This window comes from Haliotis asinina, chromosome 3, assembly GCF_037392515.1.
Source record: "Haliotis asinina isolate JCU_RB_2024 chromosome 3, JCU_Hal_asi_v2, whole genome shotgun sequence".
In the NCBI taxonomy this organism is placed as follows: Eukaryota; Metazoa; Mollusca; class Gastropoda; order Lepetellida; family Haliotidae; genus Haliotis; species Haliotis asinina.
The window spans coordinates 84,992,478-85,060,821 of record NC_090282.1 but is presented as its reverse complement, the minus strand read 5'-3'; the positions used below and the strand labels follow the sequence as shown (position 1 = coordinate 85,060,821).

Below are 68,344 nucleotides of genomic sequence, written 5' to 3'. Positions count from 1 at the left end.
AGATTGATTACTGGATTGTCTGGTCCATACTCGATTATTTACAGACTGATGCCACATTGCTGTAATGTTGCTGAGTGTGACGTTAAACCAAATCTTGACAGCTCTCTTCGTAAGAACATTTATTTGGGAACATACAAATAGCATCACATGGTAAACCATGGGGTCACAGTCTTCGTACAGTGATGTGAAGAGTAAGTTAAGATGACTTATCCCGAGTGAGGAAATGTTGTTAAAGGGGAAGCTATGATTTAAATCAGTAATCCAGTTGCAAGTAGGTCGTCCTCTATGATACTTGTAAACATATTGGTCTGATTGCAGCTGTATCTACTGTTATTTGTTGCAGTGCGTAATCTCCTCCCAAGCTTTATACACTCTGCCCCCGCTCCCCACAAAAACAAAACACAAACAATGAAAACCCGCACAGCTGAAAAAAACACGTTTGAAACCATGACGGGGAAATTCCATATAATTGCAACAACAAATTTTGTCTTATGAAGTTCCGGATTTCATAACACACGGATGTGCAGATGGTGACGTCACGTCCAACATCTCACGCATATTACGTGCTTTCACAACCGCATCTTGCTTGAGGAATCCTTCTCCATTTCCCTTGCAACGTTCGAGCTAGGTCACGAAGTGTAGCAGACTGTAGTTGATGCTGTCATAAACGTCAGTCGAGTTCATCCTAAAGATGTTTAAGTTCACATCTGGCGATCGTAAGTTGTGTGACGTTTATTGTAGTCAACATCATGACACGTCTCTTCATACGAATTCGGCAATCGCGTTTTAGAGTAAGTGAGTATTCTTTTACGCCGCGTTTAGCAATATTTTAGGAACATAACGGGCTTAGACCAGAGATGGGCTTTGCACATCGTCTCCATGTAGAGATTCAACATTAAACCATCGTCGTAGACTCCACATCGATGGTAATGGCGTAATGATTTTCAAGAAATTTTTTATTAAAGAAACAATGGAAATAATCGCCTATGTGTTTTAATTGGTTGTTCTTGGGGGTATATATGATCTAAAAGAAGCTTCAGTGTAAATAGTAAAGTTCATAAAAAAATTTGGGACGTTCAGCTTTCTGGCGTAAAATAAAGGTTGGCTGAAACATCTTCCATGAAAAGACGAGTAACGTACAGCACAGATGACCGCTGGTCAAACATGACCTGTAACCCAGACCTGCACAGTGGGTAACATGACACAACGGCATTTGTTATCACCATTGACATCAAAGGGAAATAACTCCTGGAGCTTTGTCAAGAGTATGTGCAGGGGTTAATGTGAGATATCGGCGACGCACCTCATCTGTCGTACACTCCCAAACCGAGTTCACAATGCGAAATCTCTAAATAAAGCATGTCTAGATTTTTCTCAGGATTTCATCTCAATCGGGATCTTTAAACAATACAAAAGAAACTGATTTGTTTCCATCCGCATTATATATTTTCAGTCAAACAGTAGTTTGTAAACGCGGTTGTGTGGTGTGCTCTTACTAACGTGCAGTGAGTAGAAATGGATGTGTAATACCGGTTCGCGCAAGTATGTGTAGGAGTGGTTGTTTGGCTGACAGTTTGGGCGAAAGGGAATGTAGGTTGGTGATGCACTGACACTGACAACAGGATTCCGTACTGCGTATGTGTCATATAACAAGGAACGTCCATTATCATGAAACTTCAATATAAAACTAATGACAAGGAGTGGAATTAGAGAGAAACATGTCTCTAATATTCACATAGTATACTTTTCACATCAGTGCCACATTTACAACATCTTCACATGACAGCTGTCTGACTGTATCACGGCGTCCCCAACTGTCAGACTGTATCACGGCGTCCCCCTGCTGTCTGACTGTATCACGGCGTCCCACTGCTGTCTGACTGTATCACGGCGTCCCCAACTGCCCCACTGCACCACGACGTCCCCCTGCTGTCTGACTGTATCACGGCGTCCCCAACTGTCAGACTGCACCACGACGTCCCCCTGCTGTCTGACTGTATCACGGCGTCCTCAACTGTCTGCCTGTATCACGGCGTCCTCCTGCTGTCTGACTGTATCACGGCGTCCCCAACTGTCCCACTGCACCACGACGTCCCCCTGCTGTCTGACTGTAGCACGGCGTCCCCAACTGTCCCACTGCACCACGACGTCCCCCTGCTGTCTGACTGTAGCATGACATTCCCCTGCTGTCTGATTGTAGCATGACGTCCCCCTGCTGTCTGACTGTATCACGGCGTCCCCAACTGTCCCACTGCACCACGACGTCCCCCTGCTGTCTGACTGTATCACGGTGTCCCCCTGCTGTCTGACTGTATCACGGCGTCCTCAACTGTCAGACTGTACCACGACGTCCCCCTGCTGTCTGACTGCATCACGGCGTCCCCCACTATCCCACTGCACCACGACGTCCCCCTGCTGTCTGACTGTATCACGGCGTCCCCCACTGTCCCACTGCACCACGACGTTCCCCTGCTGTCTGACTGTATCACGGCGTCCCCAACTGTCCCACTGCACCACGACGTCCCCCTGCTGTCTGACTGTATCACGGTGTCCCCCTGCTGTCTGACTGTATCACGGCGTCCTCAACTGTCAGACTGTACCACGACGTCCCCCTGCTGTCTGACTGTATCACGGCGTCCCCCACTGCCCCACTGCACCACGACGTCCCCAACTGTCTGACTGTATCACGGCGTCCCCAACTGTCCCACTGCACCACGACGTACCCCTGCTGTCTGACTGTATCACGGCGTCCCCACTGTCCCACTGCACCACGACGTACCCCTGCTGTCTGACTGTATCACGGCGTCCCCAACTGTCCCACTGCACCACGACGTCCCCCTGCTGTCTGACTGTAGCATGACATTCCCCTGCTGTCTGACTGTATCACGGCGTCCCCAACTGTCCCACTGCACTATGACGTCCCCCTGCTGTCTGACTGTATCACGGCGTCCCCAACTGTACCACTGCACCACGACGTCCCCCTGCTGTCTGACTGTATCACGGTGTCCCCCTGCTGTCTGACTGTATCACGGCGTCCTCAACTGTCAGACTGTACCACGACGTCCCCCTGCTGTCTGACTGTATCACGGCGTCCCCCACTGTCCCACTGCACCACGACGTCCCCCTGCTGTCTGACTGTATCACGGCGTCCCCCACTGTCCCACTGCACCACGACGTTCCCCTGCTGTCTGACTGTATCACGGCGTCCCCAACTGTCCCACTGCACCACGACGTCCCCCTGCTGTCTGACTGTATCACGGTGTCCCCCTGCTGTCTGACTGTATCACGGCGTCCTCAACTGTCAGACTGTACCACGACGTCCCCCTGCTGTCTGACTGTATCACGGCGTCCCCCACTGCCCCACTGCACCACGACGTCCCCAACTGTCTGACTGTATCACGGCGTCCCCAACTGTCCCACTGCACCACGACGTCCCCCTGCTGTCTGACTGTATCATGGCGTCCCCACTGTCCCACTGCACAACGACGTACCCCTGCTGTCTGACTGTATCACGGCGTCCCCAACTGTCCCACTGCACCACGACGTCCCCCTGCTGTCTGACTGTAGCATGACATTCCCCTGCTGTCTGACTGTATCACGGCGTCCCCAACTGTCCCACTGCACTATGACGTCCCCTGCTGTCTGACTGTATCACGGCGTCCCCAACTGCCCCACTGCACCACGACGTTCCCCTGCTGTCTGACTGAATCATGGCGTCCCCAACTGTCAGACTGCACCACGACGTCCCCCTGCTGTCTGACTGTATCACGGCGTCCTCAACTGTCTGCCTGTATCACGGCGTCCCCCTGCTGTCTGACTGTATCACGGAGTCCCCACCTGCCTCACTGCACCACGACGTCCCCCGGCTGTCTGAATGTATCACGGCGTCCCCAACTGTCCCACTGTACCACGACGTCCCCCTGCTGTCTGACTGTAGCACAGCGTCCCCAACTGTCCCACTGCACCACGACGTCCCCCTGCTGTCTAACTGTAGCATGACATTCCCCTGCTGTCTAATTGTAGCATGACGTCCCCCTGCTGACTGACTGTATCACGGCGTCCCCAACTGTCCCACTGCACCACGACGTCCCCCTGCTGTCTGACTGTATCACGGCGTCCTCAACTGTCCCACTGCACCACGACGTCCCCAACTGTCTGACTGTATCACGGCGTCCCCAACTGTCCCACTGCACCACGACGTCCCCCTGCTGTCTGACTGTAGCATGACATTCCCCTGCTGTCTGATTGTAGCATGACGTCCCCCTGCTGTCTGACTGTATCACGGCGTCCCCAACTGTCCCACTGCACCACGACGTCCCCCTGCTGCCTGACTGTATCACGGCGTCCCCAACTGTCCCACTGCACCACGACGTCCCCATGCTGTCTGACTGTATCACGGCGTCCTCAACTGTCTCACTGCACCACGACGTCCCCCTGCTGTCTGACTGTATCACGGCGTCCCCAACTGCCCCACTGCACCACGACGTCCCCCTGCTGTCTGACTGTATCACGGCGTCCCCAACTGTCAGACTGTACCACGACGTCCCCCTGCTGACTGACTGTATCACGGCGTCCCCAACTGTCCCACTGCACCACGACGTCCCCCTGCTGTCTGACTGTAGCATGACATTCCCCTGCTGTCTGATTGTAGCATGACGTCCCCCTGCTGTCTGACTGTATCACGGCGTCCCCAACTGTCCCACTGCACCACGACGTCCCCCTGCTGCCTGACTGTATCACGGCGTCCCCAACTGTCCCACTGCACCACGACGTCCCCCTGCTGTCTGACTGTATCACGGCGTCCTCAACTGTCCCACTGCACCACGACGTCCCCCTGCTGTCTGACTGTATCACGGCGTCCCCAACTGCCCCACTGCACCACGACGTCCCCCTGCTGTCTGACTGTATCACGGCGTCCCCAACTGTCAGACTGTACCACGACGTCCCCCTGCTGTCTGACTGTATCACGGCGTCCCCAACTGCCCCACTGCACCACGACGTCCCCCTGCTGTCTGACTGTATCACGGCGTCCCCAACTGTCAGACTGTACCACGACGTCCCCCTGCTGACTGACTGTATCACGGCGTCCCCAACTGTCCCTCTGCACCACGACGTCCCCCTGCTGTCTGACTGTATCACGGCGTCCCCAACTGTCAGACTGTACCACGACGTCCCCCTGCTGTCTGACTGTAGCATGACATCCCCCTGCTGTCTGACTGTAGCATGACATCCCACAATCACCTCAATGTAGTTGTAGTACGGCATACCCCAGTTGTCTAACTGTAACACAAGATCCCCCCCCCCCCCCCCCACACACACACACACACCCTCCTGTCTCCGTGTAGCATGACGTCCCACAGTAATCTCACTGTAGCACGGCTTAAGCCAGCTGTCTCACTGTAGCACGGCATCCCCCAGGTGTCTCACTGAAGCACGGCATCCCCCAGGTGTCTCACTGTAGCACTGCATCCCCCGGGTGTCCCACTGTAGCACGGCATCCCCCAGGCGTCTCACTGCCGCACAGCATCCCCCAGCTGTCTCAATACAGCATTCTATCACTAAGCTGTCTCAATGTGGCATAACGTCCCACAGCTATCTCCTTGCAGCACGGCATCCTCTGGCTGTCTCACGGTAGCACGGCGTCCCCCAACTGTATGTATGTATGTATGTATGTATGTATGTATGTATGTATGTATGTATGTATGTATGTATGTATGTATGTATGTATGTATGTATGTATGTATGTATGTATGTATGTATGTATGTATGTATTAACTAAGCATTTGCCTAATGAAGGAGAAAGAATAAACTCTGAAACGGGTCAGGAATAAAAGGTTGTTATCCATCAAACGTGTTATAGATTCATTAACACAACTTGCTTAGAAACAACTCTACAGGAGGTCACAACCTCGCGCAGACACCTTACACGTGTAAGACTTGGATCACATATAAGACGGGCGCCGAACGATAAATTAGTCTACGATTATCCGTACCACTTTCTAGACATCGTGGGTGACGGCATGCTACAACGTTTATGTTCACACTTACAACATTTATGCTCACATTGTGTACAGGCTTCGTGCGATTTCTCCGGGAGCATGGAACCTGCATAGAGGCTGCACACTGGTGGTACGTAGATCTTACGGAGATCGTGCGGTTCTCTGGGGACATGGAACCTGCATAGAGGCTGCACACTGGTGGTACGTAGATCTTACGGAGATCGTGCGGTTCTCCGGGGACATGGAACCTGCATAGAGGCTGCACACTGATGGTACGTAGATCTTACGGAGATCGTGCGGTTCTCTGGGGACATGGAACCTGCATAGAGGCTGCACACTGGTGGTACGTAGATCTTACGGAGATCGTGCCGTTCTCTGGGGACATGGAACCTGCATAGAGGCTGCACACTGGTGGTACGTAGATCTTACGGAGATCGTGCGGTTCTCCGGGGACATGGAACCTGCATAGAGGCTGCACACTGGTGGTACGTAGATCTTACGGAGATCGTGCGGTTCTCCGGGAGCATGGAACCTGCATAGAGGCTGCACACTGGTGGTACGTAGATCTTACGGAGATCGTGCGGTTCTCCGGGAGCATGGAACCTGCATAGAGGCTGCACACTGGTGGTACGTAGATCTTACGGAGATCGTGCGGTTCTCTGGGGACATGGAACCTGCATAGAGGCTGCACACTGGTGGTACGTAGATCTTACGGAGATCGTGCGGTTCTCCGGGGACATGGAACCTGCATAGAGGCTGCACACTGGTGGTACGTAGATCTTACGGAGATCGTGCCGTTCTCTGGGGACATGGAACCTGCATAGAGGCTGCACACTGGTGGTACGTAGATCATACGGAGATCGTGCGGTTCTCCGGGGACATGGAACCTGCATAAAGGCTGCACACTGGTGGTACGTAGATCTTACGGAGATCGTGCGGTTCTCCGGGAGCATGGAACCTGCATAGAGGCTGCACACTGGTGGTACGTAGATCATACGGAGATCGTGCGGTTCTCCGGGGACATGGAACCTGCATAGAGGCTGCACACTGGTGGTACGTAGATCTTACGGAGATCGTGCGGTTCTCCGGGGACATGGAACCTGCATAGAGGCTGCACACTGGTGGTACGTAGATCTTACGGAGATCGTGCGGTTCTCCGGGGACATGGAACCTGCATAGAGGCTGCACACTGGTGGTACGTAGATCTTACGGAGATCGTGCGGTTCTCTGGGGACATGGAACCTGCATAGAGGCTGCACACTGGTGGTACGTAGATCTTACGGAGATCGTGCGGTTCTCCGGGAGCATGGAACCTGCATAGAGGCTGCACACTGGTGGTACGTAGATCTTACGGAGATCGTGCGGTTCTCCGGGAGCATGGAACCTGCATAGAGGCTGCACACTGGTGGTACGTAGATCTTACGGAGATCGTGCGGTTCTCTGGGGACATGGAACCTGCATAGAGGCTGCACACTGGTGGTACGTAGATCTTACGGAGATCGTGCGGTTCTCCGGGAGCATGCAACCTGCATAGAGGCTGCACACTGGTGGTACGTAGATCTTACGGAGATCGTGCGGTTCTCCGGGAGCATGGAACCTGCATAGAGGCTGCACACTGGTGGTACGTAGATCTTACGGAGATCGTGCGGTTCTCCGGGGACATGGAACCTGCATAGAGGCTGCACACTGGTGGTACGTAGATCTTACGGAGATCGTGCGGTTCTCCGGGGACATGGAACCTGCATAGAGGCTGCACACTGGTGGTACGTAGATCTTACGGAGATCGTGCGGTTCTCCGGGAGCATGGAACCTGCATAGAGGCTGCACACTGGTGGTACGTAGATCTTACGGAGATCGTGCGGTTCTCTGGGGACATGGAACCTGCATAGAGGCTGCACACTGGTGGTACGTAGATCTTACGGAGATTGTGCAATTTCCGTGCGGTCTCGGTAGCTACTGCATGGTCATCGTATGGAGAAGTGCAGAGGCTGAGAGGAGATCTCATGGTGATCGTGCAGCTGCGTGCGTTTCTTAAAGTGATGTTTAAACGGGAGCTTCTTCTTTGACGTCTTGGACCACAATGAGACATATGAAAGAACTGCTGTGGAGTGACAGTGTATATATCCATGGTAGAATGATTTGTCCATAGCAAGGTTGCCGCACGACCAGCATGCAGTTGTTGGAGGACCGCACAGTGACCGTGCGATGTCACGGCCACCGCACGGAGACCACACGGTAATCATTTAACTTTTAACTTTAATTTTTTTTAAAATGTGTTAACTGCACGCGTGGGGCCTCCGTGCGGTGCAACGTACGGACTACGGGCTAATATGTTTATTTTCCCAAATTTGACAAACGTCTCTGTCTGACAAAATTGTTGAAGCTACAGCGTTCTTGGAATCGTACGATGATATTACAGCCCTAACCTGCAGCACGGAAATGGAGCTGCGGGCCGTTGACAGGGGCACGGCATAGACGACCCAATCTCCGATCACTTGTGAACCAGGCATAACGTAGTTTCAAACCACACTAAACAAGTATAACTTTGTGACAACTCAGAGTCTAAAGTGACTTTGCCATATCCCTCCCATGCCGTACGTGTAACACATTTTCGGTCCACCTTCAGAATACAGCACCAGGAACTTTGAAAACACGTCATAATACTCTTCTATGTAACTGTGGGTGATTGGGGATAGGTTAGGGTTGGGGATAGGAATAGGTTAGGGTTATGTTTGGTTAGGTTAACCTAACCCTAACATCATCACGAGAGTTATGGTGCTGTATTCTAAAGGTACGCCATAGTTTCACACCACACGGAACATGTTTTACTTTGACAAACCTCAACATGTAACGTTTAGTGTCTTTACACAACCGCAAGACCCTCCCCTATTCTAACATGAATAACTTAGTGGCGGCCCTAACCAAATGTACATCACCGGGCGGTGTGCCTATTCTAACCTGAATAATTTAGCGGTATCTCTTGTCCAGGAGAGACACCGTAGAAATGACTTAGTATGTTCCTATCACAACTTCGAAAACGCCGGTATCGTAAGCCTCAAATGACCTATTTTTGAGTCTCTACCCGACGTATGTAACTTGGTGGCGTCTCTTCCTGTCAGAAAGTTCCTAGCTAGTGGCACCCCTACCTGACAGAAAGTAACCTCTTGGCGTCTCTACCCAATGCGTATAACTTGGTGAGGTCTCTACCAGACAGAACATCCCCTAGTGGCGTCCCTACCTAATAGAAACTCTCCTAGTGGCGCCCCTACCTAATAGAAAATCTCCTAGTGGCGTTCCTACCTCGTGGCGTCCCTACCCAGTGCATGTAACATGGTGGGGTCTCTACCTGACAGGAAGACCCCTAGTGGCCTCTCTACCTGACGGAAAGTCCCCTATTGGCTTCCCTATCTGATAGAAAGTCCCATATTGGCGCCCCTACCTGACAGAAAGTCACCTCGTAGAGTCTCTACTCAGCGCGTGTAACTTGGTGAGGTCTCTACCAACAGAAAGTTTCCTAGTGGCGTCTCTACTTCACAGAAAGTCACCTCGTGGCGTCCCTACCTGACAGAAGGTCATCTCGTGGCGTCTCTACTCATTGTATGTAGTTTGGTGAGGTCTCTACCGACAGAAAGTCCCCTAGTGGCGTCTCTACCTAACATAAAGTTACCTCGTGGCGTCTCTACCCAGTGCATGTAACATGGAGGGACCTCTACCCGACAGAGTATCCTAGGGGCTTCTCTACCTGACGGAAAGCCACCTCGTGGCGTCCCTACCTCACAGAAAGTCACCTCGTGGCGTCTCTAACCAGTGCATGTAGCTTGGTGAGGTCTCTACCAACAGAAAGTTCCCTATAGGCGTCCCTATTTTATCAGAAAGTCACCTCGAGGCGTCTCTACTCAGTGTATGTAGTTTGGTGAGGTCTCTACCGACAGAAAGTCCCCTAGTGGCGTCTCTACCTAACATAAAGTTACCTTGTGGCGTCTCTACCCAGTGCATGTAACTTGGTGAGGTCTATACCAACCGAAAGTTCCCTAGTGGCGTCCCTGCCTGACAGAAAGTCACTACGTGTCGTCTCTACACTGTGCTTGTAACTTGGTGAGGTCTTTATTTGACAGAAAGTCACCTCGTAGAGAGTCTACCAGACAGAAAGTCCCCTAGTGGCGTCCCTACCTGACAGAAAGTCACCTCGTGGCGTTTCTACCCAATGCATGTAACTTGGTGAGGACTATACCCGACAGAAAGTCTCCTAGTGACGTCCCAACCTGACAGAAAGCCACCTCGTGGCGCCTCTACTGAGTGCATGTAGCTTGGTGAGGTCTCTATTTGACAGAGAGTTCCCTAGCGGCGTCTCTACCTGACTAAAGTCACGTCGTTGCGTCTCTACATGGTGGGGTCTCTACCCGACAGAAAGTTTCCTAGGGGCTTCTCTATCTGACGGAAAGTCACCTCGTGGCGTCCCTACCTCACAGAAAGTCACCTCGTGGCGTCTCTACCCAGTACATGTTATATGGTGGGATCACTACCTGACAGAAAGTCGCCTAGTGGCGTCCCTACCTGACAGAAAGTCACCTCGTGGCGTCTCTACCCAGTGCATGTAACATGGAGGGACCTCTACCCGACAGAGAGTATCCTAGGGGCTTCTCTACCTGACGGAAAGCCACCTCGTGGCGTCTCTACCTCACAGAAAGTCACCTCGTGGCGTCTCTAACCAGTGCATGTAGCTTGGTGAGGTCTCTACCAACAGAAAGTTCCCTATAGGCGTCCCTATTTTATCAGAAAGTCACCTCGAGGCGTCTCTACTCAGTGTATGTAGTTTGGTGAGGTCTCTACCGACAGAAAGTCCCCTAGTGGCGTCTCTACCTAACATAAAGTTACCTTGTGGCGTCTCTACCCAGTGCATGTAACTTGGTGAGGTCTATACCAACCGAAAGTTCCCTAGTGGCGTCCCTACCTGACAGAAAGTCACTACGTGTCGTCTCTACACTGTGCTTGTAACTTGGTGAGGTCTTTATTTGACAGAAAGTCACCTCGTAGAGAGTCTACCAGACAGAAAGTCCCCTAGTGGCGTCCCTTCCTGACAGAAAGTCACCTCGTGGCGTTTCTACCCAATGCATGTAACTTGGTGAGGACTATACCCGACAGAAAGTCTCCTAGTGACGTCCCAACCTGACAGAAAGCCACCTCGTGGCGCCTCTACTGAGTGCATGTAGCTTGGTGAGGTCTCTATTTGACAGAGAGTTCCCTAGCGGCGTCTCTACCTGACTAAAGTCACGTCGTTGCGTCTCTACATGGTGGGGTCTCTACCCGACAGAAAGTTTCCTAGGGGCTTCTCTACCTGACGGAAAGTCACCTCATGGCGTCCCTACCTCACAGAAAGTCACCTCGTGGCGTCTCTACCCAGTACATGTTATATGGTGGGATCACTACCTGACAGAAAGTCGCCTAGTGGCGTCACTACCTGACAGAAAGTTCCCTAGTGGCGTCCCTACCTGACAGAAAGTAACCTCGTGGCGTCTCTACCCAGTGCATGTAACATGGTGCGGTCTCTGACAGAAAGTGCCTAGGTAGTGGCGACCCTACCTGACAGAAAATCTTTAACCAACGCCTACCTAACTTAAATTTGTGTTCAGAGATTTCTTCTTTACATATGATGCCAACAGCATCATGCACATGTAACACAAGGTGTTTTTTTTTACGATGGACTCACTCTAAACACTTGTAACACAACCCTGCTTTATTAAAGTCGTGACCAGGTTCCATCTATTTTGCACACCAAGCGTCGCGCTTCAATTATCCAACTGCAACCATGTTCAAGAAAGGTGGTTAACAACGAAGAGTCAAGCATGCATATAACTGGCTTATAAACCAACACCGAATATATTCCCGCGCAGCATGCACAGTCCTTACATGTATTGTTGACGGTCGAGTCACCCACTGTTGACGCTTCATAGCCGCGTCTGCAGTCAACACACACTGCTTCAAATGTCGCCTTTAAACAAACACCTTTGTCGGCAGATGCAGCCGCATTAAAATATTTCTTTTACGATAAATGTTTCCATAGTGTTTCCTTGTAGTAATCAAATGTATATGGACTAAGGTAACATAAGGTAAACGCTGACGTGTGTTTCTCCAGCTGCAGTGCGTATAATTCATAATGATAACATACTTAGCCTACCATAAAACATCTCCGGACCGGTCGGTATAGGAATTGCTGACACTGCATATTTTGTGAAACGCTCCAGACTTCATATCCTGTTATTTAGTTATTTTCACATCAAAATGGTTTCTTGGGTTTCAATATTGTTAGCAGTGCAAATATCTGTAGAATGTCGCACCCAACGCAATACTTGCAGATATTCATTTATATATGTATAGTTAATTAATAACCGTGCATCTCAGCGTACATTACACTTGTCAAATAGGTTGACACTGTATAGACACTTGTTTACAAGAAGTCAACAATCCCGGGGAGTGACGTCATTTGCGTGTTATACATGTAGAACATCTGAATAAATTATCCCAGATTTTAGTGCACTGTGACCTGCTTAGCTTTGCGGAGGGCCAAATGCAGTTGCGTCGCGCCGATCACTCATGATAGTGCGTTACCCATAGTCCCTTGCGCGTACAACGTGAAGTAAAGAACAATGGCGGCCATGATGGTTTTAGCTTCTCAAATCTGCACCTGACGGTTTTTAACGTATCGACATTGGCACATGCGTTTAATCAGGTAAATAACGCGTTTTATTTTCATTTGTCGACTTCAGGATTCTATTAGATGTCAATAGGCACCCCTGGCACTTTTCCTGTTATGGTTTTGCTTTCAGTGAAATCGTTTGAACATATTTCCGTAATTTTTGCCTTTGAGAGGACCCACTCAACGAAAATGTGTATGGAATATGCATTTGTGAACGGATTTTAATCAAATTTGCGCCAAATTAATCGCTGATTTTTAATTCACCTCCTAGACCAACCTCGGGCGTGGATTGGAACAGACGAGGCACGTGATTGGAAAGGAATTTCTGCTCATTTCGCTTCATTGTTCAGTCAGCAGACGACGCCATGATGGAGCTCGTGTGTGATCCAAGATGAGCAAGGTACGACTCCATGAATGTTGTCAGGTTGTGCCGCTCACATTCATTTATGTTTTAGCAACCTTTGGCTGTAGTAATTCATTTGTTTTCTTACCATTTAGCCTCTCGATCAGGTGTTACGTGACGAACTGCTTACTTGGCGGTAGTCGGCCATGATGAATTTTGACTTCGTCTACAACGCTATTCCAAGATGCGATTGTTTACAACTATATTTTGGTGTTTTAGTGGATCTTATGCTTATATCTGATTACCCCAGTGTCTGTTTTCAACGTTACAGCCACTTTGGTTTCCTTTTCATGGACCTAAATTGAGAAATCTGGATTTTAACAAGCCTACCCCACGCAGGAATATTTGTGATATTTGTGGAAGGAATCATTGTTTACAACATGTTTTTGATCAAAATGTATCATAATTGATCGTGTTTCATGTTTATTTTACCTTCAAAGGCTTCCCAGACACTGTGACATTCAAATGACCTTGGTAGTTTTCATTTCTAAATGGGACCCATTTTTGCAAATTTTGACTTTGTTTCGAGTTAGGCAGTATTGCTCAGCAATTCCCATTCTCCCTTCTTCAACAGACCTGTGAACTTTGTGAATTTACGTGAAACAGTTCTTTAGTATGTTTGTTCACAGCTTTACAACAATATTGTATGGTTTTAGCATGGAATGCATACAATATTCTCACATTTTATGTATTGTTTTGTAAATTTGATCATATTCTGTTGTTTTCAAAGGTTGTGTTCATGTACTTCTCTCACTTCTGTTCATTTAATGTTAATTAGTATGTGTATACATCGTCTGAGAGCATTCACTAGTGTAAGTAATACATATATTAGTTCTCCAGTGATTACTTGCGACTTTGAAATTGTTATAATGGTGGCGATCTGTTACTCATTCATACATACCTTTAGGTGTCTTCATTACACTTCTTATGATGTTAAGCTTTTGGAAACACTTTAGCAGCACCCTGTAGAGTGTGAACATGAAGTAATATAGTAAATCCAAGCTGAAGACCATGATTTGATCACCAACATAAAATCTGTCTTAGATAGATTGTTATGATATTATTAATCAACGCACCTTGTTCTTCACAATAAGGTCATGCATTGTATGTGTATTTTGGGGTGGAATGGACCATTCAAAAGGACTAATATCAACAGTACTGCTCTGTAAATAGTCAGCAGACATACCATTTACTAAACACATAATTTGTCTGATTTTTAACACATCAATGAAAAATAGAGTTTTGACCTTTTTTGAATCAGATTTTAAAGATCTGGATGGCAGCTGTTTTGATTGTGGTGGAACAATTTAATTGTAAATCCTTAATTATGCCTGTTTATTGTTTATTTGATGTTCAGTGAAATGTCTTTAAAATATTGGTTACTGACACATTTGCTGATGCTGCCTAAAGGTAGTATGTTATTCCAGTCTCTACATGTAGAGTCCTTTTACCCTAGATGCAAATCTTATTTCTTATCATTTAGATGCAAAGTTTTGAGATCAGAGTGATCATCATTCATAAGTGAAACATTTCAAAATGACATTATAAAATAACAGATGTGTAAATACAGTAGTGATTTCATTAGATATGCACATGCAGTGATTATTTTGACATTTCATATCATTTAACACAATGCTGGATATACATCATATATCCTCAATTTTACCTTAATCTTGTGAAATGATCACATTGGTATGGTCACAGTAATAAGTGGACATGTGATTAGTGGTACTGTTTAGGTACATATTGTGCATGAAGTGTAATACAAATGATTTTCTAATGAAAGGATTGATGAGACAAAGGATATGGCTCATGTTATGTTTTGCAATAACTACAGTTTATGGTAACATGAGAACTCAGTTTATAGTATTGAGGTGGTTGTAACCATAGGCAACTTGAGTGGCAAATTATGAGTAACATGTGCATGATCTTGTTTATGAGCTATTACTCACTAGAGACCTTGTCATACAATTAAATGTGTGTAATTGTTTTCTCAGTCATTTATTCAAACACTCTCCACTCCAACTGGATCTTAAATGTTGGCAAATGTATTGGCTCATATGATAAGCAGAGTGATCTTTACTTCTTCCTTTGGTCTAGCCCTTCGCATATTTTGTCACCGCTGCTTCTTACATATTTAAAAGGTTATGTTGTTGACATGACAAGCATATCCATAGTAGTTAACCCTATTGTACTTTACTGACAACTAATTCTATTTTTCTGTGTTCCTTGCATAACTTGTTTGACAATGATTCAAGAAGTGTAGAAAACTTCATATGAGTATGTCATAATATTCATGTTGGTCATAGTGCTGCTTTTGCAAATTGTGGGTTCAGAATCTTTGTTAGTGTTACATTGTCAGAAGCAAGTCAGTTATTTCCCTTTGGACTTTCATGGAGATTTAATTTTGGAAGTATCTGAATAGTCCTGATAAGCATTAATTTAATTTTATGCACTGTGCAGGCTTTGTTGCAACAAATAACCATGATCCATACCTTACTCAGTTATTGTGCATACCAAGGGCGTGAGTGGATTTTACATAGTTTCTTTGTACTTGACTTGTGTCAGGTTTAATCAGCTAACATATTGTTTATTCAGTTCCATTTTCCTTTTCCCTGCTTATGCAATGATTCTTGGGAAATTGGCTAGGTATTTACTAGTCTCTTCCTGAAGAATTTGGTTGATATTTTTGCTACCATATTGGTATGCTGCAGCAACACATACACTGACAATTTTAACTGACTTCATTTCATGAATATGTTACAAACTACATGACCTGAACCTTGTTGTACTTGTGCATCAGTTTTCATTATTAAGGCAGCTGTTTTCCTCCTGTTTGTGGAAATCTAAGGGAGATAACTCGTTATGAACTCGATTTGGACTTAGAATTATTTTGAGGAAATGACTGCTCACTGTAGTTACTGTGGCACTTGTTTTGCATGTTGTTGGTGTTTTAGCATACAAACAGCTTCATTTACTCTACATTTACACACACTTGCTTATTTACATGCTTTCTTGTAACAAATATTGATGTAGGTTATGATGAGAATGTGATCATTTTCATGTTTTGATGGATTTTTTCTCTTTATTATTTTACTCCGGGTCATATGAAGTGACCAGGAAGACCATGTTACCACATGTATGTCAGCGTTTAATTATTAATGCTTATTTCCTTTTTTGTATTTATATATGCTCTTGGTTTTCATTTATCCAAACAAAATTTGCAATAGACTTAGTTTTGCAGAGCAGGTACAAGTTAATCTTATTATGGCAGGTGATTAAGAGAATATTGCCTGTCATAATTAAATGTGGACCATGTAAGTTTTGGTTAAAAACATTCATTCCAAGCATATAGATAATAATTCAAGGGCTTTGATTGTGATCTTTTTCGGACGCCTTTGAGAAAACTTGGATTGTTTCACTACACTGTATTTTCTGTATACTGTATATGAATTTGTTCTGCACCCATTTCATACTTTACCATTCAGATTTATTAATTTTCATCCATTTTTTGTTATTATTTGCAATATCATTGCACTAAGTATTCAAGTTCAAATAAGTGAAAAAAATAACTGCTAGAGAACATAGAAAATATTATCTATACTTTCATTATTTGATATGAAGTGTCATGTCAGTTGGCTACAGTTTCTTTTCTTGGTGTTTGTATAATTGTGTCATTTGTAATGCTCAAATGAAGATCAATAGCATCTCATTTTGAAATGTTCTTCTGCTTCTCATCAGAAATTTTGCCATATTTCTGTTTCTGTTGGATTATGCAGTTTTCAAAATATTTTTGACGGAAGTAGGATGGCAGTGACAGATATTTGTATGAACACTTGATGTTTTGATTATTTGTATGTTAAAACAATGATTATTTGTTTGTAGTTGCTGATGTAGATATATTTGATTATCTGAATGTCTACTGAATTCACTGCAGCACATGTTTCAGGATGTTCACATTGTAATTCAACAGTATGCATTGATTGATTGTGTTGCTGTGTAGTGAGAGGACTTACATATAAGTGTTTCAATATCTGTGGGTTTTTTATGGTTTTGATTTAGAGTGTTGTTAGTTTTCTTTCGCATTATCAATGCAACCAATACTTTGAACACTTCTTGATTGTTTTCCCCAAAACTAGTCGCATTGGAATAATAATTTGCTTGTTTCTATATCAGTGTTCGTTTTGGTGGTAAGAAGTAATCCAAGAAGTCATTAGCATGTGTCGGAAAGGTGATCACAAGGGCCATTTAAGCTATGGGCTTAATTTCAAAAACAGTGCTTTCATTCACTGTGACCTGCTGTGAGGCCAGGAAAGTACATTTCTTAACTTACAAATGGATGTCTTTGTGCAAAGTGAAATTTTTTGATGTATTTTGAATTCTAAGTTTTATTTTGTTGGATCTTAGTTATTCTGGTAGTGTTATTAGGAATCATTTTGAGCTATAATTCCCAAAATATATCCTTCTATATTTGCTAACATGGCACTGATGTAGATTCCACTGCAAGAGCAAAGTTACTAAAGCACTGTCAGTAATAGGAAAAAATTCTGTTTTTGTTGTGTTTATATCTGTTATTAGGAATCATTTTGAGCTATAATTCCCAAAATATATCCTTCTATATTTGCTAACATGGCACTGATGTAGATTCCACTGCAAGAGCAAAGTTACTAAAGCACTGTCAGTAATAGGAAAAAATTCTGTTTTTGTTGTGTTTATATCTACAATTTATGTGGTTGATATGTTTGAAATATTTGTTAAACAATGTTCGGCCCAACTACAGCCTGAGTGGTTGTGAGATAGGTTTTGTGAAAAGAGGACTTTGTTTCGTAGATATTAGTGCAGAAATGAGCAATGTGTTTTCGTTTTAAGTCTAAAGAGATTTGACCCATGAAAGTCCCAGGGTAGAATAATAGGCCTTCAGCAACCCATGCTTGCCATAAAAGGCGACTATGCTTGTGGTAAGTGGCGACTAACAGGATCGGGTTCAGTTCAGTTCAATTAGTATTACCTCAAATCATAGTTTAGCTCGTAACAAATTGCTGAAAGCTGAAGTTTTTCCGATTGTCTAACCAGATGTCAAATTCCTTGAAGGCAGAGAATGCTTTCAAATTTTAGATTGTCATAACCTGTGTCTTAAGGTCCATGGATGACCCCTGCTTTATTATACACTTCCGTAAAAGCAATTATTACAAAACATGGAACAAAGGCCAAGCATTATCATATTTTCCATGGACATAATAAAAGTGCTACTTTTTCGTGTATTGCCCCGAGAAAACTGTATCGTATCATAGGAGGCGAAGAAACAAACTTTGTACATGAAAATAGAAGTATGTATAGGAAAATTGCAGTCAAGCACCACTAGACATGAATATTCAATTGTTGTTCCTCTTATGCTACCTGTTACTCAACTAAGCCTGAAATAGCGATCAGCTGTGCATCGATGTTTTGGTCCTTTATATGTAACGGATTCATCTAAAAATTATCTGATGGTATAGCATGAAAGAATTTCTATTCCATTATCAAGGTAATTTATATGCAGTTATTTTAACATAGATATTATATGTTGCTATCGTCAAATGCAAGCTGTCTACAAAGGTATAATGCAAGCTGTCTACAAACATATTTAATGTAATAACATACTAGACCAGAGATCATATATTTATTATTTTGTCTCTGACTGGACTAGGCACTTTGGGTTATCAGGCTGGATACATGTTGTGTAGGAAACAGTTTGATAAGACACCACTGACTTCCTGCAGTACACTTTGATTGTGAAAACAAATGTGGGCAATTAATTGTCAAATATGACTTCAATGAGTCGGTAATGCAGGTCTTACGGTCCATGGATTACGAGGCTGTAATCTGTTCGTGATTGCGGAGAATGAAGTGAAATTAGTGCTATCGCGGTATGTGAAAAAAAAATACCCTCATGAATGTGGTAAGCAGAAGTATGGAATGGGGTAATGCTGTTTCATTCTCCTTTCTTACGGCAGAGACGAATGTACATCTTTGGTTACTGTAAATGGTTTTAATAAATGAAAATGGGTTTGAGTATTGTGACTTCTTACATTCTCGGATGTAGTGTTTACCCACCCTACTACACAATTTAATTGGCAAGAGCGTTATTGCGAGGTATGGCTGTAATAGGATATGACTGGCAAATTTCATTCATATCGCTGGACACAGTGTTTCATAAATAAGTTAGTGGAAACACTGGTATATGTCGGTAAGAGGATGTCAAGTTGTCAACAGTACCATCTCATGAATATGACACTTCTTGAAAGACAGGAGACACATCGTACTTACTATATTTGACTTATAAGCATCAAATGTTTTTTGTTTTGTTTTTTATCATTGCTCTGTGCCTGCTGTTTTTAGGCCAAAGAGGCCTTCAAACCTTGTACTCTGTCTGTGTATAAGTGATAATAATAATTAGAATATGATACAACTAACAAAAGCATGCATATTACTTTGGATTTTGTCTTATCTGATGTTTGTGTTTAGATGACTTCCTTGTTCTTCATCATAATACTTTTGCGATTTTCTCATAGTCATTGTCCTAAGACTTAAGGCACTTGGACATGACTGCTGGGAACAGTAAAATGTTTAGTATAATGTAAGTTAGGTTGATGTCAAATCAACCTGTGAAGGTCCAAGGTAGAATAGGCCTTAAGCAACCAATAAAAGGCAACTATGCTTGTTGTAAGAGGCGACTAAAGGGATCGGGTGGTCAGGCTTGCTGACTTGGTTGACAAATGTCATCGGTTCCCAATTGTGCAGAATGATGCTCATGCTATTGATCGTTAGATTGTCTGGTCCAGACTCGTATTTACAGCTGGACTATTGCTGAGTGCAGTGGAAAGCAAAACTCACTCACTGATATCAAATCTCAAGTATACGGGTAAACAATAAGGATTAGCCACACATACAATTTAATGTTGTAAGATGGTGGTAGATCAAGGATGCTGAGGGATATGACAAGGTTAGCAGAGGGTAAATTGACTGTAAATATTTTACATGTTTGTGAGGAGTCTTGAACATTGCTTTTGTGCTCATTCCAGTAATGGAGTCATGATTCATGCAAACATTCATTATATAATTGTTGGTGATGTATTACCATGAACCTGAGAAAGAAATGATATTGATAATGAAACTGTTAAATATTTCTGTCATTTATGCTGTAATATACTTCTTATATTAAGTACAGTTTTAGGTCAGGTGCCTTCACTCATCTTTCTGTCAACTATCAGGTATTAACATTACCTGAAGATGATCTTGTGCTGATAAATTATGATTGACATGAAAAGGTGCAAGAAAAGACTCAATCATAGAGCCATAACAAATGTCTTTTGTTTGTCTGGGTGTTCTCATTGCATGTTTTTCACCTGGTTTCAGATTACTGTTACACCTATAGCTACATTGTTTGAAGCTAGTGCTTGCCAGATTTCAATGTATTTACTCTTTTTGTTTATCATAACAAGAATACATGCAAAGAGGCAATGGGATCTTTTCAGGGGAAGTAACTCCTGTCTTTCTTAACTTGTTGGTTAGATACATGTCTTTGTCTGGTGATGTTCTCCAGTCAAATAGCTTTTGGATGAGATTACTTTTACTCCTTTTCTGAGTCTTTCTATATCTCAAAATGTTTTTAAACGATCCTTATTTATTCATGTTAATTTTTTAATGGTTTGGACTTAGAAAACTTTGAACTTTGGTTGGTATTTTTTTCAAGTTTAGATTTTACTTTGTTTCTCTTGTGTTATGTACTGCCTCCTTTCGATTAAAATTACTTATTCACTCATTTAGACATTTACATGTTCAGATATCTAAGTGACGTTTTCTTTCTTTCTGCAGTTTGTTGTGTTATCTTTAAATATTAAGTTAATTATTTTAACTTCAGATCAGAAATTATTATTGTAACAAAGTATCATTATAAAAGTTGGACTGCTGTTTTCTTACTTGATATTGTTTGGTTGGCATGTCCTTTGTAAATTGTACACAGAGATTGTTCGTTTTGGTCAGGACGCCATTGAGATATCTTCGTCGTGCTTGCTTGTCTGTGCCTGTACTGACATACTTGTTAAGTAGTCCTCCCTTATTTGACCTCCACTGTATTATTAGGCTTTGTTATACAGTACATTTTAACATACAGTAATGAAATATTTTGTTTCATTAAGAATTACAGGCAGACACTTTTCACTTATGAGTCATATTGGGGAGCAACTTTAGTTGGTAATGTGGAATGAAGTCTCCTTAACACTTAATAATTGAATGTGGACCAATCTGGCTCATATCTAAATGTGTTGTAAGCGATTTCACAGATCCTGTGATTGTGTACTTTGTTATACAGTACATTTTAACATACAGTAATGAAATATTTTGTTTCATTAAGAATTACAGGCAGACACTTTTCACTTATGAGTCATATTGGGGAGCAACTTTAGTTGGTAATGTGGAATGAAGTCTCCTTAACACTTAATAATTGAATGTGGACCAATCTGGCTCATATCTAAATGTGTTGTAAGCGATTTCACAGATCCTATGATGTGTATTATTTGTCATTTTGATGATGACGCCTTTAAGAAAAATCGAACTTTCTTTATTGTCTATAAGAGTATGTAGCACAGTAGCAGTCATGTCAGTTTCGAGTATATTTCTTGGTTTCATGACTTCGCTTTAACGAGGAAATTAAGCTACTGATACGCAGTATATATTGAAGTAATGGATGTCACATCGTATTCAGCAAAAGAACAAAAAAAATATATTTGGGATAACAGCAACATAATATTACCAACAACTTTGTAATCATAGTGGTTGCAGCAACATAATATTACCAACAACTTTGTAGTGATAGTGGTTGCACAGTGTCTAGAATATTGGCTAGTCTTTGAGTAACTACAATAGGAACTCCGTTTTAAATGAAGACATCCATTTTACAAAAACTAGCTGAAGATCATGTGTTTAGAATAATAGGTTTAACATTACTATTTTGGCCTCTTGTAAGAGAGAAAGATTAATGTTTGGGTCTGATCCTATTTTGTCTTCATCTGCTGTTTAACAAGACTTCTTATGTAAAAATTTTACAGTTATCTTAAAAATTAAAGAAACTTTTCCTCTGGATCCAGATTAAACAGTTTTATGAGTTTCCATTCAGTTATCTAAGTAACACTAACATTCATACTGTGTATTCCTTTATTTCTTTGTCAGTGGATTTGTAGTTATAACAAATGTTATATTTTCAGATTGGAATATCCGGTCTTACAAAATTTGATAACCCTGTGTTTGGGTCAGGCACCACCACCTCCTCTGCTACCTGTACTAACACCAACATCACAAACAACAACCCCAGTGGACTGACAACAACGTCTTTACCACAGACAGACTACCTAAGTGATGCCAGCTACAAGCACACATTGCCTCAGTTGAGTAACGACAAACTGGATAACGACGAAGACAGTGGGTCAGGGTCAGATTCGGGGTCAAGGTAAGTTAATTTATGGGCATAATAGTTATTGTAATATATCATTTTCTTTAAGGAGTATTCTGAGTGTAATCAATGAAGTTAGGAAAACAACTTGCCTCAAAAAATATTTTGTCATTTAGTCAACTATTTGTGCTGTTATTGAAACAAGTACATAAACAGGTCCTTTTTCTTGGTTAAGTATAGTGCAGGGAGTTGTTCTTTCAAAGACCTATGGCAGAAAATTGGGAAAGTAATTGTTTCTACATGCTTTTAAGTGCAGTTCTGTAGCACAAAAGATTTGTGAACCCTTTCTTGTTTATGAGCACAAGGTGCAGAAATTGCAGAAAATTATCAGAAAATTAGTCTGTTCAAGTTCAATCCATATGTTTCAGTGGGTCAAGTTCTGGTTCAGATTCGGATTCAGGTGGATCTAAGTCCGATAAGTCAAACAAGAGTTCATCCGAGTCCAGTAATCAGTCCGACAATGATCAAGATTCTCATAGTGAGATAAACAAAAGTGACAGTGATTCTAAATCAAGTAGCCAATCAGAGAGCGAAGATGAATCTCCAGTGAAACACGAGCAAGGAGACCATAATGACCATGAAGATGACCATGGCGAACATGACGAGGACTCAAAGGAGTCACTTGTGGACACTGATTCCCAAGATACCAGTTCAGGGAGGAGCCGATCTAAGAAGGAACGCTTAAAGCAGGTAGGCACAGACAAGAAGACAATTGATAGATTATGCTTAAATATTGATTTCGTTTAAATAGATTAGTGTTCATGTGTTATTGTTGTGAATATAGTCTCCTGTATAAAAGCCCCGAACTATCAAATCTTGGATACGTGTTTTCCTTTTCTCAGTATCATCTCCATGGTTTTAGTGTATCTGCCTGTATAAGCATTTAGAGATAAATTCTTATAATTTACTGACTTAGAACAGGTACTGACACATGCCAGCATCCCTAAAATGTAGTAGTGCTCATGTTTTTAGGCACTGGGGTAAACTTGTGAAATTATTGTTTTTGACAACTCTTTCCAAAATTGATATTTGAATTTAAGTGAATCGTGATATATATATATGAACCATGCAGATGTGTTAAGGTGGTAAGATGCTGTCTTTCCAGGAGTTGTGGAATGAGGAACCAGATCTATATGGAATACGTAGGTCTGCAAGGTCCAGGAAGGAACCTGTACGCTACAATGCTGCCAATGCTGTAAGTTACCTGCAATTTAGCTGGATGGTAGATGGGTGAATTGCCAAAGTGTTTCCAGTTTGAACATCCATAAAAAAATGTTGAAGACAAGTCTTTGAAATCAGAGGTCTACATCATACATAATGTGTGAAATTTGTTGTCTTTGTCACATGATAAATGTTAAAAGTTGACGCTTTTTAGATTTATGTTCTAAAACCAATGTTAAAGCGTATCGTATGTAAGCAGTCCTGCAGGCCAACCCAGGAATTGCAAAGATACTTTTGTCAGTCTGCTATTACTACAGCATGACCAACTACTGGTTGTCTTTTGTTTTAGAGTGACAGTGATGACGACCACCCTCGGTCCAAGAAGAGAGGAAAGAGGAAAGGGTAGGTTCTCTTCTCCTAGCAACGAGAAAGAAGTTGGGGTTTAAACCAATATGCACATTACTCATTATGGGTGGAGGTGACTTACACTACAGGAGAAAATTCTTATTGCAAGTCTCACCAAGTCATGTGTTTCTTATGTTTATGTTGATATCTCTATTGACTAAACACCCAGGACTTATCGCTAAAGACAAAGGATCTATCCTAGCCACTAGATTTTTTGTCTTTCAAACCTGTTCATAAATTTCACATGAATGACTTCCTGCTCTTGCATTGGACCAGATTATATTTGTATTGCTTGACGTCTTTTATATGATTAATTTGACACTGAACGTTGCAGGTCAACTGACTGGGCTGGAAGTGATGACAGCAATGAGGCCAGCTCAGGGGACTACAAACCAATCAAGATTAATGCCAGGTAAGAAAAATGTTGTCCCTTTTGTCATGTGTCCCTGTTTATGTCAAGTGACGTTTTGTTTTGTAGGTAATGATAATACCGAATGATTTGTCTTAGCCGTATTGTTTTAAATGCATTTAATGTGACAAAAGCAGGTCAAAGTGTCTTCACACAGATATTTTACGTTTCTAATGTAAATGGGTGTGAGTGAGCTGGTTTAGCAGCTTTTCCATTAAAGTTTCTAGGACTTGTACCCTGCCCAGCCTGACTCAGTAGAAGAATATTTGACTGGAATATGCCTGTTTACCCAGCATTGAAGAGATAGACAGAAATGTGTATGTCTCTCAACCCTAGTATTGTCTTGTAAAGCTTCATGAGTTGTATACTCCCTCTGCATTCGTTAAGTCCTTTGTCTAGACAAATAATGCATTCCTTTGAACATTCTTTATGATTTGGCACATATCAAATGCACACTTTTGCTGGTATCTAGACAAACAAAGTCTTACTTTCTGAATCTGTCTGTAGTCGGAGAGCCCGTATCAAACCTGCACGGAGACCACCTCGAGGCTCCAAGTCTCCGCGGAAACCAGCCAGCTCAAGAAAGAAAAGGTTATCATCAGGGTCTACTAGTGGGTGTGAGGAAGACTCGGATGAAGACAGGAGACATGTGGCTCGGAGGGCAGTGGCTTCAAAAGTCAGGTGAGAAGATATTACATCCTTCAGCGATGCATTAGAGGGCAAGTGAGGGGAGAGCTTTATGGATTAAATCACTAATAAGTTTTCATGAGTTCAGGTCAAGATACTTCTGGCAATTTGGCATGTTGTCCACTAATGCATGTCAGTTTACTTCTTTAATTTATTTTGCTGCTAGTTTCGCTGAACTGTGAGTTTTTCCCAGGTGCTTTGTGGGCTTACACTCATGTACATATGTGTTTTATCAAGTGATGTTCAGGTTGAGCCTTCTTGTCGATATCACTGTTTTCCCCACAGTTCCTTAATGTATTGGAGACATAAACAGTGGAGCTGAAATCACCTTTTGTGAAACTAAAGCATACTTAAGTTTTATTTCTTGCAAAGTTTCAGAGGGTTACTTGTGCTAAAGCTACATACTGGTTCATATTTGCTACAGACTTGGGCAATTATAGGAATAGTTACGTACTTATAGTTTAAACACTGTAATGTATAATTTCATTTTATATATCCAAGATTTATTCCCAACTGTTTTCTATTTTTGTGTTTAATGCTTTTCTCTGCAATATTCCATATGTTTCATATTGAACTGTAAATCATAAGCATCCATCCAAGCTTGCAATGATTGAAATGCAAAATCACCATGTGTGGGCCCCACTCCTGAACAACTCTAAACCGTTTGATCACTCCCAGTGACAAGCATTGGTGGCTGGGTGCCTACATTCTTACAGAGTCCTCATGTATGGACATAGTATGGTGCTACTGTACCAGTGAATTGAAAGGTCACTTTGAAAATAGAACAAATGTGTTCTATATAATGCTATATCATAGGCTTACTGGTCCAGTCAGAATATTATGTATTATTTTGATTAGCTGCACATGCATTTGTTAAACAGGCTCCTTATGTGTTTCCGAAAGTGTATTTTAGTCGTGTATATTTTTTGGTTTACTAAATTATATAAATTGCACATGCCAAAACCAGGATGTGTTAAATATGATGAGACTTGGTTCAGAATAGTAAGTAAATGCATTGATCATATTTATGATATATGACTGCGTTAAAGAGGATAATTCTCTATAGCAGGAGCAAAACCTCTCGTGTTTCCAAGCGCAAGTCAACTAAACACGTTAGGTAAGATAGTAGTAACTTCATTTGTGAATTTATCTTAAGAATCTCTTTACTTGATGTTGTATTTTGAACCAACTATGTCCTTTGTGTACAATCTTCATATACAATCTGCTGAATTCTAGTCCAAGGGCATCTGGCATGACTTTCAGTAATCAACATGGTTACTAATATCATAATCTGCTTCATATGTAGCAACTTTATAAACTCTTCACTTTTGTGCTGAAGTGTCTGGGAGACTTATCACATGAGGGAAAATTCATCTACCATTCCTTTTTGATGTTTTAATTATTTTCTCTTCCATGTCTTATAATTTTCATCAAACAAGATGACAAATTACAGGAAAAGTGGAATCTCTAGCTTATGCTTTTGAAAGCCTTAGCTTGAGATCTACATAGAAACATAGTAACGTAATGTTTCATAGACATGAATGAACAAACTAAAGAGGACAAGGATCACTTTATTTACTCTTTATATTATTTTTGTCTGTCATTATGAAAGATACACATGACCCTCAAAATGTTAAATTGAATGATTAACGAAGTGCATACATAGGCTCTTGTTCACAGGCCCTCGTGTCTTTGTGAGGATTAAAGAATTTCAAAAAAAAAAATATAGGAATTTTGAGACGACCAGGGACTTGAAACGGTTTGCAGTAATATATCTAGGCAAGGCCAGACATTTCGGTATACCCCACCAATCTGCTTTGCCAATCACTATGCTACCATCACATGCAAACAATAAAAACTTCATCTAAACATAATCACGGGTGATCGGCGGATTGATCGCCACTCATGACCTGTGCCATTTCTATATTGTTGTTTCTACAAGTTGACTGAAAGCCGATTTTGACTCAACAAAATGGTCTTGACACAAATTGAGGATAATAGCAAGCGTTGACCATTGAGAGGGCTTGTTTTGACCACACCCCCTCTTATTTGGCCTTATCGTGCTTGTTGTCATCATCCTCCATCATTGTCTAGATATATTATACTGTGAAGTGTTTAAAGTTAAGGTCATCTCAGATTTTTTCTATTTTAAAAAAAAATCTTTAATTTTTGCAATGACACGAGGGCCTGTGCTCTGGTTATCTTGAGTGAGACTCCCCATCTGATCATGTTTGAGATGGATGGGAGAACATACAATTGTGTTGCCTGGCATTTTGAAACACCTAGTTAGTTCTTTGTCAGCTGTTGTGGTGATCTGCGCACAAGTTGGCTTTGTATATCTATGCTTTGTGGCGAAGGTGTCTACAGCCTTAGAAGTTGTTTGTATTGTGAAGACTACTCCATGGTTTTCATGTACTTGTTTATCAAGTTGATTCCTTGAACAGCACAAAATTGTCAACTGTAATTATATTCATATTCAGTAAGGATTTAAAGCAAGTTAAAACATTCACATGTGTTTTAGAAATACTACCTTCAAATGTGGTTTCACTTGTTTTCAGCACAGTTTAGTAGTCTGTGCCATGAATTTCAAAGGCTGTGTCTGGCATAGTAGTGCACTGCTCTTACTCCTAGCACAGACAGCTTTACCTGCATGGTGGCAGTGCTCAGCAGAAACCCTTTACCATGTGTTAAAACCAAATCTTTCATTAAAACACAGTAATTCTCACAAAGTTTCACAAAATTTACAGTCTTTTCGATAGTTTATGTTGGTTGTCTCTGTATGGTAATTGATTTTGTGATAAACGCAGTATGTGAAACAAAGACAAGTGTCTGTAGTTGGTGCCTTTTTGTTTAGTTACAAGGAAGACACGGATGCCTCGACAGATTCCGATGACATTATGGAGGTGACGACTAATGCTGCAGAAGATCCTGAGGAGGACAGTCGTGAAACTGTTGAAAAGGTGCTAGGCACAAGATTAGGTGTTAAAGGAGGTATGGATTTCTCAAATTACATTAAATGATCTCTTAGTGGTATTAAATGTTCAAAATATTAACTGCTTATATTTGCTGTTGAGTCGTTACACTGATATAAGATTCTAATTCAAATCATAACAATTGATTGAAATGTTCGAAAATAATGTTTTAACTTCAGTTTTATGTTGTGTATGTTGTTCAGTGTTCTAATTTAGCAATTCAGTAAGAATTTCTTATTTTTGTGTCAACAATTGCCTATGAGGTAATATTTATTTGAGTTACATAGTGAAGGTACACTGGCGGTAGGAAGGGATGGTGACGGGTGGTGTGAGCTTGGCAGGAGGTGTGAATGACTGGGAGCGAGAGATCACATGGACTGGCTCATGTCATGCTCACTCATGCTGTTGTGTATTTGTTTGTAGTGGCACTGGGCTGGGGGAGATGATGTCATGTGCTAATGCTTGTTTCATGTTGAATGTTAGCCAGTTATCACAAGTCATTTTAAAGTTAAACAATCAGTTGGGTAATATGTTTGGAATGTAAGATGAGTTTTTTTATTTTGTGTTCTAATTGTTTGTATCAACATAAATTATGTACAATTGTAACATAAGTAAATGCAGTCATTCTAGGAAGCAATTCAGGGGCTATCCAAACAGCCAAAATGTGTGAATCCCAGCAGATATTAGCACAAACATGTACGATGGCTGTGAATTGGGTTGTGTGTATGTTTTCATAAAGCTAGCTGCCTGCATGCCAACCATTGTCATGGCGACCTTCCATCACTTGTCATTGTCCTGACCCACCTGCTTGTATTTTCATGTTTTCATTGTGCATTTCACATTTTCAGTGGTACATGTGCAGCTACAGACACTTTGCCTGCTTCATGTGAGCAGAAACCAGCCAGCAGCTGGTGTAATATGTATGCTGTTGACAGTATTGTGACTAATGCATGTATATTTCGTTGCTAAGTGCACAAGCTGTACATGTACCACCAATATGTGGGAATTTCATACTTCGGTGATTCATATGCTTTTCTTGTACATACAGCTGAGCCATGTTGTTCAGGAACTGTCTTTGGGATTTAGCAAGTGGACTCTTCAATGAACAGCAAAGCACATGAATCACCTTCATTGCTTTTCATGATTTCATGAATCCGTTAGCCGTGTTGTACAGTAAAGTCAATCTTCATGTTCCAAATTGATTAAAGACAAACACCAATAAGATTTTAAGATAATGAACCCTTTAAATGAGCTTATGCATCAATACACCAAGAAGGCAAATTTCTTTGTGTGCTTTCCTTATACTTTCCTTGTTAATGTGTATGGCAAGGATTAAGAGGACCAGTGTCCATTTCGCTCGCTGCAAAACTGATACAGCATTAAGACTGTTTGAAATGTGTCAGAATGTCCTTAAAAAACCCTGCCTAAATGTTTGTGATATGTAAATCATGTTATTGCTATGACAGAAGGTTCTAGGGCAAGGCCTTGTGAAAATATTTTTGTTTCCTTTTTATAGTAAAGCAGTTTTCAAAATATAAACATAGACATTTAAAAGTGATCTGTTTCTAATTGAAATTTAGTGCCTTTGTCAAAAACAAACTGCTTTATTATGTAGTCATAGTTTAATGGAAACCAATTATTACTATTTATTTTTCCATGTATTGTTTTATATCAGTATCAGTGTAGGAGTCCAACATGACTACTGTAACAATTGTACAACACGGCAATGACAGCAGTAGTGTATGAGTGTAGTAGAGTATGGATGTATGTCGTGCTTGATGTTACGTGGCTACCGTTCACTCTTTAGCTACAGGCAGCAAGACCACAGTGTACAATATAGCCACTTGTGGTGATCCTAATGCAGGAAGCAACCCTCCCTCAGCAACGGCATTGAGTCAAACTGAGGAAGGACAAGTCATTGATGGCACTGACAAAGAGGTTGTCAAGGAGACACAGTATCTCATCAAGTGGAAGAACTGGGCACACATCCACAACACGTGGGAGTCCGAGGCCAACCTCCGGGAACAGAAGGTCAATGGCATCAAGAAGCTGGAGAATTTTAAAAAGAAGAATGAGGAGATAGCAGAATGGTATAAAGTTTGCTGTATAACTATAGTGGAATAATGTTAGACATGTAGAAGATACATGTAACTGGGACTGATAGCAAATCAAGTTAATGATATTAGACCTGTGTCAGTGATCATGGTAGTTGTTTCTGGATTAAGAAAAATGTCCTCAGTTTAATGACACACAAACACTGAATATGGAACATTTTCCACTGACATAACAGTACTGGCATGCACACATTTCAGGCGTTTGACGGCGTCTCCAGAAGACATAGAGTACTTTGAGTGTCAGCAGGAGATGATGGAAGAATTACAGGGGCAGTACAGGCTCTGTGAGAGAATAATTGGTAGGTGCCCGTGTCATGAGTAACTGTGATACTTTTCAAAAACTGAAATGACTTAATTCTAACCTGTCATACAATGCACATGTACTTGAGATAATGAGTATGATGTAGTTTGCAGTTATATTTGGTAACTGTTCTGTGTTAACTATGGTGATGAGGTTGTATCTCTGAGGGTTTTATTCACTTGTGCTGAATACATGGTTTTGAATCTCTTAATTGTTATTCATCAAACCATTGTTGGTATCACCGTTCGTTATTTTGATCTAAATGGCAACATTTATCCCTCTGTTGCTATTGCAATTTGAAGAACAGCATTATGGGTTGTTATGTGTATACATTCCTACTGTCCGTTTCACACGTTTCATTTAGACCTGATGATTTCCTTCTACTCTTCAGCTCACTCTAATCAGAAGCAAGCTAACGAGCACAATGGTTTCCCTGACTATTTGTGTAAGTGGCAAGGTTTACCATACTCAGAATGTACGTGGGAAGATGGGGAATTGGTCTCCAAGCACTTCCAGAAGTTTGTAGATGAGTACCATGCAAGGAACAAGTCACAACGTACACCCTCCAAACTCAGCAAGGTAATCAGTGCACATTAGAACAACATTTTATGGATAACAACTTCTTTAATTGCGTGAATGTAACGTTTCGATACAGACTTTCGTACCATTGTCAAGCAAGAGTACCTGTACATGATACAACACCACCCAAGTGGTAAAATGGAAGTTAACGATCAGCGCATCTGACCACTGTCATTTTTTACATATTTTGAGCAGAATTATGTTCAATATTTCTTGTAACTTGCAACACATATGTCTAGTGGTTTAATGGTGCCTGTTGATAACTTGGGTTTCTTATATTTTAAACATTTCATTATTTTTGTTGTGTCAACAAGTTGAAATTTGTGGAAAATGTTATTAGTGCTTATTTCTAAAACAAAAGCATTTCATGATGAACCCGGTGACTGTTGACAATTTCAGATACCATATTAAATGGTTGATATCCTGTAGCATTGAACCAACAGTGGTGATAAGTACCCATTCTCCATCTGTAAATACATCTTGTGATAGCTCTTGTTCGTGATTGAATTTTATTCATAATTGTAGGACTTTGTTTTTGTTCAAAAAAGAAGTTTGATGTAATTGTGTTTGAAATGATTGAACCATGGATTGGGGCAATGTCTTTAATTTTCTAATCTAGGTACTGAAAGTCCGTCCAAAATTTTCACCATTAAAAATTCAACCCAAGTACCTTGGTGGCAGTGACCACCGGGAACTGCGAGACTACCAACTGGAAGGACTGAACTGGCTCATCAATGCCTGGACCAAGTACGTGAAACAACAAACCACCCACATTCTTTATATTTGTTGTCAGAATGACCCTTCTAAATCGTATCTTTGTTTGAAGATGCATTCTGCAGTATTTAAACTTTAAATTTCATGAATATAATTTCCTGACTGAACATTTGAATTTAACCTGTTCTCAGGCTGATTTTGTAGGTGAATTAATCTACCATGGTAGAGGCATCTGGATTGACAAGATCATCACGGGTACCCCATCTTGTTTCAGAGAAAACAGTGTGATACTGGCTGATGAGATGGGTCTGGGGAAAACTATCCAGATTATTGGCTTCCTGTCCCTACTCTTCAACAACTACCAACTTTATGGACCCTTTATCCTAGTTGTTCCCTTGTCCACAGTAGTTGCTTGGCAACGGGAACTTCAGAACTGGGCACCAGAGATGAATGTTATCACGTACCTTGGTGATATCAACAGTAGAAACATGGTAAGTTATTATTCCTGGCTGATGCAAACTGCATCTCACAACTTTGTTTGTCTATGAAGTACATAAATCTTTTCTCATTCCAAAATTCCATGTCCTAACAGATGCATTGAATATTCTACTCGCTGTCTTATTGAAGTTATGACTGATGTTTCTTACTATGGACAATAAGCATGTGTGTATCATTTCTTCTTAAAGATCCGGGACTATGAATGGTACCATCCCAACAGCAAGAGGTTAAAGTTCAATGTTCTCGTCACCACTTATGAAATATTGTTGAAAGACAAGGTAAGAAAAGAATGAAGATGTAACAAGTTGTTTGTTTAAGGGAACTTGCCATGTGTGCACAAACTGGGGTTATGAGTACACACTATCTAAGGGAGATAACTCTCCTGGGACTGTTCAGTCTAATTGTGCATATGAGTGAGATGTATATGCTGCATTGATGTGGTGTAGCTGTGTCTTGCTGGGGTAATGTGTGAAAGTGAAGAGAATGTAGCATTATTTACTAGAGAAGCAATTGCTGTCACTTAGAGAAGTAGATGCTAAGAGAATGCTCATTATATGTTAGGATCACACAGCTTTGTGCCAAATGTACATTTGTGTAGAAGAATTGATATGTCATGTACAATATTTTTTTATACTACTTGGGACTTGCAACCAATATACTGTTTTATGTAAAAGCTTCATGATTGTGTTGTAAATGCCATCTACATCAGGATGTTCTTTGTTAAACCAGTCTTTCTTAGGTAGCCATCAATGGGCTTTCCTCGGGGTGGATGAAGCACATCGACTGAAAAACGATGACTCCATGCTGTACAAATGTTTAAAAGATTTCGACACAAATCATCGCATCCTCATCACAGGAACTCCACTCCAGAACTCTCTGAAGGAACTCTGGTCTCTCCTCCATTTCATCATGCCTGAAAAGTAAGAGCCGGATTATGAGACGGAACATTTACAGAACTTATGTTCTTAACCTTTTCCCGTTGATGAAGTTAAATAATTGTTGTTGTCTGCTTCCAGACTACCTGTTAAAATTGGCTGACCAACACTGATTCTTATCTGTGAAAATTGCAAAATAACAATGCATATGTGCTTATTCAGTAATTCGACATGGAACCAATCTTTCAAATTTCTGCTCCACTCTCACATTGAAAAAGAAACTTTTTTATCATTTTCTGAATATTTCACAAATTATTTTTAGGTTTGACCGTTGGTCTGACTTTGAGTTGAAGCATTCCAAAGCTGACAAGACAGGTTTTGCTGCGCTCCATCGAGAACTTGAACCCTATCTCATTCGTCGTGTGAAGAAGGATGTAGAGAAATCACTGCCAGCCAAAGTAAGAGGTTTTGCATAAGTGTACCAATAAATATGTACTTAATAAATGTTGTTAATGCTGAGGTTCTTGAGAGGCATTTAGAAGTCCACCTGACGAAGGGGCAAGGAATAGCCCAGAAATGTCTTGAAAACAATGAAGAAGAAGTTGACATCCATAACATTTTGTCATAAATGTTGTTAATGCTGTACATGTGTATTTTTGTCCACGATGCCAAATCAAATACACACAAATTAACTGAGGCAGAAGACCAACACAGCGACCTCAATTACCAATTTTCATTCAGGGTTATCCTCTTCCAGTGACCTGTCTCCTTGTAAGGTTAATTTGTATCCTCATATCCTTTGCATATTAGTCAAAGTAGTAACTGATGAGTAGTACTGATCAGAGGTAATAATGGCTGACCTGGGCCAGGACTGCTGACCAGAAGATAAGATCATGTTCTATTCAGTTTGTTTTCCATGGTTAAAGAGACTGTATATTTTTACTCAGCTCGCCCACTTTTGTTTCAGGTTGAACAAATTCTGCGAGTGGAGATGTCATCAATACAGAAGCAGTACTACAAGTGAGCAAAACCTGCACCAGGTGTTGTAAAATTCACCTTCAGCATATTTGGACTTAAAAGGAAATCTGACATTGCTGAAAAGATTTGTTAAATATGCAAGAAAGTTCTGCACATGTATATTCAAGCTCATAAAGTTGTGCATATTTTCATTTCATGACAGCCTTTGTAATTTTTCATTCTGTTTTCAGATGGATTTTGACGAAAAACTATCGAGCACTAAGCAGAGGCCTGAAAGGCAATGTTAGCAGTTTTGTAAACATCATCATGGAGTTAAAAAAGTGCTGCAATCATGCCGAATTGACACGCCCACCAGAGGGTGAGGACTCCCAAGACAGGTTGATAGTGAGTAGTTCTAACATTAACAATATTGCAAGAAACCTGTTTACCTATAAATATACACTGAACTGCATAAAAAACATCACTCCCTTTATGAAGTTGGTGATCAGTTTACTTCAAACAAATGTAAATAACATAATAATTGTAGGAAAGATTTCAAAATTGGCATGTTTGATCATCAATACATGAAGATGAATTACAAGACTAAATGACGACAGGTGGCTTGACAGTGCGATCTAAAAGTCAGTAACATGCATGACCTCATTGTGTGTTGACAAGAGCATTGCATCGTCTGTACATGTAGTGGATGAGACAGTTGATGAAAGCCATGGGAACTAGTGCCCAGACCTGGTGATACGTCTGAGAGTCTTCAGCTGCAGTCATCAACCTTGGTCGCACATCGTTGGGCCTCCTCTGAATCTTGTCCCATGAGTGTTCTATGGGGTTTAAGTCTATTGAAGAGTTTGTATGCCGTGCTTACGGAGAAAGTCTCTAGTTGCTCTGGCAGTATGGGCATGCACATTCTCCTGATTGATGCCGTGGTTTCCATGATGACCACAGTGTGGCACGATGAAGGATCTTGGTGCTTGATCATTGAAGCAGGAAGATGGTTTCCTCAACCAGGACCAATATTCTGGAACACCATAGGGCCTAGTTTGCAATTGAGAGCAATAGCACCCCACACCATTATGCTCCCCACGACCCTCTTTCCAGGAGATACTCATCTGAAAAACACTCCCAGGGTCATCGCCACTCTCATTCTAATAAGCTGTCAATACCGGCTTTTGTCAGAGAAGACTTAAGTTCACACCAATTCCAGTAATGTGTGGCCCACTGGAGACGAGCACAATGTCGAACAGAGAGGATTGCACAGTGGTAAGGCCTGCAACATCTGACGTTTCCCTGCCTCAAATGCCTTCTCACTGAGTTGGCTGTGATAAGTCTCTAGTGTTTGCCAATAGTTATTCTTGTAGTTTCCGTAGCTCTAGTGAAATGAATTCGCAGGTGATACAAGACTATCTGCCAATTTTGACATGTTGTCATTGTTTTCCACTGCAAGGATAATCAGCTGTGCTTCTTGTAGCTTGGACTTGTTTCAGAAAAATGGTTTGCAACATGTCTTGCATTCAGTCTCCTAAAGTTTGGTCCCTCTGTTCACTTGATAATTTTAGCGTGCCACTACTGTCAAACAGTGAATAATCCTGTGCATGTTCGATGACTCTTCTTTCTTATAGGAATGACACCTGGGGGATACATGTGCATTGTCATTTTCATAAAATATGCACAAAAACCTGGTCCCATCATTTCTTTAGTAACTGAGTTTTGACAACATGTTGTATGAAATACAGAATCTCTGAAAACAAATTTTTCTTGAACATTGGCTATGAACCAGGTCTGGCTGACATAAAACGTGAAAAAATAGTTAATGAAACACATCTGGCAAATTTTGGGTAGGGTGATGTTTTTTGTGGGGAGGGTTCAGTTTATAAGTCCATCTCTCTCCGTCTTGACATATCTTAAGAACTATTGACTAGATTCTTTTCATATCTGGTACCTAACGTACAAGTCAAGTTTGGTGACCTTGACTTCTATTTCAAGGTCGCAAGGGGACTTGAATGTTTTACCCTTGTCAGCAAAGTATCTCAAGTATCATTGCCTGGATTTTCTTCATATTCGACACTAAACTTTGTCTAGGAAAGGCACAGGGCCCAGCCATTTTGGTGACCCTCATGTAATTTTCAAGGTTACTGCAAGACTTTGAAGCTTTCACCATGTTCAATTACATGTTAAGCTTGTCAGCAAATATCTCAAGAACAGATTTTCTTCTCAGATTCTGAAGACTTCTCTTTATTACTAATTTGGCGTATTTCAAACACCATGACATTCATGTCAAAGTCAAAGTATGTCTTGAAATTACTGGTTTGGTTGAACAACTACACAACAAGATATCAAGAGATTGACAGGTCATGTTTTTGTTCACATTTAACTTCATCGTAATGTACGACTTTCACTTGCCATTACCTTTAAGTTTGATTTGGTAAGCTGTGGTGGGGGATTATATCACTTTAGTGACAATGATTGTTGATTTGTGTAAAAGATTTGAAATTAATACCATAAGTTGTGTTTATGAACAGTTATTGTTTGCCTGCAGAGATTGTTGCGAGGGAGTGGTAAGATGCTGCTGCTCGACAAGCTGCTGACGCGGCTAAAGGAAACAGGGCATCGGGTGCTGATATTTTCCCAGATGGTCCGGATGTTGGACATCATTGCAGAGTACTTGCAGTATAAGCGCTTTCATTATCAGGTACGTTGTCTATCCAGAGAGACCATTTTGACATGGCTCCTCTGTTAAGGTGATGATAAATAATTGTGTTCTTTAGAGATGTATATTTTGAGATAGGCAACTTTGATATATTTTTCAGCGACTAGATGGGTCTATACGTGGTGAACTCAGGAAACAAGCCATGGACCACTTTAATGCAGAAGGCTCTCAGGTAAGGAAAGAGTACCTCAAACATGCAGGAACTATACCCCCTCTTCTGAACTCTTATAGTGAAAAACAATAATTTTGCAAATTGTTTAGAAAGATCAGAACTTCTCTTTAATATTTGATATAAGTTCATCAGATAACAACCGGGCGTTGTTCCAGGATTTCTGTTTCCTGTTGTCAACACGAGCAGGAGGGCTTGGTGTGAACTTAGCAACAGCGGATACTGTGATCATCTTTGACAGTGACTGGAACCCACAGAATGACTTGCAGGCTCAGGCTCGCGCCCACAGAATAGGCCAGAAGAACCAGGTGAGACTGTGCCATATGTCTACCATTGATTGTCTGTGTAATGATGACAGAAATAGTTCCTTGATTCAGAGGCACTATTTAGAAGTTGGAAGTCACATAGAACAAGTATCTATGGATGACGACTTCTTTAATTCAAGAGCACCATTTTGCCTTTCTGTGAAATGAAAAATGGTGGAAGTAGGTTTATGGTCTGGCTGTCTTGGTGATTCCATGTGTGAGGTAGCTGTGCAGCTCTCTTCTTGGATGTTAGATGATCGTGATATTTGTGTGTTAACATATTAGTCTTCTAGTTTTACCTATGTTTCAGACACACCTGCATAACGTGCTGTCCTACACATAATAATTCATCCAAAATGTTAATGGAGTGTTACATAAAACCAAAGTCACAAAATGGCTTGTGTTTTGTTACTTTCAGGTGAGTGTGTATCGCCTAGTCAACAAGAACAGTGTGGAAGAAACCATTGTTGAGCGTGCCAAGAAGAAGATGGTCCTTGATCATCTTGTCATCCAGAGGATGGACACCACTGGCCGAACTGTGCTCAACAAAGGGGCCGCACCATCTAGGTAGGGCCACAGGGTGATTTGGTGCAACATATGCACAACCTAGATTGATTTTATTTCTTTCATGGCGAGAATCTTTTGAGAGACTCCATTTGTTTCCATTTACTCAGACTACTTTGTGTATGATTATCAGTTTACATAACTACCAGTAAGCATTCTGTAGTGAAAAGAAAGCCTGAACTGTTGGGGAAGGGTCAGACTTGCTGTTCTGGATGATGCAAGTCATTGTTGTGTAGATTGATAATCATGGTGCCGATCACATTATTATCTGGTCCTGACTGATTACTGTGTTAAAAGACTATTGCAGAATGCTTCATGAAACTACAAGTCTCTTATCACAGTGGTTCTGTTTAGTTGCAGTAATTCTACACCATTCAACAAGGAGGAACTGGCAGCCATATTGAAGTTTGGTGCTGAGGAGTTGTTCAAGGAGATGGATGAAGATGAGGAGGAACCTCAGGTACATACACATGGATGTCAGTCCAAACAAAGCAACGTTAGCTCAAATCCTGAAAGATTAATGTAATGGAATGTACTGGGTTAACTTGAATAATCAAAACATTGTAGAGATTTGGATGCTGACAGTTTATGCTTATGAATATGAATCATTTTAATGTGCTGTGATTTTGCTGACCACACTGAGATACATCTATATGCCAACTACATTAACTGTTGAAGAGTCTTGTGTGACAATTTAATTCAGAAACATGAATCCCCGAACAGCATGGACAGTTGTTTAGTCTTACTCATGCTTAAGGAAAGAAGAGGTTCAACGTTTTTGCTGCTTGTCACACTGATCTTGTTGGTTAAAGGTGGACATTGATGACATCCTCAACCGAGCCGAGACCCACGAGACTGACACATCATCTGCAGGCGATGAACTCCTCTCACAGTTCAAAGTGGTCTCGTTTGAAACAATGGAAGAAGAACAGCAACCAGATGACCCAGGTCAGACACCAGTGTCAATAGTAATTCTTCCTGTCTGTTATTCTGTAGGCAATCTCGTTACACAATACATAAACTAGAACCTGATAGAAGGTGATCATCTGATCACGTCTTTGAACCACAGATTTATCCAGATTCATAATCTTAGCTTACCATATATGGGTTTACCAACTGGTAAATATTAGACAGTTGTCACTGTGGACTTCCACATGGAGCCCTCTGACTGACATACTGTGTAAAGTAAAGTTATATCCCAGTTCTGTTAAAAAGATGGTCTTCAGTTTGCCAATACCAAAGTTGTGATCTTTTCTTTATGGTAAAGAAACATCTGTAACCATCATTAAATGGACTTTCCTCACTCTTCCTAACTCTTTCTCTGTGATAAGACCTGCAATACTACAGGAGGTACTCACATGATTCCAGGAGACTGGACAAAGCAGCCTGAACTCGCTTACTCATCCTTATATGAGTCAGTATCAGAACATGCAGGAATTGGATGTTGACAAATTCACCAGCAACTACACTAACTGTAATACCAGAAAATATGTTAATGCAACCTTAAACATCTTAGGATTTTACAGCAAAATCTAATAAATGTATCACCAGTAGTTAAACATGTCCTTCCTATAACTGTCAATTATTCTTCATAAAAATATTACTTACATCAAATTTCACCTACCTGCCCCGCTCTGGGGGTTGTTTACATTTGCCTCCTGCTGATCAATAAACTAGACACATAACTGAGGTGGAAAATACATATAAAGGCCAACGTTACTGTCCACATCATCATATTTTGTCTCTGCAATTGCAACAAGGTCAGTGATTTACTGTTGCTAACATACTGCAACAATGTACAAACAGTATGTACTTACAGATGGATACTAAAGTTAGTTAGGAAACACAGTTTGGCACATAATGACTTTGGAAGGTAAGTGAAATCATATTTACTCAGCCTTGTCCTGGTAAAGATATGCAAATACACAGAGGTATTTTAGGCACCACAAAGTAGACGTTATGGCAACAACCTCCAGACATAGTCTGCACATTACAGTTACAAAACTCTGTGAATGCAAGAAAGCATTCTTTGATTTATTTGGCAGAAAATATGATTGACATCAAACCATTTTGTTGAATGCCTTGGTAGATGCAAATATGTGCCAGTGATGATGAAACATCACATACATCTTAAAGGAAGGACATTCTGGTATAGATGTAATTCAGTCACATGTTAATTCTGATTTAATGTCAGTGCTATTCTACAGTATTATGAAGTAATCAAAAACACATAAATGATGACAAACATGTTAAAATGAAATAAAAAGGTTACTGTACACATTATCCCTGCTTATCTACCAGATCCCATTCTTTGTGTAAACAAACCATTTACCTACTTTCACTTTCGTTTGGCCATTGTAGAATTACATGATATTAGAGAAGAAAATGATGTCGTATTTTCAATGCAACACAGATATTGTACCTTTGCTTTAATACAACTGTAGTCTTAGTCCTCCCAGTAACAGATATGGTCATTCTTGTAATGGTAAGGATTACCCCTTGAGAAACAGAAAGAATAACAATCCATTAACTTCATGATGCTTTTGTTGATTACTTTGTTATCATAATAAAAAATATCCAATCATCAGCACCCTAGATATTAATATACAGGAACAGAACTGAAATACAGATAAAAGTGTCACTCCTGTAACAAAAACTGTCCTTCAAGCAACAAGTCATTGTGTTACACTAGCGACTGTTACGAGAATGACCCCATTCATGGTAAAACGTAAATATTTGAAGGGGTCAACCTTCAACAGGCCCAAATTGCCTTTTAATGTGGTAAAATGGCCCATAAAAATTAAAATTGAGTAAATATTGTTTGAAAACTATATTACATGTGTCTCCCTAAAAATATAATGAGACTGCATTTGACTGAATTTAATAAACAATGGAAAAGTCAATGTAATCTGGACAAACATTCCTGCATATCCTGATATTGACTCCTATACATGCTAACAGGTTGCACTTTCTCTCCAAGACCAGCAGTTTATAGTTGGTATGTTCCTGTTGGCAGGTCGGGTGTGGGACAACATCATCCCGGAGAAGGACCGGAAGAAGGTGGAGGAGGAGGAAAGGCAGCAGCAACTGTTGGAGCTGCATCTACCACCACGAAGTCGCAAAACTATACAGCAGGTCACTAGGCTACACACACTAGATGAACACCATTGTCACTCTGTAGAATGTTTTCTTACATAAAATGTATTAACATTTGAAAATGTAAAAAAAATTACCAGCTGTAAACTACCTTGCTTTGGACAAACTGACACAATCTACAAGGGTCATCAAGAATTCAAGAACATTGTATAGGATATGTATTATGAATGGTACATCAAATCATTTACCATGTCTGTTACAGCTGCAGATGGAGTATGATTCTGATGGAGAGAAGAAAAAACGAAAAAAGCGTGAGGCGGAGGAATCTGAGGGCAGCGATGAGGAAGAGGATGAAGACAAACCCAGACGAAGAGGGAGACCTCGCACTGTCAACAAGGATGCTGTGAAGGGATTTACTGATGCAGAAATTAGAAGATTTGTTAAAAGCTTCAAGAAGTTTGGAGATCCCCTGACAAGGTAACCAGAGAAATTGTTAGAAAATTGCATTTTGCTCTTTGATGCTACCTTGCTTTTAAAGAATATGCAACAGTGCCTCAGTCATGTGGAAATTGGAGATATGGGTAATTGTTGGTAACTGGTTTTGATTTTTGATAAGTGTACTCATTAGTGAACATCTGAATTCTTTTTCAGAAGAACTCCTCCTTGGGGTACATATAAGCATTTTTTATGTCCATTAAAAATCCCTACGACGAAAACCAAAAAGTCGTGGACAACATGCGTGCAGATGCACTCTCACGCCATGTTCTAGCTCCCCATGTGTGGTTGCTCGATCGGGAGATATTTGGGATTATCTCCCAGCTCTTTGGGTCGTTCTGTTTGCCTCTGGGGTGACAAATAAGATTCCTGTGTTTCGTTCTCAGATTCCGGTCATAAGACAAGTCTTCCATGGGATTTGTCTAGAGTATTGGAATGGTTTATGACTTGGCCAACCTGTCGTTACAACTGTTAAGTTGGGAAAAGGCTAAGTGGCGGTTACGTTTGGTAGATGTGTTAGCGACTTATACGTCATATCTTCACACCCGAAATTTACTATGCTCCATAAGGATCGGGTTAGCATACGCTCACTGGATTCATACCGACCAAAGATCTATCATTCGCTTCATGTGACAGCACCTATCGATCTACCTGTGTTTATGCTGCCTGCGTCGTCTGATAATCCATACTGTAAGGCTCACATATTAGACGTTAGGAAAACTCTTAAAGTTTATATAAGAGAACAGCCTTACTCCGCAAGGAGAAACAGCTATTTTGCTGTTATGGTGGCGGCAAAGCTGGCTATCCGGCTAACACATACGGTATCCCAATGGTGGTATTTGGTGAAGTTTTTTTTAGTCTCTTTCCCCCCTTTGGCTGGATGCCTTACTGTCCTTTCCATTTCCCTGCTTAGTTTGCTAATGCGGTATGGACAGGGTTCAGTTTCAGGCCCCCCTAATGTAAACAAACTACCGATATCGGTGCAATTGTTTCGCGAGTGGGCTGCGTTTGTTTACATTTGAGATGCAATTCCTTCAGATTTGCCGTAATTCCTTCCATTACTTAGGGGGGCCTGAGTTTGGCAAGTTTCCCGTACGTCCAGGTATTCAAACTTTGATTTGGGAGGGTGGGATTTGTCATGTGGGAGTTCCCAAATTCTAGCCATTGGACATATAAGCTTTGGCAAGCGAGTCCTCATCTTTGTCACGCCCCCACCTTAATTGACATCAGTGGTCAGGTGACCAGGTCGGTGCCTTTTCTATTTCCGTGGGGTTTTAGATTTGCACTTCGATCGAATGGACTGTGCTGTCAGACAGAATACCACTCCCAATTGTTAACCTTCGGGAGTCTGTTTAATACTTAAATGTACCCCAAGGAGGACTTCTGAAACAGAATCATGCAAACCTTTATAAGTTATGAATTCTTTGTAGAATGTCCTTGGGGTACAGCCACATGCCTCTCCTCATTCTGTCTGATACGTTCAGCATGAAGGTTTTATTTCACAAAAGAAGGGGTTTCATGGGTTGATTCCATACATGACTGGGGCTGCCTAGATCATATGAACCCAGAATATATTTTGAACGACCAAAATCATGGAATACAGGCCAGAAATTGGAGGGATTTCACATTAAGCAGCTTTAGCATCTTGACATATGTAAGACTGGTTGATGAAGTTGGTCAGAAGGTATTAAGTGAGGAGATGCATAATGCCTAGCTGTCTGGAACACTGGTCAGAGTACCCTGCCGCCTGTTCGTCGATCAAGGCAAATGACCCCTTAAACAGATGAAATCACTTTTAGACCACAGCATGATAGGAACTTATGCTTGAATCTATTGATTCGTCAAGCTAAGACTTTAAAAAACTTCCAGGAAATCAAAACTATTTACTGTGTATTTTTTTGAGGTTGTTAGACTTGACAGTTTCATGTATAAGCCAGTTTAGAGGGTACAAAGTGAAAATATCCTCATAATTTTGAAGATTTATTGGTTAACCTGCCCCAAACTGAATATTTCTATTCACAGTTAACAGTATTTGACAGTATCAGCTAAAAGCAGTGTTTCTCTGCAATAATTTATGGGTTACTGGGTGACAGGAAGACATATTGTATATGGGTAAACAAGGGAGAAAATTTGAAGATATCACACAGTCTCATGTCAATAACAATTGTGGTCAGACCCACTCTACAAGGGTCAGTTATTATTTACATCTAATCAACTTCTTGGGTTCATGTACAGCCCTTAATTCATGTCTGGCAAAAAGAAATACTGCACAGTGAGGCATTAAGAGAGCATGGTCAGAAACTTCTAATGGATGACTATGACCGAGTGGTGGAAGTTACCAGTCAGACATTGTGGTGTTTTAACTGGACTGGGGTACTTAAATGTACAGTATGTACCTACATATCCAAGTACTGCAACTGCTACAAGGTGTAAGACATATTGAAGAAAAGGGCGTGTGCTTGATTACACGCAGTCAACAATAGACTTCAGACCGGCTTGTCGAAATACCACATTGGATGTGAAGGCTTCTGTTTCTGCTGTATGTGTGCATACACACCTCCCCATTCATCAACAGGCATGCTGCAAGCTGAAAATAATGTTGCTATTATATTAAATGTCAAATCATAAAATCCAAAACAGCAATGAGACAGTTGTAGATAAAACAAAATAATTTTGAAAGTCATATGTGTTAAAAAGGGGGATTTTTTTTTTAAAAAAAAAGGAAAGAAAATTAAGTTGATTCACATGCAGAAGGGGTCAGACAGAAAGAATTGACCATATGCTTCAATGTTTACATTTAAAACAAGGGTTGGTGACATGTTCTGCTGTGCAGTGAACATATTTCATGATTTTCTTATCATTTAACTTTAATTTGACCCTCAGGGGATTACCTCAGACACTCACATTGTTATAATAGTGTTGATTTTGGCTTACTTTGTTGTCAAATTCATCAGTTCCAACAAATTTAGAAGCAGGTAACCATTAATCAAGGGTAGAACTCACCATAGGGGTCTATTACCACTGTTGGGCCTCAAAACGAAGCAACGTTCATATACACAACACTAGAACAATCTATTCCACTCAAAACAGCCCCATCTTTACTCCCATTACCTTTAAATGTGCCTCCACATTAATACTGACTTGTTTCCATGGTGAAATAAACACAGGAAAGCATGTAAAGGATGAATTACTGAAATGTGCTCGAACCCTTATAGGTTACACAACACCAAATGTTTTCCCATAGACTTCTATAGTAACCTTATATTTTTTTTAAAAATATCCAGGCTATCAACAGCCATTTCCATGTACACATGGGCGCAGTCTGGCCTCTAAGCTACAATAAAACACAAGTTGTGGCTAACTTGTCCGGCACATTTACCAAGCATAGGAAGCGGAACACATCAACCCCTAGCTCCACACTGAATGTCACCTACTTCAAAATATATGTACACACATAAGAATTACCCATGGTGATAAAAATGACAGCACTAAATACTTAAACTTGTGGTCAGTTTTAATAACAGGGTGGATGTGCTTTTAAAACACATACACATCTTACACTATTTCATCCAATCACAGCTGTCACAGGCCTCTGTCCGTTTGAGTTGTTTCCATGCGGTCCTCGCTCGGGCAGCATGTGATATTGATATAGTATAGTGGAACCTGTAAAGAGAGCAACAAGGTAGATGGCCAGAGTTACCTGCTCTTGGCTGTAGGGGGCCTGAGGGGCCCTGTAAAGGTGGTCCCACAAGACAAAAACGAGTTTTTTGTTTCGTAAATATTTTATTATCAAAATAGTTACAACTCTCATAGGGATTTTTAATGGACATAAAAAATGCTTATATGTACCTCTACAGGTTCACAACCTCTACAGGTTTGTACAAATCTGTGTGTTTCAATTTCTTGTCACATTGTCTCACTATCTCTTGTCTTCAGGCTGGATGCCATTGCCTGTGATGGAGAATTGCAAGAAAAATCTGAGTCTGACTTAAAGCGTTTGGCAGAAATGTTGATAAGGCACTGCAGTGAGACCATTGAGGAGAGCAAGATCAAGCAGGCCGAGGAGACGCAACCTGATGGTAAGGCATGGAGACAAACATCTCACACAATTATTGCTTTGATTTCATCTTAAGGCTACATCATGAAGCAGTAGACAACTGACATTCGTTTTATGTAGGGTTATTTTCCATATGTATTTAGTTCATAGTCAGTGAACAAAAGTCCAGTGAAGACTGTTGTTGCAGGTGGGAAGAAGGCTCATAGTCGTGGACCAACGTTCAAGTTGTCCGGAGTGATGGTCAACTGCAACTCACTGATTAAGGCTCAGCAGGAGTTAGAGCCACTGGCAAAAGAAATACCAGCTGACAAGGTGGAGAGGAACAGGTAGTTCGAACTTGGTCTCACTTAATGAACGAACAATGTACATAAAATACACTACGTTTAAGTATACAGTAACAGGTTTGTACAAATTTGCTTGCCTGTAGTCAATTAGCTTAGTTGATTAGTAACATGGAATAAAATAAGTTAACCTGTATGGACAGGATACTTGCATCTGATGTTGGCAGGTATCAGTCAGAAATGCTGAGAAACTCTGGAGACATGTTCATTTGTTGCAGGTATCAAATGGATATGTATGTGAAGAAGGTGCACTGGGACTGCCTGTGGGACATTGAGGATGACTCCAACCTGTTGAAGGGTGTCTACGAATACGGCATGGGCAGCTGGGAGGCCATTAAGATGGACCCCGAACTATCCCTCCACCAAAAGGTATGTAGCAGATCCACAAAGCTAGATGTGGGAAAAAGGATGGAGATGGCACAGCAAAGGTCAATGCGTAAACAACTTTGTCGGCACTTGTACACATACTTCCTGAAAACCTGGCTTTCCCTTTCTGTGCACTTTTCCGTTGAAACAGTGAACTGTGTCAGTGTAAAGGTCATAGTTTGTTAATCAACTTTTCTATTTTTAAGACCAAAAATCTGCAAAAAAACTCAAAGAGTTGGTATGATGTTTTTTATTATGATCAGCATTTCATTGATTATTTTATGTTTATTAGTTTTTGCGTTAATTGCAATTCATTGAACCAAACGGATTATAATCCATGGACCAGTGTAATATTGTACTGCTTGGAGCATGAACCAAGTATATGCTCACTAGTGGATTACTATCACATACATGATGTTATTGCAGCCTTCCTGGAATTTGTGTGAGCTGTTGATTTTCTGGGTAAAAGAGGTCTTAATTTATTGACGTTTGTTGCAGATTCTTCCTGGTGAAGACATGAAACCACAGGGCAAGCACCTGCAGACCAGAGTGGAGTACCTGCTGAAGATACTGAAGAAAAAGACAGAGAAGAACAATGTTGTGGTAAGAATGGCAACAGTTATATATCATAGAAGATGTTATTTGGTCCAAGGTTACTTACTTTTAGGTTTCAAGAGTTCGATTGAAATTCCTAATGTACTATTTCCTCTCTGTCATTTTGTATCCATGTCAGTTCATGTATCAAAACTAAAAATACTCTTAGTTTCCTCTCTTCCAACAATTTGAATGGGTGAAAGCAGGTTTGTTAGGTTATTGTAGATTTTTTATTCATTCAACTCCTTGCAGGCTGAAGACCTTTAACTTCACTGTACAGTAGAAAATTTATAAGGAAACAAATTTCTGATTCCAGCCAACAAAAGTAAAAACAAAAACATCCAAACGTCAACGAAAACCAAAATCAAAACCTGAAATTATAGAAAATGACTTCAGTAGCTCTGATGAGAACTCCACGAAGGTGTCTGTGAAAGTTGTCAAGGAAGAGACAAATGACAGCTTCCCAGCAAGTCCCAGGAAAACTCACAAGGGTTCTGAGGAGAAGGAGGTGAAGCAGGAGGCTGATGGGGATGTCAAGAATGAAGAGGAAGATGATGATGAAGTTGAGGAAGGGGAGATAAAGAAGAAGAAAAAAGTCAAGAAAGAGAAGAAAGAAAAGAAGGAGAAAAAGGAAAAAAAGAAAAAGGATAAAGATAAGGAGAATGTTGATCGACATGAACGAGAGAAGTCTGAGGACAAAAAGGAAGAGAAGAAGAGCAAAAATAAGAAGGTACTGATAATGGCAATTTGTGGGAGGCATGAATGCCATTAAGGCTTTTTGTCTTGTTGTTTGATTTGTATTTTATGTATTTGTAATTTGTTATAAATTATACTTCAGTTGTGAAAATGAGAGACCTTAAGTGCTTAATTTTATACAAGCATCTTGTTCTTTTTGTGTCTCATTTCTCTAGATAAATTTCAGAAGTGTCATTTCAGATTTTTTGCTCCCTGGTCAGAAAGTTAAGTGTTAGTTGATAGTACTTAGCCCATGAAGGGTCAGGTAAGAACTGATCTTCAGTAACCCATGGTTGTCATAAAAGTTGATTCACTGACTTGGTTGTCACACATCATAGGTTCCCAACTAAATGTATCGATGTTCATGTTGATCACTCGATTGTCTGGTCCAAACTCGATTAGTTACAGTCCGCCAGCATAAAGCTGAGTGTTGCGTAAAACTGAACTCACTCACACACTGTTTGTAGCCATTTCTTCAGGATCTGTATTTGTTTACATTTTGCAATTCTATCTTTATTTGAAAAGAACCCTGTACACAAAGGAAAACTGTGTAACTGAAGAATATGTATTTTGCTGTGTTTAGCAGAAGAATAAGGATGGGGCTGGTCCCATGCACTTCACTGCCAACTCTGAACCTATCTCGGTCTCGCAAGATGAGTCTGGCCTGGAGCTCACAAAGGAAATCTTTGCTCAGGTTCGTATTTCATGGTGAGAATGTCATGGCCCTAGGAGACATATTTCCATTGTAACAACACCCATCCTATATGCTGCATAGTTTGAAATGGACAGCAGTACAGCTGGGTATGGAAAAAAAACTGTCCCACATGAGTGTTGTTTATATTTGAGTAATGAGGACAGTTTTATTGATATATAACTTCTTTATTCCTTACAGGTGACATTTCGACATAGATTCTAATGTCAACTGCTTTACAATGACATTAGAATCTTTGTCAGAACTTTCCCTGTACAGAGTAAAGAAAAATTGTCCATAAAATCGTCCCCATTCTTCATCTCCTCAACTTCTAGTATGCCAATCAAAGATGTTACATTCGAGTATCAAAGAGAAGAAGTTGATAAAGACTGAGCATGAATAATATCTTGAGTGTGATGAAGAAATGGTACAATATGGTCAATAAATTGTGCCAAACTATCACCTGCTGTTTTGTCCTCTCTGTTTTTAGTGTAAGGAGAAGATGCGCCCGGTGAAGCGAGCTCTGAAGGAGTTGGACAACCCTGAGGAAGGCTTGTCAGAGAAGGAGCAGATCATGCACATGCGACAATGCTTGCTGAAGATTGGAGACCAGATTAGCAAGTGTCTTGTCAACATGAGCAACCCAGAGGTCATCAAGCAGTGGAGAAAGTAAGTCTTGCCAAGGTAGTTTGCATCAGTACTGAAAAAGAGCTGAGATGTTTAGGACTTCTTTGCTTTTTCAGCAAGTTGGCACATAAAATGTAACTTTATTCACAAACAACACTTATTTTTCAGCAACCTCTGGATTTTTGTGTCAAAGTTCACTGAGCTGGACCCCATCAAACTGCACAAACTTTACAAACATGCTGTCAAGAAGAGAGATGACAACAAGGATTCTGTGCCTGCAGCAGAAGAAGTGAGTCCTGTATATTCTTTATGGTGTAACGTTTTGTTTCATTGTGACATGATTGTTATCATTTCGTCTTGTATCATTGACACCCCAGCAAAGGCGAGCATTTCATTTGGGATTTAGTGGTACACATTGAAATGTCATGCATTTCATATATGCTTGTTTGGGTTTCTTGATTAGAAAAGAGCGTGTATGATGTTGTGAGTGTTAGTATGCTTTGTTCAGTTTCGCTTGAGATGAGGCAAAGTTCTCATTATGTATGAAATTAGGTGACATTGTGATGTTGTTTATCGTGGTTGTATAGTGATGACAAGGCCTACATGTGATGTATTCCAGTTCCACCCAGAGAGTTCCAACTCAAATCTGTCTCAGTCCTCCCTCGGAAGCAGCCACAAGATCAGCTCCAAGCGTCCCTTTGAGAAGCTTGGGGATTCAGGAAAGAGAGATCAACCTCCTTCTAAAAAATCCCATAGTTCAGAACAAAAAGACAAGAATAAAGACAGGTAATCAGAATTATGCAGAGCTGTACATAGACAAATAAAGATCTTTCAGATTGCTGATGGTGGCAGTTTTGAAATGCACCAGGTATTAATGCAAGCTCCTAGGTTTGGGAGCCCAAATGTGAGATACTTATATTAGCAAATTAATGGTCTGCTGTCAAGTTAAAACGCCTCAGAGTTCCACATTCTCTGTGACTGTCTTTATATTGACAGCTTTGTACATAATGGCCCGAAGCATGGCAGCAGCAGCAGCAGTAGTTCCAGTCACACGTCATCATTCCGCAATACTTTCAGCAGTGTGAAGGAGACCTCACGTGTGGAGAGTGGCAACTCAAGTCCTGCTGACAGGTGGCAGCATGCTAGTCCATTAGCTCGAGCAGAGGATCTCCCCAGAAACAGGTCAGTCTGGTCATGTTGTCTGTCTACCTGTGTGACTCTAGCAAGTTTACATAAGGACAAGCTGTCCTGGGATGAAGTAGGCAGGCTTGTTAACAGGATTGGTGCTCGTCATTAATCAGTTGAGCAATCATGCTCATTATATCAACTACTAGATGGTGCTGTCCACACAGCTGGTAAGGACCGTAAGCCAATAATGTCCACCGATGACTCTCCAGTTAATTTTTTTGTGTTCTTTCGTTGTTTATCTTGGCTTGAACCTTTGTTTGGCCGCTGATGAAAGTGCTTAGTGGCTTACATGACCTCAATGATGAGTCTCTGTGACCCCCTGCAAACTGGAAAGCATATGTCTTAAACTTTTTAATAACCAGAAGTTAGTTAAAGTTAGTTCAAATCTTCACTATTTGCGCTTAAAATCTTTGTCGTAAACATTGTTGTAAAATCTTTCACTTTCTCCCAGTAGGTTGTGCACCAATTCTTCTATAATACAGAAAATATTTCCCTCCCAGAAAAATTATTGGGTATATCTGTGAGTTTTCAAAGAATTAAAGTGTACATGTGGAGTGTTTTTACAAAGGATAGCACCAGTGATGTTAGTGATAGTGTGATTAAGTACATCAGTAGTTAGATAATAGCTTTTATTTCTTATTGCCACTTTATACCTTGGCTCATATTTTCCTGATTTATGACAGGTACAGTGAAGGCAGCTCGAGTTCATACAATCGTTACAATGAACCTCATCGTCCGCATCACAGCAATGACAGTAAACAAGATGCATATCACAGGTAACATCGTCAGTGGTGAAGTGTGCTAGCTGATCAGAATAAGTTGAAGATCACCCAGTGGGAAGTCATAATTGACTGATTATGTACAGTCACATAAAACTTAATGTTCTTTTACTGAACAATAACAAATGGGAGATCCTTGGAGATAATGTGTTAGTGAACACACATTTTCTTAACAGCTTTTTCTTTCTCTTTCCCCCATCACCTCCATTCCTCCACCCAATATATCCATAACTATTAATTGTGACATGTCATCCTGCTTTCTCATTTTAGAAATTTTGAATAACAATTTACCATCATGTTCTGTAATTATCCTGCTAGTGTACTCTAGTATTAGTGAGTTTGTCCACAGAGTTTCTGTCGACAGCTTCAAATGAAATGTTGCTGCTACTGCAGTGTTAAAATACTCAGTTATGTCATCCACATTTTATGGGCAGAGGGTTCCCCTGGGGTTTAAGCATTCATTCATCACGTCAAAGGCCCAGGTTCGATTTCCCACATGGGTACAAAGTCTCAAGTCCTTTCCTGGCGTCACCAGATGTGATATTGTTTGTAAATTTCTAAGAGCAGTGTAAAAGCCAACTCACTGACTCTTCTACATCTTCAAACTTTGATAAAATGAATCACGGCTCAAGACGGCAGTAAATCTATGTGACCTTCGACATACTCAGCTATTGTTGGAGGAGAGACATTGTTTCCTTGTCACTATAATTGTTTGTTTGTGACCTCAGGTACAATAATGACCGGCACTCCAGCAGTGGACGGAGCAGTCATCAAGGGGGATCAGGGTACCATCGTCATGAATGGGGAGCTAGCACTGGGGGCAGCGGCGATGGTCGCCAGTCCAACTATCGTGCAGACCACCACCGTAATGACCACTATCGTCCAGAGTACGGCCACCACTACAGAGAACATGATAGTCACTATCAGAGACAAGGAGATGACTGGGGGACAAGGTCAGTATCACTGTCACAGCCTGCAAAATACATTTATTAAGAAGTCCAGAGGACATGTGGGAGCCTTACTTCATTAGTCAGCATTGTTTGTAGCTTGTGCTGAGCCAAATTATTTTGCCTTCTATTATTATTATTCAGTGCTTCTTAGCAGGAAAATTGAAGCATTTGGAAATGGTTCATATATCACATATACGACGTCAGTGAGGACCACCATCAGTACTCTTCTTCTTCATCACATTGAACTCTCTCAAGCTAGTGGACTTCAGTGAATTTTGAAGGCTACTTTTTAAATGGAAGTTCTTTTTTATTCAGTTTCTTCAGTTTCTTTATTTTCTGTTTACCCAGAATTCGTTTTGGAGGTGATGATGTGTGCTATCACATTGACAGTGGTTGTCAGAAGCCTTGATAACACTAACTGATAATTGAAACTTATGTTTTGGGAGGGTGGTTAAGATATTTGAAACTTATGTTTTGGGAGGGTTGTTAAGCTGAAGAAATATTGCCTGCCTGGTCAGTTAAGGTTTTGTTAATGTGTGTGCTCAAATGATTGTCCAATACACTTACTTAAGTAAATTTTACAGTAAGATAACACTATCCCTATACTTTTATATCATATAATGTTAATTTTAGCACAGGTGTCTACTTTGTATCAAATAGTGTCACAATTGAAATAGTGATTTTGTCACTTAATTTTTATAGACGTACCATCATGTCAGGTGAACTGCCCTGTTATTACATGAGTTTCTGTCATTATTGTATACAGAAACTTCCTTTCACAAGAGAGCCCCAGGAAAGACTATTGGGCATTTGTTTATGGTTTAGGCAGGCTTAGACCCGTGAATGTCCCGGGGTAAAATAGGCCTTCAGCAACCCATGCTTGCCATAAAAGGCGACTATGCTTGTTGTAAGGGCAACTGACTCGCTGACTTGGTTGACACATGTCATAGGTTCCCAATTGCACAGATCGATGCTCATGTTGTTGATCACTGGATTGTCTGGTCCAGACTCGATTATTTACAGACCGCCGCCATATTGCTGGAATATTGCTGAATGCGGCGTAAAACTAAACTCACTCACTCACTCAGGCTGGCTTAAAATTCATGTATTGAACTGAATATGGGTTGTTCCTGCTTAGTGCTGGATCATGATACCACATTTGGCAGTTATTGCTGGAATATTGCTAAAATCGAATTGTTAAACCTGATGTCTCATATTTATCAGATCGGTTGTTTCAGTAAATAACCAAATTCACTGTGTGACAGTTGAAAAGTGAATTATTGATTTGTCTCAGTTTCAACGTTAGAATTTATGTGAAGGTCAGTGGTTTCCTACTACATGATTGTCAATTTATGTTCTCCGATAAGACTTTAACAATATAGGTAGTGGGCATCTTCTTCCACTAGTAAAACCCATGGCTGTTTTATCCTCCAGAGCGGCCTGGTCAATCAACAATCTCTTATTACTTATGAGGTGAGATGTATCAGGTTCACTTTAGTTATTCTACTAAGCCTTTTGTTTGTCAACCTTGGAGCAAGGTTTTATTCACATGGGATTTTGTGGGTTTACTTTTATACTTAGGGCTGAAATCAAATGATTGCATCCAAAAGTTAAAAATCAGTCCTCATATTCAGTAGTGTCTCATCTCCATCTTCAACTCATTCTTTATCTGTAACTTGAATCACATTTTGATATTTTCGCAGTATACTGATGTGTTATTCTTGAGTTCTTACAGCCCTAAGTATGGAAATGTCTTATTTTGGTCTTTGGTTCACTTTGTTTTGTCCAGTGGGTCTGGACTTTATGTGCTTGGTAAGGAATATGGGGAAATGGATGCTTTTGTTATTGTTGTGACAGTGTCATGAGACTAAATGTGTCTAGATCATACACAAGTCATGCCCTGTATAAAATGTCTCTGATCATAACCTTTAAGCGTTCCAGGACTGTTTCAGTGTTTTTAATACTGTGAATAAGTATTTAGTGCAATATTTAGATTTGTGGCGCAAAAGCACTCTTGTGTGCATGTTACTCAAAGTGTAAAGTCAGCGCTGTTGTTCTCAGGAAAATTTGACCAAGTACAGTTCTTTCAAATGGTTTTCTATGTTTCAGGAAACGCAAGAGTGATGAGCATTCTGATCGCCGTTCTCACAAAGACCCAAGGCTGGACCATAACCGTTCTTCCACATCAGTGCACACGGAATCTAGTCAGTCCAAGCACTGACACTGGCTGTTGCTAGGAGATCTGACTCACAGCTCCATGAGGAATGTGTCTAGTGCCCCATGAGCTCAACATGGCGTTCTCGATATGGTGCTTCCATAGTGGGAATCATTTCTACCACGTACATTCCTGTCACCATCTTGAGAGAAAGTTTGATTTCACTTCCTTGAAGGCTTGGACTGTTTGTTGTGTGGTAAATGCTGCCTTATATACAGAAACCAGTGAGAATGTGTCGTGCCTGTGTGTTGTGGGACTTGAGTTTGGCACTGTATTGACATCTTGCTGTCCATTCAGCTGCCAGGTATTCCTTGCATCAGACTTGTGGACAATGTGTGGCAGTTCAGCATCCAAAGATCTTCCAGTATTTTACTGATCACCTTTTGAACACTGTCCATAATATGTGAAGATCTGTTTCGAATCAGTCCCACACAGCATCTTCATTTGAATGTTTACATGTTTGTCTTTCCTGACGCCAGTACAGAGATCATTTAAAGTTTCACTGAACACTGCCCGTGCTTGTATACGAAACCTAGATTCAACACAACATGCCACGCATCTCATTCTTACCCGTTCTTGGGATTCTGTCATTCAGGGATAGTGTCATTGATTTGAATGATTAAAGAGTATCTCAATGTGGTTATAGCATTCAGTGATGCCTGTCTTCAGATTCAGTGAAACCCCAGTAGACTGGAAGTGCTTACTTGTACACGATCCTGTTTGGAAAGTCTTAAGTGTAGAGGATAAAATGCCCTAATGATTTGGTCTTCATAAACTCTGATTATCTAAGAGGTTTCTTGTTAACCTGGAGACACATGCACTTGTATATCCCTGTCCAGCATTAGCAAAGCCCTGTACTTTCCAGTGTAGACAGTCACCATGGCAGCTAGATCCTGCATCAAAATGGCATGATGAAAGCTCCTGCTGTCACTGAGGAAGCTTTTCTTAAAAGCAACAGGACACTGGCTGCCCCTGTCTTTGTAAAAGGACATCAATTTTGTCAGCTTGTTCTCATTGTAATGTGGCTACAGTGTTTGCAGGTGCAGTGTTAAATTTTAACTCACTCAAACCTCATTTTTGACAGAAAGAAATGTTTTCTTTCATTTTGCCAAAAAGTGCTTTATTGTGTTACGTGTTATGAAGGCCAGAGTTTCCAGATTTCTTTTGTAAATTATGTTGGTCTTTCTAGATATCTTTAACATTTTGAAGGATAGTTTGTGCCTGAAATCAAGAATTACAATGGGGCAGAAAGATTTAACTTATCGCTTACATCTGAAAGAACACGGTTTCAACTGAAATTGTTTGAAATACACCTGAAGTCGATCACAAGTTGTTGGAACTTTGCTTTGGAGAGAGTTTGTTTGGTTCGCAAAATGCAGCATAAGCATCAGGAAATATGGCTTGTGGAAGCTGTTCATTTTCTGGACATTTGGATAAATATTTGTTTGCCCTTCCTTTGTGGTAACAACCATCACCATTACCAGTGAAGCTTTACTTTGCATGCTCCAGCCAAACTTTGCATGCTCCAGCCAAGCACAGACAACCACCACATTGAAGAGGATGTATATCAGTTTTGTTCAAAGAATATATTGAACCTTCGTACTTAAACTGCCCTGAAAGGTGAAACGTCTTATGGCTATTTGTCTTTTAGTATATATGTTTTGTAGTAGGGCTCAATACATGTGATAATTCCTGTGTCCAGTATGGCCTCAACTGCATCCATGTTGTAAAAGTTAAATATGACTGTTTCTCTCTCCTCTTTGGACAAAATGTAATGACATTTGGCATTTTTAATCTTGTGAGATTCAACACAACTGTTTCCCAATGATAAAATTGCTATAATTATTAGAATATTTTGCTCAAAAGCTGAAAATATTTGAAAATCAATGGTGACCACAATTACTATTAGTGGCTGTATGTGTAAATATGTTGCTGCATGTCTAATTGAGCTACACTGGGGTGACATTGTTTTCTAGTAGTTTATATGTAAGAAAAGGTAGTGGTTTTACTTCATCACCTTGATTGAGTGTTATTTTGGAAGGGGGAAAGTAATGTAGACACAGGTGATCTATTTTTATGAAGTATTGGTCACAGTGAAGATGCACACTTGTCTTTCAGACTACATGGCTTTGTACAGATGTAGCCAAAGTAACACAATGTGGACATACTTATTGCCAGTTCTCACACCAATGTGTACAACAGCTTGTCAGGCTAGCTTTGATACGCAGGGAACAAGCTAAGGGATTTTGAAATTACATAGTCACTTTGTGGAGCCTTTCAGTAATATGTAGAGCAATACATAGAATGAGCGATCACATCCATTGCGTCGAGAAAATAGAATATGTCTGGTGGAAGGATGAGTGGGACGTTTGAACAGTTACATCTCAGGGTGTTGGTCATTATTCATAGTAACCGTTGCTGCACTTGTGTCAACATTCGACAATCTTTTCAACAGACCTGGTTCTGGGAGTCTAGATCCCAGAGACACCTTGGTAGAAGAACCGTTTGAATCTTGTCTTGCATAAATTTGACAATGAAGATATTCTTCCTGTTTACATAGGTGTAGCACATCATATCATTGTCTATGCAAAATGCATACTGCCATTAATCATTTTCACCATCATGTTATTCATCATCATAATCATCATCACCAACCATGCTCATCATAGATCCTCGGAACTGTGGACTAATTCGTGTCTGTAAACGTTCTTTAGTTGCCTTTTCTGTTTTGGTTATGGATAGGATTAAGGCAGTTAGATGTTAATGATTGATGACATATCCTAATACTGGATAAACAGACAGGGCTTACATGGCCTTAGAGTGATGTTACTGCATGCCAAATTGAGAAGTATGCTATTGTCAACTAATTGATTTTTGACAGAATGTGTTGGAGTATGTTCAGTTATTTCTTACCATGGTGACCGTTGATAATGCTCAGGCAGTATCATCACAGACGTATCTATCAGGTGGACCCTGTAGACTGTACAGTTGTACAAATTGCTTAATTTATGAAAAGAGCAGGTAGTTTACTCTTTTTGAAGTAAGTTTGACATGAAATGCATATCTGTGAAGCAACCATTCCAAGTAACCTTCCGAAGGCAAGCTACTTGACTGACTATAAATGTTCAGAGGACTACTCCCTTGCCTTGGGAAGATGATTCCAAGTAGGTTCAAGTATTTTAGCCCTTGATCATCCCCATGTTTCCATGCATTTACCCAAGACACCATGGTTCATCTCCAGCATTTCACATAGGCTTCATACATTGACATTGTTCTTGCATTGTTGTTGATCACATAGTCTTTCTCGGTACAATTTCAGTTGTTAAATATTTGGTTTCAATATTTGATTTTGTTGACATCAGTTTCACTATGTTCAAATGCCTGAAAGTGAATTATGTTTGTGTATGAGGAAAGAAATGTGATAAAGTATTGTGTGCTGTACAGTGTGTTAAATAACACAAACAACCTGTAAATTGTATGTATGTATATAGTGTATAATATGCAAAGTCATGAAAATAAAATTGTGAATTTTGTCCCTCTTTTGTCTTCTGTATAAATGTTCATTCCAACCAGTCTACAGTTAATGTAATCAATATGTAGGTTAGTAAACCAAGAAGACAAAACACTTGTGAAAGCATGAGCATTATGAGACAGCATGTGTCCACTGTGAAGGCATGACTAGGGAAATGACCAAGTCATGAGACCATTGTAACTTGTGGTCATCTAATCTGTCATTGTCCAGCACCTCTTGTTTCAGGACTGAGACAGATCTTTCTTTGATAGTAGCCTCCCAGACCGTTACAAGTTAAAGACATCAAGACAACCCATTTGGGTTCTGTATGGTTCCTACCTTGGCCATGGGAGGTCATGTTGATTTGGGAAAACACACCACGTGTGTTCTATATGGCTCCTACCTGGATCATGGGAGGACATGGTGGTGCTTCCTTGAAAATAAACATCTTATGTGAGTTCTGTATGGTTTTATCTTAGGCATGGGAGAACGTCTTGGTGCTTCCTTTGGAAGACTGCTTCAAGAGTTACTTCTGATAATGTGTATGGGGAGAATGCTCACCACATCAGTTCCCTGCCATTGCTGATCAGCTGACTTGTGAGTGCGGCATGGTGGTGCACCCTGGCTCTGCCATCAGGAAGATCCTGCCACAATCTATGTCTACCAATATCGCCCATGTTTCATTTTTATTAGGTTTGTGAGCGCTGTTACTTGCATCAGTGCTGTGCATAGTGCTCAGTTCATCTTTACAAAGCAGCCTGAATACCATATATGAGCAGAGTTGGCAATAAAATTATTACAATTCAAATGGCAATGAGTTTTACAATGAGATTTGTAGTCATACCACTTCCTGCTGTATTTCCAACCTGCACATAACATGGGAGATAATTCAATAGCCTTGTGACCACTGGGAAGTGCAAAGGTCATAAGTGACTACTTCCTGTTTCATCCCTTACCTTGATTGATTGATTGAGTGAGTCAGTGAGTTTAGTTTTACGCCGCACTCAGCAATATTCCAGCTATATGGCGGTGGTGTGTAAATAAAAAGTGTCTGGACCAGACAATCCAGTGACCAACAACATGATCATCGATCTGCGTAATTGTGAACCGATGACATGCGTCAACCAAGTCAGTGAGTCTGACCACCTGATCCCGTTAGTCACCTCTTACTTTTATGGCAAGCATGGGTTGCTGAAGGCCTATTCTACCCCGGGACCTTCATGGGTTGTACCTTGATTGAATGTGTACGTGTTGAGAATGCATTGGAGAGCCGACTTAGACAGTGTCATGACCTCTACATCAGTCACTACTGCTGAATGTCTGTGATTTGACCAAGACTTCATTTCAGACAACTCAGCTACGGCATGACCTTGGAAGTTGTATTCATCCATGATAATTTGCATTTAAAACATAAAAGATACATCTGTGTGTTACTTTACGAAAGTTTGCAAAAGTAGTTGTAGAAAATGTGAGTGAACTTATTTCAAATCAACATGAATAGTTTCACCAGGTGGCCAATTACACTCCTGGTTTTGTTTGTATGTATACTGGACAAAATGATATAGGGATACTGGTATTTGTATGATTTGACTGCTTTTACCCCTGACCTTTTATTAACATTAAGTTAACCACGATGTTGTAAACAAACTTGACCATACATTCCCTTGTGGTGAAGGTCTGGAAAGGGAACAGCACTGTTCTGCAGGGTAATCACCTATCATATTACTTTTTACATCTCTCTTTCCACTCACCATTTACCAATTACCAATGCTTTTTAACATTTTATTTCTCTTTTAAAAAACACTAAACACAGGTTCAGTCTTTTAAGTACACACAGTCAAATCCCAATGAGTTGAATGCTGGTGTCTCGAATACACTGATAATTCAAATTTTTTACTTGATCCCCAGCAATTTGACTGTATGTAAATATAGATTTTAACTTTTTGACATTAAATTAGTATGGCTTCTCAGCTACTCTGTCGCATACAGGAACTGAAAAAAGATTTTCGTAGCCTATCTGTAAATTTTAACCAGAAAAGTAGTGCTTTTGGGCAGTAGAACTGTATTACATTTTGTACAATGTATACAATCTTTGATACTGATTTTAAGCAAATGTTCTTTACAAGGCAATGCATTATACCTAGTTTCCATTAAACTAAAATATCAATTTACTTAGAGTTTCACTAATGGGAAGACTATTTGTCTCAGATATGTCATTCAGTGCATGAACTCATGGATGGGTTTTGTACATATTTTGTCCAGTAAATCCTGTATTGTTTGCACTAGTGTTCTAAATGTATTTTGGGTCCTGATAGGTAATGCTCTTTCTTTTAAATGAAATATTCTTATGATTTCTTATGATCACATTAACAATGTCATCTTCTCTTACATGTCTTGTCGTAAGAGGCAACTAACAGGATCAGGTGGTCAGGCTCGCTGACTTGGTTGACATGTCATTGGTTCCCAATTACGCAAATTGATGCTGATGCTGTTGATCACTGGATTGTCTGGTCCAGACTAAAATATTTACACACTGCCACCAAAAAGCTGGAATACTGCTGAATTTGGCGTAAAACTAATCTTACTCGCTCATTCTCTCTTTTACATTAATTTTATTTAATGTCAGAATTTCCATATAGAATTTTGATAAAATTAACTTTATTTTTTTTATGGTCAAACTCATATAGTAACTGAAAAGCTTAACTAATTTGTATTTCTCAGAGCTAAAACTTAAAACTCTTAAAACTTAAGACTAACCATAAATCAAGTCTTTCATATGGAATGATCTAAAAAAAACCAAAATTATCTTCATTTTCAAATGAAATGTGATATCCAAACAAGCTTATAAACTTCACTCATTTAAATGTATTGATTTAGTACCACCCTTGTTTATCTTAAGGACACCCTTACCCTCTTCACATCTAATTCCTTGATGACTTCAGTGTGTAAAGCCCATTTCTGGTGTCCACCACCACAAAGTTACAGAAAAATTGCCACAAAACAGAGTTAAACCTTTTTCTTACACACTATAGTACTGTCGGAAATAGAAAAAAAACTGTTTCTAGACTGCTACTCTTTATCAATAAAATTTACACAACTGCAAAAAGAATATGTCCAAATAACCCACATCTGTCTAACTGGGTGTTCAGTGGTATGCATAATAGGATATCCAGAAAAACATGTTTACTCATAAAATCAGGCAAAAAAATAGAAATAGCTGCTGGAAACAATAGATCAGACTATAGATGGCAGTTAGGTTGCTCAGCAATTAGGTACATGTATGACGACGGATAATCACTCACCTGGCATGAAATTCATGTGCTGCCGACAGAATATGTCTAAATAACCCACATCAGTCTAACTGGGTGTTATGGGATGCATAATAGGATATCCAGAAAAGCATGTTTACTCTTAAAATCCGGTGAAAAATATGACTAGCTGCCGGAAACAATAAATCAGACTATAGATAGCAATTAGGTTGTTCAGCCAGGTAAATGTATGATGACAGATCATCACTCACCTGGCATGAAATGCATGTACTGCCAACAGGCACAAGGGGTCATCTCAAAGATATTTATGCCTTTTCATGTGTGCTGAATAAGTCTAACTATATCTTGTTTATCATCTTATGTGTCTTTCTTTTATACGGTTTATGTTGAGATATGTGAAAGAGTTTGATACCCACAGGAAAGCTTAAATCAGTCGTCATGCTAAATGTCTTAAACATGTAGGTGACATGACCACTGCAAGATTGACAGGCCTGGATATTATGTGTAAATTGTTATGACATGCCATTTACTTCCCCAGTTTAATTCCCCTAAAGCATTATCTTATCTTTACTTGTATCTCTATACCCAGCCCGACCCCAACCACATCTGAAACACCCGTCCTAGTTTTGCTTTTGAGATGATCTCTCCTACCTGTTTGTATTCATAGTTGTAGTGAGAGTTCATGGTAGTTACATTCCTAATAGTTTCCATACTGTAGTTATCATTTTGTACATCAGCTATTGTTTATAATGAAGTAAGTATAATAATGAAGTGAGTGAGTGAGTGAGTCGAGTTTTACACCTCACTCAGTCAATATTCCAGCTATATGGCAGCTGTCTGTAAATAATCGAGTCTGGACCAGACAATCCAGTGATCAACAGCATGAGCATTGATGACATGTGTGAACCAAATTGGTGAGCCTGACCACCCAATCCTCTTACGACAAGCATAGTCACCTTTTATGGCAAGCATGTGCTGCTGAATGGGCCATCACGGGCCATTTCAGCATGGACATTTGAAATCGTGTCATTTGTAATACAACATCATCGCACACTAATTTGCATAAAGCCATGGTCTGTCCCAAATAAGTTGTTTTGGACATAAAAACGAAACCTGCATTGTTTATCTCTGAACTAATCTCTCCTCAGTGAAGTCTTTTTAGTAAGTTCCCTATTTCCATTTCACTGAACGTGTAGTTAGGCTCATCTCAGGTTTACAGATATTTCACACTTTTACATTTTAATTACTTAAACTGTAGATATATATCTCAAAAAAGAAAATCTTTTTCTACTTCAGATGACTTTAACTTGCAATAACCTTGAACTCTTCTGAGTTTGACCCTTGCACATGTTCTGCTGGTCTATTTCAGATTTACAGTGGGTGCTGGAAGACATCTATGAGGGAAAACTAATCTTGAAATAGCTGCAAAAATCTACCATAAATAGTAAGATGTGAAAATTTCCAGTTATCAAATTATTTCAGTTAAATGTCTACTTTTGAGTAAATGTTTCTGTCATACTCAATCATATCATGTTTGCTTAAGAGTCATACCTAACTAGTTGTATTTTTCAACCTTCTTTTGACATCATTGATGTGTGCTTTTCACTATTATCATTCAAATTCAAGTTGTAGTGACATTTATTTTCAGACCTGTGTTCATGTGTTGATTTTCGTAACATATAACTGTGTTTGAAGCAGACTTTTCTGTTTTAAGTATTGGTGGAGAATGAACAGCAACATATACCTTTGACGTGTTTATTATCAGTGATTACACCTTCTGTTTTCCCCAACTGTTGAACTTAATGTTTAGTATCTGAACACATAATAAATAGATGTCTGTACTGAGAACCATCATTTACCTCCCCTCTATTTATGCTAATAATCAGTGACATGAACAGTTGTTTGAGGAATAAAAGCCTGAGGTGAATAAAGTAATCTGGAAATGCAAAATGGATAAACTGCCCTTCTACAGATTCAAACGTCTTTCCAAACACCAAAAACATTACGTATGCTTTTTCATCATGTTAAAAATCAGAATCAGTTCATAATCCCCGAATCTGTAGACTTCCTGTTCACAACATTGGGCATGCTGTTCACATCATCGTCTCCAGACTCTATGCCTGCCGTCCGCGAATCTGAGGGTAAACCTGGATTCATCGCTAAAGGCGACTCGATGCCATTCTCTCTGGGTCCATCGGAGGTGACATTGGGCCCACAGCATACTTTGACGTTGATGAAACGGCGTCAATATTGGCCCACGATATGGACGTCGAGAAGGGAGATTGGCAGCTCGCAACTGATTTCGAAAGGTCTGTTAGGCCCTTGTTCGTGTAACTGGCAGAAATCTGTCACTTAGGTGGCGTAGGATGATTTGACGCTATTCTGCTCATGACATCACATGTGGACGACCCTACGTTGGGCGATCAGAAGTGGTGCCAGTTCGTTGTAGATGACCTTGCAAGTCATACACAGTACAATGGCTGCGTCCCACTGCTCTTGCAACATCAGTAACTAATCTTCCTGCTTGCAACATGCAAACGGCTTGTTCACATTGCACATTTGACAACTGTGGTATTTAAAGTACTGTTAGAACTGTGGTTTAAATGTGTTTTTTCAATTCTTAAGGCCAATGCAAACACATGCAAATGAAGAAAGCTTCGATGCAAAGATCACGTGATTGACTGCACTTGCAAAACCTGATTTGGCACTATCGACATTTGCATGACGAATGGATGGGTTTGAGTGGGTTTTGCTAACATGCTTCTAGAGTCGAAAGCTAGGGATCCCATTTCGAAAACATAGATGTATCATCAGGGAAAAATTATTCATTATTTTTTAAAATTACATTTTGTGAAGTTTCTTTTTTGACTCAGTATACATTGCTTGTGAAGCTTATGACAATCTGAAAATGCTACAGCCAACCTTTTGTAATCAAGATTCAGTAAAGTGATAGTTCTGTATCTGTATGTAAATACTTCAATGCTTGGGGTTCTACCAATTATTTAATAGGTCTGTATGTTGTTACTTCAGTGCTGAGGTTCCTAGCAATATCGTGATAATTGTGCATGTAATTACCTCATTGCTGAGGGTCTATTCAATAAATGTATAGGTTTGTATGTAATTACCTCAATGCTGAGGGCCTATTCAATAAATGTATAGGTTTGTATGTAATTACCTCAATGCTGAGGGTCTATTCAATAAATGTATAGGTTTGTATGTAATTACCTCAATGCTGAGGGTCTATTCAATAAATGTATAGGTTTGTATGTAATTACCTCAATGCTGAGGGCCTATTCAATAAATGTATAGGTTTGTATGTAATTACCTCAATGCTGAGGGTCTATTCAATAAATGTATAGGTTTGTATGTAATTACCTCAATGCTGAGGGTCTATTCAATAAATGTATAGGTTTGTATGTAATTACCTCAAGGCTGAGGGCCTATTCAATAAATGTATAGGTTTGTATGTAATTACCTCAATGCTGAGGGCCTATTCAATAAATGTATAGGTTTGCATGTAATTACCTCAATGCTGAGGGTCTATTCAATAAATGTATAGGTTTGTATGTAATTACCTCAAGGCTGAGGGCCTATTCAATAAATGTATAGGTTTGTATGTAATTACCTCAATGCTGAGGGTCTATTCAATAAATGTATAGGTTTGTATGTAATTACCTCAATGCTGAGGGTCTATTCAATAAATGTATAGGTTTGTATGTAATTACCTCAATGCTGAGGGTCTATTCAATAAATGTATAGGTTTGTATGTAATTACCTCAATGCTGAGGGTCTATTCAATAAATGTATAGGTTTGTATGTAATTACCTCAATGCTGAGGTTCCTTCCATTATTTGGGGAATAGTTCTCCTTTGTAGGATTGTGTGAACAAGTCATCCTTTATAGAATAGTTTAGTCCTCATACATAATGCTGTTATATTTCTTTCCACAATTATTTGTGTGGTTGACAAACATCTATCTCTCACTGGTGATGTATTACTCCTCCAGAGGTCGTCTCAACTCTTTCTCACTTACATCCTTCCTCATGAGTTCAGCATGATGGGCGCTGACTTGTGATGCTGCTGGATTGAAATATGCAGTTGTATCTTTTTCAGCATGTGATGTGTTCATTTTTTGTTTGTTCATAGTATTAAAATGAAAAAAATATTCAAGAATGCTTACCAGGCGGGCAGACGGGCATGCAGGCATGCAGGCATTTACAATTTATCTGTCTCATTCCAGATTGTAGAAATATTTCTCCTCATTCCATCAATCTTGCTCCAGCATATGAATCCCAACTCTTTCCTCTGTAGTCCTTCCAGTTTGTCAACCATGGACTTTCTTCAGTTGGATTGTGTAACATTGAACCTCGGAATCTTCTCTTTTCCATCTTTATGTTCATAGTGGATTTATTTTTGGGAGAATTCAGTAGTTATAGTGATTATTTTAGATTTCATCCTTACCTAATTCACGGCTGGATTTTCAGGCTGACTTTTTCTACTAGTTTATCCTTTAAAAATGATGTTTCTTATTTCTAAACAATTCGGTTCATATTGTTTATTCAGTATTATCCCTATGAAAACAGATTACCGGTAATGATCAGACTTACATGGTTTCATTATTCATGATGGGGATATGTTATTCAGGTAGTAAGTTAAATTGAGGCATGGATAAGTTTGTTGATACTGTTAACATACTGACACCATGAAAAATATTGGGGATGCAATACTTCATTCCGGTTATACAACAAAATGTTATGGATGTCAACTTCTTCTTTATTGTTTTCATGTTTCTGGGCTATTTAAAACAAGAAAACCCCACACATCCTCCTAATGTCTGTGTCTATACTGTTTATCTGTCAACCCCTAACTGGTGCTAGTTTAAAAGTCAAACGTGAAAATAGTAATAATAACAAAATATTTCATAATATTTTTATAATCCAGACAATTCTGTTCCATAGCTATGTTCTTTTGTTATAACAGCTGTTATACTGTTAAATGTGTGTGTGTGTGTGTGTGTGTGTGTGTGTGTGTGTGTGTGTGTGTGTGTGTGTGTGTGTGTGTGTGTGTGTGTGTGTGTGTGTGTGTGTGTGTGTGTGTGTGTGTGTGTGTGTGTGTGTGTGTGTGTGTGAAGTTTCAATACTGAATGAGTTCAGGGAGGTAATGCGTGAGTGCATCACGCTGAAGTAAAGTAAGTGAGAGTGACAGGTATGTATACTACTGTAGCGTTAGTTCAAGGCACAGAAAGGAAGACTGGGTATCGCTCCAGCTCCTACACATCGCGTGCTACCTTCGCCAGCCTGAGGCATCATCTCACCACTACCATGCAAGAGATCATTAAAAAATGTTTCAGTTTGTCCGGGAACTGAATGGTGTAGTTACTTACATTTACATTTAGGAGATAAACATACTGTGTTTGAAAATCAGAGGTACATAACAAAATTCTAATCGCTCTACCATTATCTCCATTCTATCTTAACCGCGTTTTTTTTAAAGATTTTAAAACAAATACACACAGTGTTGAAATATCAGAAGTATATGGCGTGATTTAAATACCTCAGAATGACTTGATTAGCCAATCACAATCCATTATTTATTGAAGTCGTGGTAGAATTACTCATAGGGAAAGATATGCAGCATAATGCCAGTCATAAAGCCTGCTTTGCAGGCTATCCAGAAGTGCATATACCGTTCTACTGTTCTCAGAACTCTGTAGGTCCTTAAAGCGAGATGTTCCTGAATAAACAATCAAAAGTTAGAACTCTCTAAAGCCTCCTTTCATGTACCCTTTACGATGGTACCTTCATGCTTTGTATGTCGCCCTTGTTCTCAGGCACCCGTGTCTGATCAAACGCAACCCGTATAGATGAGTCACTCTGTAATACTGAAGTGCACAGCTTAAAACTTGATGGTGTGATATGTTGTGTTTCTCAGTGTTATCTTCCTCCACATCATCTGTATGTATTCCACCACCCCAGATGTAAGCAAGGGCCTTTTTCACCTGTTGACGACGTAATGTGTCAGCTGTACCAAACACATGCAGCAAGGATTATAGGAACAGAAACCTGAAGGGCCCGCTAGGACCACTGAATGGTCTACCTTCTCCCACCAAATCAAGTCTTTGGATGCAGTTATCTCCCTTAGACCGTAGCATTCCCTCTTGTCGCGGTAACTCTGAATGATCTTAGTTTCATCATCTGATATTACAGCCGAAACTGTGATTAAGAGGAAGAAGTTCGGATTTTCACGAAAAATGAACCTGACTGCCACACAAAATCATATTGTTGGGAAATGGTTTGGTTTGTTAAATATATCTTTCATCTCATGGGTTTAATGAGAAAATATCGGGGTCTTTTTCATGCAGATGAAGATGGTCCAGTGCACGTTACTGTTGTGAGCATGAATACAAGTGGACCGATGTGTCCAAATACTGTAGCCATATAATGTGTTACACGGGTGCGGTGTTGGCTTCTGGGAATGGATGGATGTGGTACGTAGTATGAAGAGTTGTTTCCACCCGATTTTCTGGTAAACGTGTGCTACTAAATTGACATATAATATACACTGTGTGATCTGTTTGATACGGTAAAGGACAGTGTCAGGTTTTACTGGACGTTAGTGTATGCCTTCCTTACGTTAAAGCATGTTGTTTTAAGCCGTGGGTGGTCTGATTCCAGGTGTATCACGGGTGACTGTGGATGAAAGAGTCTGGACCAGAACCACCGTGACTTACGGCATGGACCAGGACCCACGCTGAACAATCCATGGTCTATCTTTGTAAAGTACGCAGACAGGGAGGGAAGGAGGACGGGTATTTTTCGTATGTCTACATCAACCTTGATCCAAGTGCTAACCCTTGAGGCTTGTAAAATGGAATATAGTATGTCTTTATTCCTAGGAATATTGATAATGTAGAATAATACGCTAAATAATGTCACGATAGAACAATCTTGAAGGAACGTCCCCTTGTAAGTGTTTCAGGGTTATGAAAATTTTCATTTCCACCTGAATAACTATATCTTTATTTGAACTCATTTCTGGGCTCAGGTTGATATGGGGGATACGATTTCAAATTGAAAATAGTCCCATTCTTACTTGCACATCATCACGTAGTTTGTTCCTACTGTAGTAACTAACGTAGGTCCAACGATCGCAGAAACAAAGAGGGGTTATCGCACAGCTTCAACACAGCGCGTACCACCTTCCTTAGCCCCCAGTCTCTCTCAGTGGTTGGGTATTGGCACCGAACAATAGCGAACTGTGGTGACTGAAAGCAGCCGAACGGACTGTCACTCTTATAGAACTGTGAAATGCGGACTAGTCTTGAATTTGCAGACTAACGAGGGTGATATGCCCACCACCCCAGTTCATTCAGATTTGCAAAGGAGCGAAATAATTGTGAGTGAAGAGTTTTGGCGT

At 40.4% G+C, this 68,344-nt stretch overlaps 1 protein-coding gene across 8 annotated transcripts; it reads left to right on the top strand.

The window, feature by feature from the left end:
• The first annotated feature begins 12,568 nt into the window (after positions 1–12,568).
• Positions 12,569–57,682, top strand: LOC137278642 (chromodomain-helicase-DNA-binding protein 1-like). Of its 8 annotated transcripts, none has more exons than XM_067811137.1 (41): positions 12,569–12,726; positions 12,965–13,093; positions 22,339–22,580; positions 22,952–23,273; positions 23,689–23,778; positions 24,094–24,146; positions 24,484–24,561; positions 25,066–25,239; positions 26,312–26,362; positions 28,100–28,236; positions 30,082–30,307; positions 30,530–30,630; positions 31,024–31,211; positions 31,831–31,958; positions 32,200–32,416; positions 32,612–32,701; positions 33,153–33,343; positions 33,621–33,756; positions 34,266–34,318; positions 34,507–34,660; positions 36,807–36,959; positions 37,078–37,149; positions 37,305–37,454; positions 37,870–38,018; positions 38,370–38,475; positions 38,828–38,963; positions 41,032–41,150; positions 41,374–41,588; positions 45,543–45,685; positions 45,851–45,989; positions 46,223–46,373; positions 46,869–46,973; positions 47,281–47,694; positions 48,283–48,393; positions 48,881–49,059; positions 49,186–49,306; positions 49,637–49,803; positions 50,014–50,199; positions 50,889–50,981; positions 51,713–51,937; positions 54,044–57,682. In XM_067811137.1, the coding sequence occupies exons 2-41, from the start codon at positions 13,085–13,087 to the stop codon at positions 54,153–54,155; spliced, it is 5,886 nt and encodes a 1,961-aa protein (XP_067667238.1). In that variant the 5' UTR covers positions 12,569–12,726; positions 12,965–13,084; the 3' UTR covers positions 54,156–57,682. The 8 variants fall into 8 exon arrangements, with proteins under 8 accessions (XP_067667238.1, XP_067667241.1, XP_067667239.1 ...); XM_067811138.1 differs by having other exon boundaries at positions 12,620–12,726; positions 26,315–26,362; XM_067811134.1 differs by having other exon boundaries at positions 12,624–12,726; positions 26,315–26,362; positions 30,025–30,307.
• Positions 57,683–68,344: the final 10,662 nt, after the last annotated feature.

Coding starts and splice junctions, on each gene's coding strand:
- LOC137278642 (XM_067811132.1), top strand. Junction 24,562..25,065: donor CCAATCAAGATTAATGCCAG/GTAAGAAAAATG, acceptor ATCTGTCTGTAG/TCGGAGAGCCCGTATCAAAC. Junction 30,308..30,529: donor AATGAGGAGATAGCAGAATG/GTATAAAGTTTG, acceptor CACACATTTCAG/GCGTTTGACGGCGTCTCCAG.